This window comes from Theobroma cacao, chromosome 4, assembly GCF_053813885.1.
Source record: "Theobroma cacao isolate CCN51 chromosome 4, ASM5381388v1, whole genome shotgun sequence".
Taxonomy (NCBI): Eukaryota; Viridiplantae; Streptophyta; class Magnoliopsida; order Malvales; family Malvaceae; genus Theobroma; species Theobroma cacao.
The window spans coordinates 2,276,705-2,344,252 of record NC_142642.1 but is presented as its reverse complement, the minus strand read 5'-3'; the positions used below and the strand labels follow the sequence as shown (position 1 = coordinate 2,344,252).

The 67,548-nt window shown below is 35.0% G+C and overlaps 12 protein-coding genes and 1 pseudogene across 17 annotated transcripts in view; 5 read left to right on the top strand and 8 right to left on the bottom strand.

The window, feature by feature from the left end:
* Positions 1–439, bottom strand: part of LOC18601010 (DHBP synthase RibB-like alpha/beta domain-containing protein) — a 3,211-nt gene extending 2,772 nt beyond the window's left edge. The window contains exons 1-2 of the mRNA XM_018118664.2: positions 92–439; positions 1–9 (exon numbers count right to left, since the gene is read on the bottom strand). The exon at positions 1–9 is cut by the window's left edge and continues 107 nt beyond it. Of these exons, the coding sequence (XP_017974153.1) occupies positions 1–9; positions 92–295 (213 nt within the window). The 5' untranslated portion in view covers positions 296–439. The remainder of the gene's footprint in view (positions 10–91) is intronic.
* A 728-nt stretch (positions 440–1,167) lies between these two features.
* On the bottom strand, positions 1,168–4,715 carry TOM20-3 (translocase of outer membrane 20 kDa subunit 3). Its single transcript, XM_018118666.2, has 6 exons — positions 4,481–4,715; positions 4,298–4,376; positions 3,955–4,124; positions 3,792–3,839; positions 2,887–2,982; positions 1,168–1,533 (listed from the first exon to the last, which is right to left on the bottom strand). Exons 1-6 carry the CDS (start codon positions 4,574–4,576, stop codon positions 1,393–1,395), a joined length of 630 nt encoding a protein of 209 aa, XP_017974155.1. The 5' UTR covers positions 4,577–4,715; the 3' UTR covers positions 1,168–1,392.
* A 4,156-nt stretch (positions 4,716–8,871) lies between these two features.
* LOC18601008 (DCD (Development and Cell Death) domain protein) lies at positions 8,872–11,855 on the top strand. Of its 2 annotated transcripts, none has more exons than XM_007031807.3 (6): positions 8,872–9,010; positions 9,761–10,344; positions 10,507–10,607; positions 11,074–11,157; positions 11,257–11,367; positions 11,491–11,855. In XM_007031807.3, exons 2-6 carry the CDS (start codon positions 9,771–9,773, stop codon positions 11,533–11,535), a joined length of 915 nt encoding a protein of 304 aa, XP_007031869.1. In that variant the 5' UTR covers positions 8,872–9,010; positions 9,761–9,770; the 3' UTR covers positions 11,536–11,855. The 2 variants fall into 2 exon arrangements, with proteins under 2 accessions (XP_007031869.1, XP_007031870.1); XM_007031808.3 differs by having other exon boundaries at positions 9,009–9,148.
* Positions 11,856–12,597: 742 nt separating this feature from the next.
* On the bottom strand, positions 12,598–14,728 carry LOC18601007 (transcription/mRNA export factor). Its single transcript, XM_007031805.3, has 5 exons — positions 14,619–14,728; positions 14,441–14,528; positions 14,278–14,372; positions 13,353–13,429; positions 12,598–13,049 (listed from the first exon to the last, which is right to left on the bottom strand). Coding segments are annotated over exons 1-5 (336 nt in total). The 5' UTR covers positions 14,621–14,728; the 3' UTR covers positions 12,598–12,975.
* Positions 14,729–14,942: 214 nt separating this feature from the next.
* On the top strand, positions 14,943–17,992 carry LOC18601006 (Peptidase family M48 family protein). 2 transcript variants are annotated; one of them, XM_088805835.1, is made up of 9 exons: positions 14,943–15,274; positions 15,367–15,424; positions 15,639–15,709; positions 15,807–15,986; positions 16,279–16,375; positions 16,870–16,979; positions 17,070–17,203; positions 17,283–17,462; positions 17,713–17,992. In XM_088805835.1, exons 1-8 carry the CDS (start codon positions 15,029–15,031, stop codon positions 17,416–17,418), a joined length of 1,032 nt encoding a protein of 343 aa, XP_088661961.1. In that variant the 5' UTR covers positions 14,943–15,028; the 3' UTR covers positions 17,419–17,462; positions 17,713–17,992. The 2 variants fall into 2 exon arrangements, with proteins under 2 accessions (XP_088661961.1, XP_007031866.1); XM_007031804.3 differs by having other exon boundaries at positions 14,944–15,274; positions 15,642–15,709.
* Positions 17,993–18,262: 270 nt separating this feature from the next.
* Positions 18,263–19,878, bottom strand: LOC18601005 (Emb:.1 protein, putative (Protein of unknown function, DUF642)). The gene is made up of 3 exons (XM_007031803.3): positions 19,732–19,878; positions 19,130–19,648; positions 18,263–18,971 (listed from the first exon to the last, which is right to left on the bottom strand). The coding sequence occupies exons 1-3, from the start codon at positions 19,787–19,789 to the stop codon at positions 18,397–18,399; spliced, it is 1,152 nt and encodes a 383-aa protein (XP_007031865.2). The 5' UTR covers positions 19,790–19,878; the 3' UTR covers positions 18,263–18,396.
* A 15,900-nt stretch (positions 19,879–35,778) lies between these two features.
* Positions 35,779–40,206, top strand: SOX (sulfite oxidase). The gene is made up of 12 exons (XM_018119862.2): positions 35,779–35,987; positions 36,411–36,526; positions 36,633–36,695; positions 36,883–36,919; positions 37,008–37,089; positions 37,395–37,513; positions 37,630–37,725; positions 37,947–38,057; positions 38,143–38,244; positions 38,605–38,652; positions 39,138–39,353; positions 39,902–40,206. Exons 1-12 carry the CDS (start codon positions 35,913–35,915, stop codon positions 40,016–40,018), a joined length of 1,182 nt encoding a protein of 393 aa, XP_017975351.1. The 5' UTR covers positions 35,779–35,912; the 3' UTR covers positions 40,019–40,206.
* A 4,870-nt stretch (positions 40,207–45,076) lies between these two features.
* CYP94B2 (cytochrome P450, family 94, subfamily B, polypeptide 2) lies at positions 45,077–46,790 on the top strand. The gene has a single exon (XM_018119861.2). It carries the CDS (start codon positions 45,250–45,252, stop codon positions 46,774–46,776), a length of 1,527 nt encoding a protein of 508 aa, XP_017975350.1. The 5' UTR covers positions 45,077–45,249; the 3' UTR covers positions 46,777–46,790.
* A 531-nt stretch (positions 46,791–47,321) lies between these two features.
* Positions 47,322–51,777, bottom strand: LOC18601000 (P-loop containing nucleoside triphosphate hydrolases superfamily protein). The gene is made up of 13 exons (XM_007031798.3): positions 51,430–51,777; positions 51,067–51,205; positions 50,545–50,919; positions 50,164–50,402; positions 49,720–49,847; positions 49,500–49,618; positions 49,325–49,417; positions 48,976–49,077; positions 48,492–48,594; positions 48,099–48,182; positions 47,922–48,017; positions 47,701–47,828; positions 47,322–47,607 (listed from the first exon to the last, which is right to left on the bottom strand). The coding sequence occupies exons 1-13, from the start codon at positions 51,699–51,701 to the stop codon at positions 47,506–47,508; spliced, it is 1,980 nt and encodes a 659-aa protein (XP_007031860.2). The 5' UTR covers positions 51,702–51,777; the 3' UTR covers positions 47,322–47,505.
* Positions 51,778–52,652: 875 nt separating this feature from the next.
* Positions 52,653–55,763, bottom strand: LOC18600999 (SWI/SNF complex component SNF12 homolog). 2 transcript variants are annotated; one of them, XM_088805690.1, is made up of 3 exons: positions 55,593–55,763; positions 53,608–55,215; positions 52,653–53,046 (listed from the first exon to the last, which is right to left on the bottom strand). In XM_088805690.1, exons 2-3 carry the CDS (start codon positions 55,170–55,172, stop codon positions 52,974–52,976), a joined length of 1,638 nt encoding a protein of 545 aa, XP_088661816.1. In that variant the 5' UTR covers positions 55,173–55,215; positions 55,593–55,763; the 3' UTR covers positions 52,653–52,973. The 2 variants fall into 2 exon arrangements, with proteins under 2 accessions (XP_088661816.1, XP_017975682.1); XM_018120193.2 differs by having other exon boundaries at positions 53,608–55,179.
* Positions 55,764–56,628: 865 nt separating this feature from the next.
* Positions 56,629–59,195, bottom strand: LOC18600998 (Galactose oxidase/kelch repeat superfamily protein). Of its 3 annotated transcripts, none has more exons than XM_007031792.3 (2): positions 58,836–59,195; positions 56,629–58,178 (listed from the first exon to the last, which is right to left on the bottom strand). In XM_007031792.3, the coding sequence occupies exon 2, from the start codon at positions 58,135–58,137 to the stop codon at positions 56,920–56,922; it is 1,218 nt and encodes a 405-aa protein (XP_007031854.1). In that variant the 5' UTR covers positions 58,138–58,178; positions 58,836–59,195; the 3' UTR covers positions 56,629–56,919. The 3 variants fall into 3 exon arrangements, with proteins under 3 accessions (XP_007031854.1, XP_088662103.1, XP_088662104.1); XM_088805977.1 differs by lacking the exon at positions 58,836–59,195 and adding an exon at positions 58,803–58,823; XM_088805978.1 differs by lacking the exon at positions 58,836–59,195 and adding an exon at positions 58,312–58,748.
* A 4,027-nt stretch (positions 59,196–63,222) lies between these two features.
* Positions 63,223–64,991, top strand: GHS1 (Ribosomal protein S21 family protein). The gene is made up of 2 exons (XM_018120442.2): positions 63,223–63,741; positions 64,740–64,991. Exons 1-2 carry the CDS (start codon positions 63,326–63,328, stop codon positions 64,849–64,851), a joined length of 528 nt encoding a protein of 175 aa, XP_017975931.1. The 5' UTR covers positions 63,223–63,325; the 3' UTR covers positions 64,852–64,991.
* An 895-nt stretch (positions 64,992–65,886) lies between these two features.
* LOC18600996 (uncharacterized protein At4g15970-like) lies at positions 65,887–66,361 on the bottom strand (annotated as a pseudogene).
* Positions 66,362–67,548: the final 1,187 nt, after the last annotated feature.

The window sequence follows — 67,548 nt, the reverse complement described above, 5'->3', positions numbered from 1 at the left end:
CTCATCCTCCTGTCAATTTCCTTTTTTTTTCATTTAAATTTTCAGATATTACTAGTATTATTATTCAATTGAGAATAAATTCAAATTAGACCTTGGCGAAGCGAGGAGCAGAGTACTTGAGACGCTTCGGACTCCTTTTCACGGCCATAGCTAAGACGCGAACCCGACTGAGGTTAACCGAGTCGAAACGGACACGGCTGGAGTACGGCCCCACAGGCGGTGGTGCCGTTGCGAATGAGTGCCAAAAGGAGAGCGACTGAGTGAATTCGCTACGGTACAGTTTCGTTCCCGCCATTTTAAGGAAGCTCGAATTCTATTAGTTTTATCTGGAACTCGGAAGAGCTTTTGAAAAGCAGTTAAGACAAAGAGCAGCAGCAGTTACATTTGAGAGATCAGCCAAAGAGAAGCTAAGGAGAAGGAAGAAACTTCCATCTTTTTATGTGTTTTTTTAAGCTGTTTATTTTTTAGTACGTGGGCTTATAAGAATGGCCCTCCTCTTCATTTTTTTCCAATAGACCTGAGCTTTGGTTAATGAGGCCCAAATTTTGGTCCAATACTGGCTTACTGCAGTGTTAGGCCCGGATCAGCCCATAGATGTTCTTCTTATATATTTCTTATCTGGGCCTCATGATGACTGGTCGACATTTAGGCCCAATTATTTGGTCCAATTTGAGCCAATCTGACGAGGATAAATCATAAATGTTTTTTTTTTTTTATAATTGAAAAAAAAAAATTCAAACTTTACTTTTTAAATAGAAAGATCATACACTAACTAATAAGTCAAATACTCAAATACGACAAATCATAAATGTTAAACATTTAAACTCTATTTAATTAATATTTATCATGTAATTGAGTGCTTAACTTTTATTGTATTTAAAGAAATCTTTATTTTTTTATCTACATCTAAAAAATCTTATTCTTTTATTATATCCACATACCTTTAAATTTTAATCATTTTTAATGAAATTCAATATCGACATTTTCTATTCATATCACATATAACATTCATATCACATATAACGTGATGACATAACAACTACAGTGAATTTTTTCCCTCTACCCTGTCATACTAGTCCCATCATACACCACATGAATAAGAAACCTCTCCACATAAACCAATTTTTCTTTAAATGGCTAGCATTATAATTGAAGCTGTAGCCCAAGTGCACAACGTTGACATGACGCATTTCTTATCTTTGGAGAAAAATTCATTGTTTCATACAGAAATGACTTCTTTTTTTAACTTATTTGATCATTGGTTCATTGAAATGGAAGCACTAAGGTCAAAAAAAATAACTAACAAAACATACGATTCTCAATTTTTCTCCCACTGTCTCAACCCAGAAGCCTCAAGGCTGTTTGAATCCCCCAAGGGCATGCATCCATTGCTTATCGTGGTGGTGGTGGTGGCGGAGAAGGTGGCATTTGAGATTTTGCAAACCCAACCCATGCAACAATGCCAACAGCAAGGATTATCCATCCAAATATGTCGTACTTGAGATCACTACTTTTCTTATTCTTTGTAGCGGTCTGCAACAAGGTAAACAGAATTTTATAAGAGAAGGCCTAATTCAAACACTTAAAAAGTCATCAAACTTAGCATGTCCTTCTAAGAACATAGTGCGCGAGTAAGCACTTCAAATGCAACAGCCAATCTTGACATGGTTTTAACAGTCACACCTACAATCCAGGACATAGGACTGAACAATAAAACAGGATAATTCATTCCCAGTCCAATAATTACTTTATTCATCATGACTAAAGCATTTTATTGGGAAATGGAGAAATCAGCAGTGAAGATCACTATCCCCACATAACTGAGCTACATGAATGCTTTACCTCCATCCCACTCAACCTATGTTTATTATGATGTCAATTCCTTTCTAAATACTTAAGTATGTGTCATCTTTTACATGCAGCATGCTTTTACCACTTCACTCCTTCAACAAAAACCAAATGACTCTGATGCACAAAAGCATTCTAGATCTATCATTATACATTATTCAATCATCTAAAGCCATCTCTTGATTTGTCCTCTGCTGCTGCAGCTTTTCTCATTTCAGTCTTGCTCATTTCAGAGACATGTAGTGTAGTTTTCTAACTATTCAATAATTAGTTAACATAATGCATGATTGATCCTCTGGCCATTGTACAAAATTTCTCCTATGACTTGGTATCACACATTATCTCCATGTCACTTCTCTCTTTCGTCTGAGCTACTCTAATCCTATGGATACCACTCTGCCCAAGTTCTCCTTTATAAGTAGTCAAACTCAAATGATGAAAATAATCACTCTTACAAACTTCCCGACACTCAGATCTCTAAAATTGATAAAAACCACAACATAAGCTTGTGGTTTTGAACCACAAAAAACTAAGCTAAATAAACCTCCCCTCTCACAGCAAGACTTCCATAATAAAACACAAAATCCATAAGCTGGATCCCTATCTAAGTGAGTTGCATATGCACTTCCACCTGATGCCTGAAATGGCAGTGTAAATGCAAAGTCCCCTAAATAACCATAATATGTATGCACATGGTTTGGGTATGCACTTTCACATGATGCATTTTATGTATGGAATGGAGGTGCAAATGCAAAGTGCTTTAAATTAACCATAATGTTTGTGACCCATCAAACTTTGATGTTGTTTCACTAAAGCTATAAACAAAGTTAAATGTAGATCAACTTAAAATAAAGATAAAACAACAACTAAGTGACTATTATCCTTTATAATGCCTATGCAAATAGTGAAAAAATCTTTGATCAATTAGGTAGCACATGGCAACAGAAGCCAAACAGAGATAATAGGGGAAAAGAAGGGAGGAGGGGGAGTGCAGATGGGAAGATGAGGAACATGAAAGGAAGAAATTTAGACCATTACCTTTGTTGAACTGGACGAAGTAGAAGTAGAAGGTCCAGCCCCAAGTGTTTGTTGACCTAAACCATGCTTAATAATTTCCTGGTGTAATTCTGGAGCCTGAGAAAAGAGAAAGGATGTTTTTAATATAGAAACAACTAGATATATTCACATGAACCACATATAAGGATAATCACGATTAAAAAAAGACATATGGGACCTTTCAAAAAAAAAAAAAGACATATGGGCCAGTTTGAACTCAACACCTCCCTCTAGTCTCTAGCTTTAAGAGTGAAATCTTTAACTGATTGAGTTTAGCAAAGGTAGGAAATATGTCCCTTTTCCTTTTATTCTTCATATCTTCTTAGGTCGAGATGTGTGTATGCCCTTGGAATGGTTCTATTACCACAAATCTTGACTTTTATTGATTCTGGAGTTTAGCAGCTTGTAACAGCTACACCTGACAGAATCTAGATCGCCATTACTCTACTATGGAACAACAAATGTGAGCTACAGCCATATTCATCTCAATTTCACAGCATTGTGTCTCAAGGGGGAGAAATTATTCTCACTTGCATAGTAAATGCTAACACTCAATAGCAATCACTTCATGAGACCTCCACAAACCTCAATTGTGCCAGTTAATAACAGCTAGAGAAAACTCCCAGTAAGGTAAATATGAAGTCCAAAACAATCTTCAGCAATGTTCACAAAATAATCCACATTTAACATCTCAAAAATAATCCACTGGCATTCATCTAATAGTCAGGAAAATAGAATCAATATCCTCCCATCAAAGTCAAACAAGGTCCACCCAAACTTTCATTAATAAATACAATACATTGTACCAAGCTATTCAAAGGTATAAATCACATGAAACATACGTATTACAGAAGAACAAATCAATCTAAGTAAAGATTGAGAAGCACCTTAGCAGAAATTTCTAAAGATTTGAGGTAAACTTCATTGCTCGGGTCCTACAAATACACATAACAAAGCTAGATGTCAAAAAAAAAAAAGCATTCAACCATGTACATAAAGATACATCCAAAACTGTTGCAACCAATGTTTTAACAAACAAACTTATATTACCTCATCAACTGCTTGCTGGAAATATTGAGCAGCCTTCTCGAAATAAGGCCTTGCCTCGTCCTCCTTGTTAGTAAGAAATGCAAAAGAAGTCTGAGCATTTCCCAAACACCATAGAGCATCATGCTTTTTAGGGTTAATTGACAAAGCCTCCTCTAGCTTCGAAATAGCATCTATTTAAAATAATAATAATTCAATATATAACCTAAATTAATCATTTTTATAATCACAATAAATTTTCAATAGCCAAAAATAATGCCACAAATTAATTCTTCTATTTATTAATAAAAGAAAATTACTGTAACTAAAAACTAATTGAAAAATTACAAAATATATATTTGGAAACCTTGAATCATTTTCTGGGAATCTGGAACGCTTTGAAACTGAGACAACTCCAGCAAAGCTCCGGCCCATCTGGTCAAGTTCTGTCAACAAATAATAAAAAAAAAAGTAAAAATAAGTTAGCAAAAAATCATTTTTTAATTAAAAAATAGAAAATTAGATCGGAGGAAAAGGAAAAAAAGCGAACATCGGCGTCGAGAGGATTGGCAGCGTAAGTAGCTTCGGAAATTTTACGAGCTTGCTCGAAAAAGAGCAGCCTATCGAGTTCGTTCGACATTTCCATGGCTGCTCTTGTTTAAGCTTTTAAAGATTTTACTTTCCTTTTTCTGGTTCAATCTTTCTTGTCTATAGGCTTTCAGTACGAACAAACCTATGAGCGTATCTAAGTTAAGCTCCGCGTGTTTCAAAAGAGCCCTAAAGAGAAAAGGAGTGACGCTGGCTTTTTAAAGGCGACCGCTGTACTCGGAATTGCAAATTTCTTTTTTTTTTTTTAAATAATAATAAATAAATTCCTCCAACACTCTATTTAATGTTATCTTTTTCCGATGAGCATGTTATATTTCATTTTTTTTATTCTAAAAATGTTTTTAAAATATTTTTAAATGAATAGATAGATTAATTTTTGAATTTAAGATATTTTGATAATTTTATTGCAAAAATTAACGTATAATATTTTTGAAATGAAACTTATCTATAAATAAAAAATAAAAAATGGCAAAAAATATAAATGAAATTTCTTAAAAGAAAAACACTTGATTCTAAAACTGGGCTTTTTCTGGTTTGGGTTTTAGGTTAATGGACTTCTTTTCACAAATGGGCTTTTTGATGTTGAGACTAAACCTTAGCTCGAATATATCAGATTATGGGCCGCAATACTCACAATGGGTATGGGCTTGGGTTTTGTTTCTAGAAGGACAACCGAGTTAGGCCCAATTAGAGCTCCTGTCATGGTCTAGTCTCTACATTTGGGCTTTATCCGTAGAAGGTACGGACTATGCATGCACAACTATTCATCAACAACATAAATCTAGCATACATGCATTTAGTATAAACTAATATAAACGGGTGAATTCCATTTATGGCGTCTAATTTTTTTTATTTTGATTCCACTTTAATTCTTTATCTATGAATTGTTTCATTTGGATCTTTAATCCAATTAGACTTTATGTCATGATTTAGTTTAGTCTCCATTATTAGGGAATGACATTCTATTGTCATGGATCGATATTTTCAATCAAAAGACATGTTTGATATAAGGAGGAAGATGTATGTTTATATACTTAAGATCAATCTCATCTCTTATTAATATGAGATCTATAACATTTTGCCTCATTCAATTGTACAACGCTCTTATTACACTAACTCATTACTTATAGAAAATAAGAACCTTTACATTAGTCCGCGTCTACTTCGACTTTTATATCTCTTATGAAGGTTTTATGTCAGTAAAGATTTAGATTTGATATGATATTACTTATCACAAGCTCACATTTTCAACCAAAATGATATAAATGATAGATGAAAGAAGTCTCATATTTATATACCTAAAACCCATCACATTTTTTACTAATTTAAGATCCATTACATGCATATTTAGGCCTTATGTTGCTTTATCCTCCAAACTTAAAAGGCACAACCGATACATGCATGACTAGTCAGCGATGATATAAAACTCTAATATATGCATAAGGTATAACAAATATAAATTACTAAGTTCTCTTTTGTTTTGATCCTTTTTATGACACTATTTTGTTGACAATTAAAAAAAAGTCAATGTGAAATGTTAAAAAAATATTTACAAAGCATGCCAAATAATCTACAACGTGAGCATCGCATCAATTTTAAATGAACAACTCAATGAAAGGAACATAATATAATCATTTCAAAAAAGTTAAAAGACCTAAATGGAACAATTTAGAAGTTACTAAGGTTAAGGACTAAAGTAAAATGGAATAAAAAGTTAAAGGACCATAGGTGGCATTTAACCAAAATAAACACAAGATCTATCTACAAAGTACAACAAGCGCATGCATGAATATAAAATGGTTTCAATCTTCTCACCAACTATTCTCTTGTTTAGCTTGGGTGGGTAAAAGATTAGGCAAGACTAGAAAAATCTTTTGATATTGATTCCACACCATTTAAGTTAACTTTGTAACCAATCTCACCAACCATACACACTAACAAGTTAAAAATAATAATCATCATAATATCATGATTTTATTACAAATCTTTATGCTATAAATATTGCCATTGTCTGCTGCTGACTAGACATAACAAGAAATTTGAGGAATACTTTGTTTTGGTTAAACGACAACTAGAATTTGCTTAAAATGACTTGACTTTCCCCTTTGATGAAACAATGGACATGGACCTAGTAGCATAAAAGAAAATGATTTGCCAGCTAATTTCAAGGCAGAAACCATAAACAAAAATCTTTTCCTCATCGAACAAGAACTTGTGAGTACAACAACATTTGGGCCTTGTTTATCTGGAGACAGCTTAAATGTGTGTTTCTATTTGTTGGCACGTTCAAAGGTTTATCATTTTAAATCAAGAGGGTCACATGGTGTGCAATTTTACCAACAAATAAATATGCATTGGTTTATTCCTTTTGTTAGCCCACAAAATGTATGTTTAGTTGGTGCCCACTTTTTTGCATGACATGTTATGGGGTATCATTATCTCAATCAATATTTCAAAATAAATAATAGTTATTCCATGTTAGGTTAAACTCAAATTGATAAAATATGGGTTAGAGTTTGAGTAAATATCTTAGATTCAAGTTTGAATATTGTGAATGAAAATATTATCAATAGTATAGTCGAAATATAAATTATTGAATTTTTATGACAAGTTTATACCATGCCTTACATGCTACCAACTTTTTTTTTTTCATGTATATGATTGTAGTTTTTTTCTTTAAGAAAAAGATATATATAATACTTAAATTTCTAAATTATTTAATAAAATTTTAAAAAGTTATTATTCTTTTATTATTTTCAATTAAGTCATTATATTTTTATTTTGTTTTAAATAAATTCTTATATTTTTTATTTTAAATCAAATAAACTCTTATAATTAATAATTAATTTAATCAAAACATCACTTATCATTATATATCATGTAATATTTATGTAGTATGTTGCTATTTTATAATGAATAATGACATGGCATGATAACATTGTCATATAATATTTTTCGTTGTTTACGTTAACAGCACACGAGTATAAGAAGACAAATGGTATTTCGACACAATTACTCAACCATTAATTTTAAAGACTTACTTGATTAAAAATAAAAATTTAAAATTTTTATTAAATTTAATATAAAAATAACAGTTTATTTGTATTTTTTAAAATAATTCAAAGACTTTTTTGAGTATTACGCCAAAAAATAAAAATATAAAATTGATTTATTTGGATTTAAATTTTAGAACTTGAAATTTAAATAAAAATATATAATGCATTAAATTCGAATAATTTAGATTTTTCAATTTATGAATTAAAATCAAATTAAATAATGTTTATTCATTATTTAATTTCTAACCGATTTTCTTTGTATTTTTTGGGCTATGAATAATAATACGGCCTTCTTAATTGTTGACAGATTTGAAATTTAAAACTACTTTTAAGTTAACTAATTAATTGGAATGATAGCTGTTCAAAGTGAAAGAAAGAAGATTCCCTGCCTATGTTTGAGGTGGCACTTTTATGACCGAGAGCGCAAAAACATTACTGTAGACCAAACGCAGTCGAGTTTCACCCACACCTACCAAACCCCAAGTGCTCCAAGGGGATTGGTGACCTGTGTAAAGGCGTCATTCTTTCAAATCAATTAGCAGATCGACGGTGCAGGGAACGAGTTTGCCGACAGTCACTGAATTTTGTCACCTGCTTAAAACTACAGTGTTTGCATAGATTTTGACCAACCGAAAGTTAGTGCTAAATCACAGGCGCGGTTTTAAGTGCGTGTAACGTGAACCATGTGAAAGGGGTTAGGGGTTCACATATATTTCATGAAAGTCAAAATTTAAAGAAGAACTTAATTCACATGTTTTGTCCATTACTCACTTTTTTTATCGGTTATTTTTATTATTTTTTGAATAATATTTATTTCGAGAGATTTGTCTCGATTAAAGAATAATAATTGTTTTGCATGTATGGTTTGTGTCTTTTTTTTAATTTTTATTGTTTAGATTTTATTTATTGTATTACTTAACATTAAAAAAAAGTAAATTTTAAAATGTATCTAAATTGAAAAAAAGATAAAATTACTCTTTAAAAGTAAAATTTTGAACCGTTGCTTTTATTAAATATGGGTTTGATGATATATTTGGTCTGGAGAATGATAATAGAAGGAAAAAAAAAGAAAATATTAATAAATTAAATAAATATAAATATTAAATTCAATTACTATTATATTATTGCTAAAAGACAAAAAACTGTTTTACACGCTGACAAAGAGGCGTGTGGACCATTACAACTCCAGCCACACCGCACTTCCTTAATTTCAAAACACTGACGCCACAATTTTTGTTAAAAAAAAAACCGAATTGGCGAAAGCCCGAAAATACTCAAAATCTGGAGGGGTATTTTCGTCACATCAATCTATAAATACAGTAAAAATCCCATCGTTCGTACTCTCTCTCTCTCCCCAACCCTGTGTCGTGTCTTGTGGGTTTCACTTAACAGCTAGCAACGATAAAAGGATAAAGGTACTCTCTTTCTCTCTCTGTCTTCCCCTTTTGGATCCCCAAATCTAGGGTTCTTATCTATCCATCAAAATTTGCTTCTATATCCTTTGAATCAATCCTTATTAAGGCTAAAACTTGAAGCTTTACTTTGCTTAGTTGGTAAATTCTGCATCTCTTTGTTTAGTTCTTTGTGAAGTGCCATACATTTTATTATTATTAATGATTTTGATTTTGTGGGTATTTTTGTAAAGATGACTATGTTTCTGGGTTTTATTTTTTTGGGATTAATTGTACTGTGTTGGGTTCAGATTAGTGGAAATGTTGGTTGTCTTTGAGTCAAGTGGAGTTGACTTTAAGTTTTAGGATTTCTGGGCTCTGTTTTTGTGTTGACTAAATGGTGGGAAAGAGAAGGAAATGGGAACTGTCAAGTTTTTGCTTGTTTTTATGTTAATCCTTGATTTCTGTGTGTTAGAACAAATAATGGTTTAATTCTTAAGAATATCTTTGGGTTATTGTGGTTATTGAGTAGAAACTGAAGCTTCTTGGCTGATGGGGTTCCCGATGTTGACTGTTTAAGTTTTGCTTAATCTTTTCTGTGTGTTAGCTAGGTAAAAATTGAACAAAGGCAAATGATGACTTGTCGCCTTCATTTTCTCGTTTTGATGTGGTTTTGATTTTACAAAATATGGATTTGTACGAGTTGTTGAATCTTTGATGTATTTTTATGTCTTCTTGTGAAATTAACAACTCTTTGTTGGCCTCTCTTATTAGAATTTGCAAAATGGAGAGCATCAATAGCTTTTGGCAGTTGGGTGATGATCTTCGAGGACAATCAAAAGTCTCAGAGGATCACAAATGGTTAATGGTTGCCTCTAAACTGGCTGAACAGACAAGGATAAAGGGTGAACGCATGAACAATCTGGATCTGTCGAAGGGTCCAGCTGAAATAAGAACAAGGGATAAATTTGGGTTCCAGGAAGACAACAAATTTGAGAACCTTAACTTCAACATGTTGAACTTGGACTCCAAGATTGGAGATAATGCAAGCAAAAGTTCCTTCCGAAACAGTATTTACAATATGAATGCTGTTTACCAGAAAAATAACAGCAATAGCCTTGGAAACCTGGCTGGCAACAAATATAGTGGCAACAATCACAGCAACAAAGATGTCAATAATAACAGCAACACCAACAATAACAACAGCAATGAGAACAGCAACGCAAACAATGCTGCCGACAAAAGGTTCAAGACTTTGCCTGCAACAGAGACACTCCCAAGAAATGAGGTGCTTGGAGGATACATCTTTGTTTGTAACAATGATACAATGCAGGAAGATTTAAAGCGCCAGCTATTTGGTAATTTCCATTTTCTCATGTCAACTTTTTTCCCTCCATTATCACTTTCTCCCGGAAAGAGGTCATTCCATCTATTTGAAGATGTAAATATCACTTCATAAATTTCTGTTATTAACGTTATTAGGTGCGATTCTTACATGTTGCTGTTATCTCATTTGATAGGTTTACCACCAAGATACAGGGACTCTGTTCGGGCAATTACACCTGGCTTACCTCTGTTTCTCTATAACTACACCACTCATCAGTTGCATGGTATTTTTGAGGTTTGTTCACCAACTTTATTCACATGTAATACCCCTTTCATTTCCTCTAGAATGCTTGAGGCTGTAGGTTGATTAGGCAATATTGGTTTTTCTTTCTGCCTTTAGGAGTTCCTTTCTCTCTCTGAATGTTTGCATTTGGCTCACTTTCACTAGATTAGGATTTAGAAGGTAACAAATTGAATATTTTATGTGTTTTCAAGTGCTTTGTGTGACAGTCATTGAAGTTCATCAATTTAAATTTTTGATGGATGTGGTTCTATGTTGAGATTGCTCTCACCACCCAGTGCCAAAGGAAAAAAAAAAAAAGCCTTGGATGTTTGAAGTTTGTAATACCGTATTGAGTAGGCATTAGGGCTTAATTTATGTATCAAATTCATTTGTCTGGAGAAATTGATGTGATAATCATTTAAACATCTTTATTTTTTTTCCTCTCTTATGTTGTTTGTGTTTTTTTTAATATGTACAGGCAGCAAGTTTTGGGGGTTCAAACATTGATCCAACTGCTTGGGAAGACAAAAAGTGTAAAGGCGAGTCAAGGTTTCCTGCTCAGGTAAAGTTTGGATTTATAGTTTGTAGGATTTTCACTTGTTTGTTTCCATGGAAGATTGCACTAACTCTATTTCTTTTATTTTTTTCCTTTGATAAATAGGTGAGAATCCGTATCAGGAAACTCTGCAAGGCATTGGAAGAGGATGCCTTTAGGCCAGTCCTGCACCACTATGATGGTCCCAAGTTTCGTCTTGAGCTCTCAGTCCCTGAGGTATGGCAAACAATAATGAGTTCTCTGCAACGAATTGTCTATTCACCTATTTCATGTCAATTTTTTTTTTTAAATCAAATTCTTTTATCTGAAGCTCACGAGTCTCATATCATATTTTTGCAGACTTTGGATCTATTAGACCTTTGTGAACAAGCCGGCTCTCCATAAGCAAATTATTAGCTGAGTGCAAATGTAGTAGGGTTTGTGGTGCACGTTGGCTGCCTGCTTTGAAGAGATTTACCATAGAGCGCAAGCTGTGGGTGTAAGTCCAGTTGGTGAATCATCTTGGGAAAAAGCAGGAAATGGCATTAGCCAGCTGAATAAATGCATTTTGTGTCTTGTGAAGATGCTTTGTAAGCTTTTTGCGTTAAATTCTATGAATTAAAATCCTATAGATAGACTTGCAAGATGTGAAAGAGAATGACAAGTACGTGTAATGTTGAAGTCCTCGCGAAATGAAGGCTTTGATGTCTATTTTGTGCCGTTCACTTTCTCCTGCCTTCTTTTTGTAGCTTTGGAATCTGGAAACTTCTTAGTTCACCAGCGCATGGTCATTGCATATTCTTGATTTATCACCTTAAACACATCTCTAAACAACCCGGTAGAGGCAACTGCCAGCTATTGCCCTGCTTTGAATCTCTGGGTCTCCTGGTGCGTGTAATCCCTCATAGGCAATCCGAAAGTAACATACAAAAACCATTAAAATTTCCTAGCCACCAGCTGTATGCGCTAATGGACCAAACTGTTGGGAGGAGACAGTTTCATTCTGAAAGTGAATTGTTGGTGCAAGTCCTCATTGCATGCAATGTCAAAATAGTGTTTCTTCAGTTTCCTTGCTGACAAAATCTCTCTGGATGTAGATTATGATTCGTATTGGATTTTTAACAATCCCATCAGCTTTCTAGTGTAGATTTAAGTTCAAGCAAAAGATAATATCTCGATAATCTTAGTTAAGTTGTCAATGTAAATGCCCTTTAACCACTAGGCTCACTAGGAGACTTAAACCAAACACCCAAGGAAACAAGGGAACATAATCTTACCATGAATTCTTTGAACAAGCCAATATGTATAGTAATAACTTAATTCAAAAGCTCCAGTTCAAGTGGGGCTTTGATAAAGGTGTATATAAAGGATACTCATCAATGAATTTATGAAGTATACGAAAGGAAAAAAGTAAGCATTGTTTATCATCACAAGGTCTGCCTCCCACAACGAAGAAGAATAATAAACTTAGCTTCAATCACAGGACTTAAGTAATCAACAATGTTAATCCAATGCACAGTTTCTCTGCCCTAAGGTTTCATTTAAAAGTGGCAGCTGACAGTAACAGGGAATAGAAACGATAGCAGACAAATGGAAACATCTATAACTTGCTGATCCCATAGCATCAAGAATGAATACATGATATTCCATCCAACTTGCTGCAAAATCCTAAACATTCCATCCATTTAATGGTATTCTGCCATTTCCAGTAAATAACATCTGACTTGACCATTCACCAAGACCTATTGACAAAGCCAAACCTCTAACAAGGCTTCCATCGAAGCCCATCTAGCAACAGCTCTATAACACTCCCACTTCTTTGACATGAATAAAGCATGCTGATGGTCAAAGAGCGGCGGACACGAGAAATGAACGAATTCTTTGCAATAGCTCAGCCTTTACGGAGTCAGGAATAGAAGCTGCATAAGCAAAGAATTTAACCCGTGATGGACTTGATATGGCAACCAAATGCCAAAAAAATAAAAGGTGACAGAAGTCATGAGCTTAAAAGCAGGTAAGTCAAACAGAGTCCATTTTATTAGAAACCAGCAGCTTGGACTACAGAACAGCATAAAATGAAAAAGAGCATACCAAAATAAAACCAAGGAAATTAAAACATCGCAATTTCTCCGGTATGAACTAATTTTTTCCACTTCCAATGCTTCAACCTATTGATACTGGTAATAACAAGGAAAATATTAGTAACTGAAATAGATTCTTACCTCTGCCTTTGGGTGTGATTAGATGCACAAGGTCATCCACAGTGACATTATTTCTTCCTTTCTTCTTAATATATGCTCTGTCATATATCAAAGTCAAAGACATTTCTATTAAACATCAGAAAAATTGCACACAACATGAAGGATAAAAGTAAAGTAAATACACTGGAAACAACTTAACACTGAAAGAAACAAATAGCTTCTGGGATAAAAAAGTAATCCCGAATAGAAATAAGGCTCCAGTGGAACAATTATCTATCCATGGCATTTCATTTCCTTGTTTGTGTGTCCTTGAGAGAAAAAAATGATGACAGAGGAAAACAAAAGGCTGGAGAAAGAGTTACACAGCTTCACATACCTATCATAAAAAGTTTATTACGTAATTGTTTCACATGGACAAAATCTCCAATAAACAGTCTTTACAACAAATTGCCAGTTACAATTAGATGCATCATCGTCCTAAGCATATCTCAGTCATTGCCGTAACAGAAAACATAAAGTGACAGGCAAATGCTTCATATCTCTCACATTTTCTACATTGCACTGTCTCCAAGTCTATCTACTACTATATCTATACAAAACACAAGGAAGCAAGAATGAAGACCTAAGAACCCCAGAACAATTTATCCCTATTGATTAATCCCCTAATTTAATCCATGGTTGGAAAAATTCTGCTTTTCAATGTATTATGACACAACACAGACTTAATTCAGAGGACTCTACTTTCCTTATCTATGAGGAATGTTCCACAATCTTTCCACTGTCAGATACTATGAATGCTAACTCTCAGACTATTTACAGCTAACACAAAAAAGATTCATTAAACAACAAGAAAGAAGATTAATTATGAACACATACAAAGACTATGAAGCGAGGCAGTTAAAACAAGAAGTTGAGACTGAAAATTAGAGTGGTGAAAATTGAAAACCTGCAAAGGGCTTTCATCTCATCCTTCCATCCACATTCCATAAGCCTTTCTCTTAACAGCTCCATCAACCTCTCCTTTTCCCCACTCTCAATTAACTGCCAAATTCCATCAAATCAGATATAAACAAATAAAAACACCCAAAAAAAAGTTTACTAAAAAAAACCTTGATGTTAATAATTTCTTGAAGGGTGGGTTCTTTCCCTTGATCATCTGCAGCATCTGGGGTCGGTGGTCGATTTACTGAATGTTTCCTGTTCAGGAGAAAAAAAGAATTTTTAATTTTAAAGGTTCGATTTTGATTAAGATTTTGTTTAAATTTAAATAAAAATTAAGATTCTTACATGATGTTAAAGCTCTCAAAAAAGAAACCCAAAAATGGGGAGGAAATTGGAGAAAATTTTCAACTTCGAAACAGCTAGAATAGGAAGAAGGTGAAGAAAGATGGGATTTTTATACTATTTTTGTTTTCCTTTGCCGTCAAAAAACGACGACGTAGGGAGAGTTTGAGACAACGGAAGTGTTTTACCAGATTTGCCACTGGATTTAGTTTGAAACTACGAACAAACCACGAAGTCAACGGCCGGAAGAAAACGAAGTGGCGCCAAATGGTTACCGTAAAACAACAAATAAATATCTTCGAAAAATTCACAAAAAAAAAGAGAGAGAAAAAAACTAACCATTAATCAAAAGAATTTAAACCTGTTACTTAACGCTAAGCTTTCGTCATTCTCTTGCGTGCTTCGAGAAACCAATGGCTTCTTTGGTTCTTTCTTCTCTCTGTTTCTTCCCTTCTCAAAAGCCTTGTTTCCTTACTTCCTCGCTCCGTTTCAGCTTCGGAGCTCCGACGGGTTCCAGGTCCGGTGGTCCATTATCCGTCGGCTTTGGATCGGTCGAGAAGAGAAATGGAAGAATTAAGGTTTCTGTTTACTCCAGAGCTTCTCCTCTCGTGTTTCGTGACCTCGACGCTGATGATTTCCGGCATCCGCTCGATAAGCAGGTCCGGTTTCTGTCGCAAATTTAATGAATTTCCTTTTACACGTATGATTTTTAGTTGAGAATTTCTTTTATTTTATTTCTGTTTTGTTGCAGAATACGCTGCTACTGAGAGCGATTCCAGGGCTTAACGAACTAGGGAAAGCTTTACTAGGTAATTTCGTTGATGTTTTTGCTATATATTTGAAAATCAAAATTATGGGATTTTGTCATATATTTATTAGTTCTTCAAAATCTATGGCTTTCTAAAATTTGCTTTTGGAATAAAAAAACACACGAAGAAAGATCAAAGACCAAACCCAGAGCTTTGTTGGTATAATTCTGGTGAATTTTCAATGTTAAAGAAGCTTTTTTTGAATGCTTTATAGCAGGAACCATGACAGAGCAAATTATGCTTCTTGAGAATATAGGGACTTCGGTTCGTGTTTCAAAAGACCAGGTTATTCGATGTTCAGAAATTGTTGTTTGAAGTTGTTTTACTGGTCGTAGCCTATGTAATTGTTTCAAATTATTGTCTTTTTTCTTTCATTTGTTAGCTTCCGGAACTTCATAAAATGATGGTTGAGGCCTCGGGGATATTGAATATTGAGGCTCCCGATCTCTATGTTCGTCAGAGCCCAGTTCCGAATGCTTATACATTGGCTATAAGTGGTAAAAAACCGTTTGTTATCATTCACACTAGTCTTGTGGAACTTCTCTCACGAAAGGAATTACAGGTCTTCACTTGTCTCCCTCTTTTCTCTGTCGCGAATCAACTTGAAAATTATTGTGGCCCTTTTAGTGTCTTCTGTCTTGACTGCTGCTTTATTTCTTTAAGATATTTGCTTACTTGTTTTTCGTTAGTTTGATTTGGTTTCTCACTTTTTTTTTTTTTTGCTAACGTTTCCATTTTGATATATGTAACTATAAAGGCCAAAATCAAATTGTATGTGTTTTATTTTCCATAGTAGTGCTACGATTCAAATGATAAAATGCCATTAATTTTGTTTCTCTGCTAATTTGGAATAGGCTGTTTTGGCTCATGAGTTGGGTCATCTCAAATGCGATCATGGTGTGTGGCTTACCTTTGCCAATCTACTCACTCTTGGAGCATATACTGTACCTGGTATGTGCTTGGTTCATTCAATCAGTTGAGGCAACTTAGCTACTTTGCTACACTTATAGTTAACTAGAGCACATTATATGTATGAGAAAACAGCGTCTTATGCAAGACCATGACAAGCTTATGGACTTTGAGGATAAGTGATTCTTAGCTTAAATCCATTGCACTTGACCTTTTAAGGATAACTTCATATATTGTTGATGTAACATATATGCTACCTGTGTGCAAAAGTATGGGCTTTGCTTGTCATTTGCTGCTGGCATGTATTCTTGCAGTAGTTTACTAAGGAGAAACAAATGCAAGTATGAGCAGGAGGATTTTCTTTACTGTAACTGGGAATAATGTTTCCAATCTGCTACTGTTATCCTCCAAATCAATTTTTTTTCTTAAACAGCCTAGATTTTGGTTATGAATAAAGGTCTAGTTGCATATATCAGTAGTAGTACTCCACTGCAGTTAATGCCCAACATTGGTTTGAATACCTTTCTTATTCACAGGACTTGGTGGCTTTATAGCTCGGAGTTTAGAAGAACAGTTATTCCGTTGGCTTCGAGCAGCAGAGCTAACTTGTGATCGTGCAGCCCTTCTTGTTGCACAAGATCCCAAGGTATGCAAAATTAACCTCCGAGCTAACATAATTTGCAATTAAATAGTTATGATTTCGTATCTGATTCTAGTTGCGATGCACCTACAAGAGGTTGTCATCTCTGTTTTGATGAAATTAGCTGGTGGCTGCCCATCTATGGCTGATCAGCTAAATGTGGATGCCTTTTTGGATCAAGCTCGCTCTTATGATAAGGCTTCTTCAAGCCCAGTTGGATGGTATATAAGGTGAGAATTGTTTGAGCAGAGCAATTAAAGCTTGGCTAGCGCTTTCCTTCTGATTGTCTAATCAACTAATGATGTTCAGAAATGCTCAAACGAGACAACTTTCACATCCTCTGCCTGTTCTACGTGCTCGTGAGATTGATGAGTGGTCAAGAAGTCACGAATACAGAAGTCTTCTTAAACGTGCAACTCAGATGGGCGTTGTAGAAAAAGTATAGCATTGCTCTGGACCTGGAGTCATAGTTTAAAGCAGCTTTAATAGGTATGAGTTGCATGGTTATTTTCAGATTTTCAGAAGCTTTTACATGCATATCTTTTTCTTTCCTCGTGAAACACTACACTCTAATTATTCCTGAATAGCAAGGGGCTTGCAACATGGCGTCCAAACTATCATGTCGCTATTACCTTGTATTTATTTCATTTTGTTACATTATGTTATAATAATGGACGCATGCAAATCACAACTTATGTTTTTCTTAATTAACTGGATTTCCTTTGGGATGTTTTTTCAGATTCCCACTTTGCCTTGCAAGATTTAGTTCCCATTACGTTTCATGTAAGATATTTGCCAGGCAGAAGAGAGCACAGAAAATGGAGAAAGCACTTGTAAAGAGCATCTATAGCTGCTGTAAAACATTTGTCCATAAAGCATAGAAATTAAAGATAGTTTAAATTTATGGAAGGGAAAGAGATAGTTTTGGGAATTTATAGTAACTTATGCTTCATGCTCAAAGGAACAGAATACTGTATACCGTTTTTCAACAGGGTAAATCAAATATAGCAATTTTGTAATCATGTAGTAAATATGATGCTTGCTTGATTGATAATTTTTCAATCAAGGTTTGCTCTGGAAATTCTCTATTACCAACGAGGTTTGGCACTCTTTCAGCTGCAAAGTTATGGTGCCGAATTCCTGGAAAAGAAACAATGGTTACTCCACCCAGGAAGGTGAGGTTCTTCACCTCCGGTACAGATACCAAACTCTGGTTCCTGCACTCTCGAAATAGCAGCCTGCCAAGATTGTAGACTAGGATTGAATAAATATACCTTGAATCCTCATAATAATATCAATAAGCATCGATCCGGTGTTAATGGAAAAATAATTGCTTGAAGTTCTAATTCACTTGATAAAACAGAAACCAGCAAAAAGGCTTGCTCGACTACATAGTTAAAGAATTGCCTTTTTTAATAACTCATTACCAAAAAATGAGTATGAGAAATAACAGAGAAATCAAAATGTTCGGCTTGATTGCCAGTCTCAGGCAATTGGAGGAAAGCAACAGTACATCATCAACCACAGGGCCGCAGAAGATGCCATCTTTTGTCTGACTTGTTGTGTAGCTGAAGAAACTGATACGCGTTGCACGCGATCCTGCCTCAAACTTCATGGAAGATTTCTGGGCTGATCCTGTCCCATTGCTCTGTACTGTAAAATTCTGAACTACTGATTCAGCTCGAACTTCTACTATAAAATCGCCCTCACAGGCATTGTTGGCATCTCCTAGTGTGAACTCCAAACTATATGCAGAACCTGCTGTGAGTGTTACATCAGTCTGTATGCCAGCTGAAACACCTGAGACAATCTCCACTGCAGCATTGCCATGGGGCACAAAGAAGTGCTTGGAGTCTATGTATTTGATTGTTCCTACGACTGCCCATTGTCTTAATGGAGACAGAACAGGACTTAATGCTGAATCAAGCAGAATCCCTTCGGTAGAATTGCTTAAAAATTCTGGGCCAAATTCAAACCCTCCGTTCAGCAGCAAGTTATCTACGTCCAACCAAAAAGTACAAGCAACATATTAGCGAGTAAAAAAGCAGATTGGGGCAAATAATTGAAATAATCTTCAGAATGCTGAGGTTGTCATATTCCAGATTACTCATTTGGATTAAGATTTCAATTGAATGATATGAACTATTGCTAGTTACCTTTGCCTTGAACCAGTGTTCCGATTGTTTTGATAAGTAATGAGTCGATCACTGGCCAACAAGTGGAGTTGTCATCAGATTCTACTCCTTGGCTTTCAATGACAAGGTTGATGGGTTCCTTCTGACCGCCGAGGCCCAAGTGCTGCCCATAGCTCTGCCATGCTTCCTTGCCATAATGCTGCTTGAAAGAGAAGATCCCCTGACTGTCTGGTCCTGACACTAGTACATCAGCATTGGCAGAACAATTCTGACCGCCTGGAGCTAGAGTGAATGTGAGTATATAATTCGTGTAATCAGCATCGGCTGTGAAAGTCTGGTTGATTTTGCCATCTTGACCCAATTGTACGGCATGTCCATTATCTGGCAAAGCTATGGTTTGACCAGCTGTTACATACTGAACTGTCCCTTGGAATGTCCATCCTGGGATTGTGTTGTTTTCATTCAGCGTAACAAAAGGGGAACCGGTGTTTTCAGTCAGGCTCTTTGGTGGGGATTCAAAATCCGGATTCTGAAGATAACCTGTGAATAAAGATGAGTGTCTTACACTTACGCAATATGACAAGGGAACTAGAAAGTTGAAAAAAAGTTGTAGCTGAATTTACCTGCAGAAGCAAATCCAATGAAGAAGAGGAAGAGGAAGGAAAATATTTGAGGCTGCATCTTCTTTCTTGAGATAGAAGAAGACAAAGCCTTTAAGCTGACTATATGTATGTATTTTCTTCAAATTCTTGGTGGACTAGGTTTTTTTTAATATAATAAAGGAGTTGACTTGGAATTATATATTACTGATTTTAGATCAAAAAGGAAGTTTCCTACAGATCGTTGCAAGGTGGATCCACTAGTTAACAGTCCATCCTATTCTGCATTCAAGAATGCCACCAACCCATATCCCATAGTAGACAGAGTACTTCAATTGTACGTGGGTCAAAAGGAAAAATCTTGAAAACATTATAATAGACAGAAATCATGCAAATCACAGACATCATTGAAATCACATTAGCTGTAGTCAACCATCAATTAGTCTTCTTTGTTTTTCTCTGTCATTCATTACCATTCATTGCTGTATACTAAGCTTTCCTTTTCTTGACGCCTTGTATAATTATGTATAATCATTCCTTTGTGAAATATAATTGATTTAACAATACTTACTCAGACTTTATATGATATCAGAGCATCTCTAGCTCCAACGAGTCTCTTCGATCTTGTCCCTTGATCCTTTTTTTGTAGGCCATGTTAGAAGCTAGCTCCAATCTCATAAACCATACCTTAGCAGCAAATTCCTCCTTCTTATAAGGCCGGATAACTATCAATGCCTCACCATTACTGATAAAACTTTCACATACTAACTATCCCTCATGGAGATCTCAATTTGATGCCTTTCTTCTCGAATATAATTTTCTCGATTTTGTCAATAGGACAAATCCATGTCCTTCCAAGAAAAAGACTGTTGATGGTAAAATAGTCTCAAATCCTGACCACTTTCATTGGCACCTTCAAGACCAACTTCTTAAAATAGGAATCATGACTTCTCTTATTGAGCGCATCATTCCAATGATAAGCTCTACTAAAATGTCCAAAGACGTTTGGGATCATCTTTCTATTGCACTGTCAAGGGCCCCAACCTCTTGCATCATGGGTTTCACGGATCAGTTAACCAACATCACCAAAGGAACCATGACGATTTCAGAGTATATTGGGAAAATTCGCTCACTAACCAAGGAACTCGCCCTTGCTGGATCGGCTGTTCCCAACACTAATATGATCCTCCATGTCTTAAATGGAGCGGGATCTGAATATAAGGAAATAGCTGTTGTTGTTTGAGCTCGTTACACATCAATCAACCTTGAGGAACTCCATGATAAATTTATTGAATACAAGTCCTTTCTTTCATGAGAAGAGGCCAAACATACAAGTGGTTTCACTACAAATATTGCTCAGTACAATTGTAACAAGTCCTCCCATTCTTGATACAACAACTGATCCAATGATTAGCACTTACAATCTCGATTCAACTAATATACTGACCAATGCTTACATGGAAATCCTAAACAAGGTAGTGGCTACACAAGCCATAACAACAACTTCAAACAAAATTTTTTTTGCAATACTGTGACAAAAAAGGCCATGTAGCCAAAGATTGCAACACCCTTAAGCGCTTGCTGGGTATTTCTATTCCTCTTAAGGCAAATCCTACTACCATTAGCCATAACACCAGCAAATCCTTAAAATGGCTTTTCAATACAAGGGCTTTTCATCCTGTTACTTTCGATATGAGCAGTCTTTCTAATCATCAACCTTATAAGGGTCTTAATGACATCATCATTGGTGACGGTTTAAGTTTGTGTATCACACATATTGGGCATTCTGTTGACTCAATGAGTTTTTGATGATAATAAAACATTCCCATTCATTAATATCTAACTATACTACTTGAGTGTGCAGGATAAAAATATATGTCACTTAGTAGAATAATCACTTGGAAACAAACATCAAAACTAATCAGAATAAGAGGTCACAAATGAGTTACAAACAAAAGTCTCTTAGCTAGTTAACTAAGGGAGTTAGTTAGCTAAAATCCAAAAGTGAAGTTGGCTGCTTCAAAGGCAGTAAACTCTTAATCAGTTAAAATCTTTCTTAACCAATTAACAGAGTAAAGCAAACTGCGAGACAGAGAAGACTTAATCGACTAAGAAGTATGGTTAGTCAACTAAAAGCTCACTATCAAACAATTTGAATCTGAATGTTTAAAGACAAACTAATGGCTAGAAAGTACTTTAAATTGTTTCCAACGGTATGAAGCTGTCAACATCAATCAGAGTTGATTTTTCAAGTATAAAAGACATCTTCAACGGCTAAGAAGATTAAGAGATGCTTCCAAGAACAAAAAGAGCCCAAAAATAGCAAAAATCCTTTTAATTCTTCTTGTACTCCATTCTAATCTTTGTAATGGTTTTTAGCACCTCATCTTGTACCATTCAGATTAGCTTAGTGATAATACGTACACCTTCAAATCTATATTCCTTGATAACTTAGAGTGTGTGAGGCACTCTAAGAATATTGATTAAGCTTAGGTTAGCTTGGTTGTTGTTGTAGGTTCGAACTCAGCCATACAAAAGTTAAATTTTGGGTTTTGGTTGATCCCTTGGAAAATCATTATTGAAAGGTTGTGGCTGAGCTTGTGAAAAGCCATTGTAAAAGCTTAGTGGATGCTTGGGAAATCGACTGAATCTAATGAATTGATTTGAAAATCCTTGATTGGAAGATCAAGGTAGTGGTTGTAGGTCAAAGAGACCGAACCATTATAAATCTTTGTGCATTGTCTACCCTCTTTTATTTCTTTATTTCATTCTCCTTAAATCATTTTTTCATCTGGTCCTCAACTTTTCATCATCTACCTTAACAAGCTCTTAATTAAAAGTTAAGTTTAGTGACATTTAGAAAGTTGTATTCACCCTTCAATTAGTACGCTCTTTAGGACCAACATTCCATACTCTCATCTACATCTCACTCTTTCAATTGATCAAATGTTTTATGTGTGCCTACTATGAAATAGAACCTTATTTTCATTTGTTAGTTTTGTAAGAACAATAATGCTTCTATTGAATTTGACCCCAACTCTTTTTGTGTGAAGGAGATTTAATCACAAAAGCACTTCTATCTAGAGAAGTGAGCAGGAATAATGTCTATGAGTGGACTACCATCAAAGACTCAAAGCCGCAAATAAAGGAAACATGCTATGGTGTTGCTACCACTGTTGGTCAGTGACAAGATCGATTGGGTCATCCATTTCTTAAAGTCCTCAATTACATTATAATCTAAAAAATTACCTATTCAATCTAGTTTTTCCTTTTTTTTTCTTTTATAACTTGTGTTAGTGCAATACAAGTCATAAACTGCCATTTGGCACTTATAGTTTGCAAAGTCGAAGCCCCTTAGATTTGCTCTACACCTATGTTCGGGGACCATTTCCAATCCGATCTATTGATGGTTTCTCTAATTAGATACTATTTGTGGATCACTTCACTAAATATTCTTGGTTGTTTACCATGTCTTACAAATCTAATGTGCAAATCATATTTCCTAAATTTAAAACCATGGTTGAAAAGTTTTTTAATACCTTTATCAACAATATCTACACCGATGGAGGTACCAAGTATCAAGGATTACGAACTGCTTTTGCCAACCATGGTATCCAACATCTTGTCTCCCCTCCACACACTCCTTAACATATTGCGTCCGCTGAACGTCGTCATCTTCACATTGTTGAAATTGGGCTCACTCTTATGCATTGTGCATCCTTGCCTCTCTCGTTTTGGACTTTTGCCTTTCATACAACTTTCTACCTCATTAATCGAATGCCAACACCTTTTTTCGACAATAAATGACCTTTTGAATGCTTATTCCATAAAGTGCCAAATTAGTCTAGACTTTGCACCTTTGAGTGTTTGTGTTATCCCTAACTTCGCCCATATAACAAACACAAATTGGAAACTCGATCCCAACCATGTTTATTTCTTGGTTATTTTAATATGGTCAATGCCTATACATGTTATGAACCTACATCTCACAAATTTTTTCATTCTTGTCATGTTCAATTTTTTGAACATCGTTGTCCATCTTTACCCTCCCAAACCAAGGACACTTCGGTCACTTCCCACATGCTAACTATCTGGTCTATTCTTTCTCCATCTTTTCATTCATTTGCCACATCCACCACCCCAATCACAAATATGTCCAGTTCCTTATTGTCGTCAATCGCCATAAATTCTCTAGCCACTGACTAGTTAAATTCTAACCTGCCACAAAATTGTGGGACCACTGGCAGTGCGTATTCTTTGTAAACTTCATCTCCATCATCATCCTCTAGGACAACGTCTCAACCTTCTTAACCTAGCTCCCTTAATGGCATTTTTGATTTGTCAAATCCCTTATCAAATGAATGTGTCAACTCTCATTCATTTTCCTCTATGGTCCCTCTAACTTAAAACCAATGGACTACAACTTTGAGGCTGATTAGACCCTAAGGGTATCCAAACTTAAAAAAAAAAGGGGTGTAATCTTAGCAGTTTCCAACAAAAAATTTCGTTGAAAATTTGACATTTCCAAAACACTATGTACTGTTTAATATTTCCAACGAAAATTTTCAACGAAATTTTTCGTTGGAACTATAAACTCATCAAACTAACTGGGTGTAATTTATAAATTTTTCAACGAAAAATTTCGTTGGAAATTTCATCTTCAGAACACACGTTTTACTGTTTATTATTTTCAACGAAATTTTTCGTTGGAACCCTATACTTTTCCTATGTAATCTTTAACTTTTCCAACGAAATTTTTCGTTGGAAATTTTCAACGAAAAATTCCGTTGAAAAATGTAAAGAGTCAATAATGTATTGAAAAAAGTAACTTTTCAACAGAATTTCCAACAAAATTTTTCGTTGGAAAGTAACTTTTTAATGCATCAAAGTGTTTATGACTTTTTAAACTTTCCAATGGAAATTTCGTTGGAAATAATCATAATTTTTCCAATTATAAAATTTAAATTTTTTATAAAATTTATTAATTATTTTTTAAAAATTAGATATTACTAAAAGCAAATACATAGTTATTGAAGTAAATTTGTTTTAAGTTTAAATATGTTTTCCTTTGAGTAATTTTGCAAAATTTTTTAACTTTAATGAATCATACAACATTGATTAATAATACCAAATTAGGGTAATGTTATATTATTCCAAAATTGAAAAAAATAACTATGTAAAATTTTAAATTTTATAAAAAACCATGATAAGATATAAAAATCATATAAAAAATATATATTACTTTATTTACATTTTAATTGTAATTAGCTAATATATGTAAATTAAGATTGAAGTTTTATAATAAACTTATTAATATTTATGCTTAAAAAATATCATTTTATTATATCTATGTATTCATGCAAATATGACCGAGAGCTATAGAAAATATATATATTTATATATATATAGATAAACAAGTATGATTTAAGAAAAAAATCAATATATAATTGTATTAAAATTAAAGTACAAGTTATATTTTTTAATTGATATAACTTTATAACTGAATATATATATATATATATATATATATATATATATATATATATATATATGAGATATATTAAATAAGGGTCTACATATATATATTAATATATAATTTATGTAAGATTATAGTAAATTTCATTTAGATGATTATAATTATTAATGTAATAGGATCCAAATCATACATTTTATAAAAATCATATTGATAATTAATTATACAAATTTGGTTAATACATATCAATGTATAACCTATAAGTTGTGATCATTATATATGTATATAAAAAATTTAGTCATATCTCACTATGGTTTATATTGAGTAATATTAAAAAAAAAACTTTTTATACGAAAATAAAAAATATCTAAAAGTACTGTTATTGTCAAGACTTGAACCTTTGCCCACATGTTAAAAAAGTTAAAAGATAACCATTTCTTCCACCAGCCTAGACTTAAATGAAATCTCCCAAACTTAATTTATTATTAAACCAAAATGAATATTAGTTGCATGATACAAAACGTCGCCGTTCTGCCATGTTTAGTTCTTTTAATCCTACGTCAAAACGACATAGTTTTGATTATTAAACCCTAACTATAAAATTCCAAATTTCTCCTCAAACTCGACTTTTGAAATACCATTTTCTCTCTCTACCCGCGACGCTCTCCCCTCTCTCTAAAACCTTTGCCCGACTTCCACGACGTTCCCGGTGCTGTCTCGTTGTCGGTGGCTTGACTCCGATTCTAACGTTGTCCTATTTTAACAGCAATCGGTCTCTCTTCGTCGCCTTTGGCCTCGTTGTCCTGCTGTCATATTCTCTGGTTTGAACCTTTCCCGTCGTGACCCAAAGACTCTTTGAATGAATCTGTCCCCGTCGCCTTAGTCCCCCTAGTGCTGCCTTACTCGTCGTCCGATCCCTTCCACAAATCCAGCCCTAGGGGTTAATTTTGTATATCTTGTTTATTTGATTTTTATCAATATTTGTTTATCAATTGATGCGCCCTAGGTATTTTTAATGATGTTATTGTGTTTTAATTATTTGATTTAGGGTTACAAGCATAAACGTTTCATTGCTTTAATTTCAGTCAAAGGTTAAGGTCGGCTTTGGAAGCATTAAAGCAGTGTTCGATCTGCTTCAAAATGAGATTGGGTTTTGGTCTAATTTTACAAGTGAGTAAAAGAAACAAACAAGCAATTAAATGTTGGTATTCGAGAACTGACCACCACTGTTTTTATGCAATTTTATAAATAATGATACTAGCCTTTCCAACGGATAATAGTACATATATTTTGACCCGTCGACAATACTCATGCTATCCAAAGGCCATGGTCCACTAGCCTTTGTGATTGTTGCGACGATTGTAACAGTTGTAAGTTACACTTTGATCATGGCCTCTTCGATTTAAAAATTGGTTGAATATGATTGAATTTTATATTTCTTTGACAGAATTACCAATCTGATTGAATATGGCAGGTTGCTTGACTTGTTGGTGTCCATGTGTAACATTTGGTCAAATTGCAGAAATGGTTGACAAAAGATGTACCTGTAATTTTTTTCTAAAAAAAAATAGAAATTACCCTTTTAATCACTTAGAATTTCCCTTTAATTGCTAATAAATTATAAGTTTTTTAATCCAAAAATGGTGCGTTGGTGCAGCATGTGGAGTGAGCGGAGCACTTTACATGTTGATACTGTGCGTGACGGGTTGCTCCTGTTTGTACTCATGCTTTTATCGATCCAAGTTGAGAGGGCAATATTTCCTGAAGGAGAGCCCTTGCACCGATTGTTGTATCCATTGTTGCTGTGAAGAATGTGCACTGTGCCAAGAGTACATAGAGCTCAAAAATTACGGTTTCGACATGTCGATAGGTCTGTATATACATTTAGAGATCAAATATCTTCTTTATCCGATTCTCAATAACCAATAAAAAGACATGAACTACTCACAAATGTCATTGTTTCGAGTTAAACTCATTATTAAATTGTGAGAGTCGGGCCAGTAATGAATATGTTTTGTGTTTAATTAGATTTATTTTTTATTTTGTTTATGATGATGGAATAGGGTGGCATGGAAACATGGAAAGGAAGAAACGAATGGCTGCTTTGCCTCCATCAATACAAGTCAGCATGTTTCGATAGAGCTAATAACTAATGAAGGATTTGATTTAATTTTAGTTATTTTTCCATTTTTTTTCCTGTTAATCTACACTATATACGTACAAACATCGTCAAACCTTAGCATGCATGAACCACATTCTAACTAAGTCATTTCCCACTTTTTGTCAATCTTTTTCCATCGTTTGATATTTCTCAATCTCTCTCTAAACCCATAGATTTCAAAAAGTCGACGTAAGGTAGCAAATTGTCAACAAGAAAAGTGGGTAGGTGTGCAAACAAAGTAACAACAAGAAAATTGGAAATCCTATTTCCAACGGGAATTGTTCCAATTGTTTTTTCTGTTGGAAATAGGCTCTCCAAAGGAATTTTTCGTTGGAATTGCCTTTTCCAAAGAAAATTCCGTTGAAAATTTCCAACGGAATTATTTTCCAACAGAATTTTCGTTGGAAATCTCTTAAAAATTTTCAACGGATTTTTAAAAAAATGGGCAAAATTTCAAATTTTCAACGGATTTCCAACGAAATTTTTGTTGGAAATTTTCAACAGATTTCCAACAGAAAGTATTATCCACAAGGCTTGTACCAACTAAATTTCCAACGGACTTTTCCGTTGGAAATAAACATTTCCAACGAAAAAAGGTCTATTTCCAACGAAAAATTCCGTTGGAAATAGCCAAATTTTTTGTAGTGCCAAAACATCATCAAATGTAAATGGGTTTATACAGTTAAGTGTCACCTAGATGGTAGCGTGGCTTGCCACAGGGCATGCCTTGTTGCCAAAGGCTTTTACCAACGGCTTGGAATTGTTTATTGTGAGACATTTAGTCCTGTCATTAAGCCAACCACCATTCGGGTTGTTCTTACACTAGCTCTATCACAGGGTTGGCCTATTCATCAACTCGATGTTAACAATGCTTTTCTTAATGGACATTTCTCTAAGGAAGAATTTATGTCTCAACCGCCTGGTTTCGTTGACACCATTTATCCCAAGCATGTGTGTCGACTTTATCGATCAATCTACGATCTCAAGCAAGCACTACATGCTTAGTTCGAGAAACTAAAACACTTTGCTCTTTTTTTTTTGGATTCACTAATGCCACTAGTGACACTTCCTTATTTATTTACACTTATGGCGAATCTCTTATGTATTTTTTGGTTTATGTTAATGACCTTTTGATGATCGGCAGCTCCTTTGTTCTTGTTTGAAAATTTATTGGCACTCTCTCTGGTCAGTTCTTTGTTCAATATCTCGACTACCTTCATCACTTTCTTGGTGTCGAGGTTCTTCCCACAGCTCATGGTTTATTTCTCTCTCAACATCACTACATTCAAGACTTGCTCACTCGATTTAATATGGTTGGGGTTAAAGAGTTGGCTACCCCTCTCAATTCATCTTAATCTCTAGTTCTCAATGATGGTACCTTGGCTGCCGATGTCACTTAGTACCGTAGACTTATTGGAAGTATGCAGTACTTGCCCATCTCTCGGCCTGACATTGCATATGCTATCAACAAACTCGCTCAGTTCATGCACAAGCCTACCTAATCTCACTGGTCGATTGCTAAAAGGCTCTTGCATTACTTGAAGCACTCTATCTCTCATGGCTTATTCTTGAATTGTTTTTCTTTGGGTCACCTCATTGCTTATTGTGATGCCGATTGGGCTGGTAATCAAGGATGACTTCTTTTCCACCTCTATTTTCATAATTTTTCTTGGCTCTAATCTCGTGTCCTGGTGCTCCAAGAAACAATGGATCGTTGCTTGTTCCTCTATTGAAGCTGAGTATTGTTTGATTGGTTCTGCAACAGTAGAAATCTTGTGGCTTTGAAACCTTCTCCATGAACTCAAAGTTTTTCTCTGTCGTCCTCCTCGATTACTTTGTGATAACTTGAGTGCCACATATCTTTGTATTAACTCCATGTTTCCATTCTCAAATGAAACATATTGCCTTCGATTACCATTTTGTATGTGAGCAAGTTTCCACTAGTAAGCTTTAAGTCACTCATATCTTAACTTTCCATCAACTTGCTGATCTACTAACCAAACATCTTAACAAAACTCGCTTTCAGATTCTTTGTAACAAGATTGGTGTTTCTTACAACACCACCATTTTGCGGGCATAATAGATAGATATCATACAAATCACATTAGCTATAATCAACCATCAATTAATTTTCCTTGTTTTTCTCTATCATTCTTTACCATTCATTGCTATATATGAACTTTCCTTTTCTTTGTTGGTGTTTTTTCAAAATTAAAGGTTATTTCACATGATGAAAAGCTATCATTAGCTCAAAAGTTATGTCACGAAAAGTGACATAATGTGTCTATTAGATATGGACATGTTTTCATGTGAATAGTTATGTCTCTTGGAAAATGACATCCAAAAGTTATAAAACAAGTTGAAAAGACACCATTGCTCAAAAGTTAAAGTGAAAAGTTATTGTTTCAAGTTATAACTCAAAGGTTATAATTTATGGGATGAATAGTTATCTATTCATAAGATGACTATTAAAACAATAACTATATCTAAAAGTTGTGTTGGCAAAAATGTAAAGATGTCTTTTAGACAAAGAGATGTCTTTATGAAAGGTTGTGTCCTTGAAGAAGAGACACTTGGAAGCCTATATAAAAAGCTTGTTGCCAACCATTTTGACACACCAAAAAATCAGAAACAAAAGCAAGAGCAGAAAAGTTAAGAGCAAGATAAGTGTTGTGTTCTAATAACATAAACACTTAAGATCCCATCATCTATAAGATATTCTGAATTCCTTATAATCTACTTGCTGCAGAAAGTAGGCTGTAAGGCCAAATAACTTTGCAAACCCTCAGGTGTATCTAGTGGTCTACTTTGTAAGTGCAATACGAAAGTTAGACGTTGGCTTCATTGTATCCTTGAGACTATTTGCATTATTCCCCTTTGCATACCGAGTGGTGAGGGTGAAATAAGTCTTAAAGATAGACGTCTATTTGAAAGGCTCTCTTTGAAGCCAATTTTGCATAGTCTTAAATACCGTATAAAACCCCCACAACACCAACAGTTTTAAGACTTATTTTCGTGGTATTCAAGATGGCTTCACTCAAAGAGATGGCTACCAACATTGTCAAGTTAGATCGCTTTGAAGAAGGAAACTTCATTCGATGGTAGAAACAGATGGACCGATTTGATGGTGACAAAGAAAGTGACAAAATGGTTCCTCATCGAATTACAAGATAAGTTTTCTTTCCTTACTTGATATGCATGATATTGTATTTGATATGCATAGAAAACATCTATTGGATGGAAAGAGGGATTTCATTATATTCATATATGATCTTGATATGGATGAGGTTATTCTTGTGTCTTCCATAGTTGAAATATTTCTCCCTTCATAGAGAGACACTATGAAAACTCTAAAGCATGAGAAAGAGAATATGGCTCTCGAGGATCTTGGTAATCATATTCGAATAAAAGATGATTGTTGCAAACAAGAAGAAGTCAAGCAAGATGAAAAAGATTCTAATGAAAAAAATCTTAAGACCTCAAAGGTCCATGTGATGGAACACAAACCATCAAACAAGTCGGTCTTACAATACAAAAGAAAACATTCTGTGGGTATAATGACAAAAGTCATAAGTTCAAAAGGAACAAAAAAGAGCCATGTTTCCATTGTAACAAACTTGGTCACTTTAAAGCAGAATGTAGACTTTTGAGAAACAAGACACAAGGTGTGAACCACAACAAATTTGTGGCTGTGGTTTCTGAGGTCAATCTTCTCCAAGATGATGGAGCATGATGGATTGACACTGGTGCAACTAATCATGTATGCAATAACAAAAGCTTCTTCAAGACTTTGGAAGAAGTTAATGATGGAAACATACTATACATGGGAAATTCCTCCACTACACAAGTGAAAGGAAAAGGCACCGTGGAACTTATGTTTACTTCTAAAAAGACACTTGTACTAAACAATGTCTATTATGTACCTGAAGTAAGAAAGAACCTTATGTCAGGTGGCTTGTTGAATAAATATGGCTTCAAATTAATATTTGAAGTAGATAAGTTCATATTTACAAAAGGTGGACATATGACATTCTTATTATACATTAAGGTATAATGATGCCAAAATATAAATACCATCAAGGTCCATGTGATGGTGGACATGTGGCATTCTTATTATACATTAAGGTCTAATGATGCCAATATGTAAGTACCACACATGATAAGTGGGAGGCATATGGCATTCCTATTATACATGAAGGTATAATGGTGCCAATATGTAAATTTAACATCTTGGTATATGGTGCCTTTTTATCATCGAAGGCATAATGGTACAACATAGATATTCAATATCTTTAACATGGCATTCCTATTGTGCAATAAAGGTACAATGGTGCTTGTGTGAACATATACCTTGATGTGTTAATTTGGCATTCCAATTGTACTTAAAGGTACAATGATGTCAATTGCGAAAAAGGGAAATCAAACGTGGAAATTGGTAAACCTTCCACCAGGTTCCAAGCCAATAAGCTGTAAATGGATTTTCAAAAAGAAAATGAAAGTTGATGGAACTGTAGAAAAGTTTAAAGCAAGGCTAGTGGCAAAAGGCTTTAAACAAAAAGAAGGTGTTGATTATTTTGATACATATACATCGGTAGCAAGAATAGCTACAATTAGAGTGCTTATGCACTTGCATCTATATATAATATGGTAATTCACCAAATGGATGTTGAAACAACATTCCTAAATGGTGAATTAGATGAAGAGGTGTATATGGAATAGCTTGAAGGGTTTGTCTTTCTTGGTCAAGAAAGAAAAATGTATAAGCTTGTAAAATCCTTGTATGGATTAAAATAAGCGCCAAAATAATGGCATTAAAAGTTTGATGAGGTTACACTAGCTAATGGCTACAAGATCAATCAATCTGACAAATGTGTCTATAGTAAGTTCCATAACGGTAGAGGTGCCATCATTTATTTATATGTGGATAACATGTTAATATTCGATACCGATTTAGAACAAGTGAAAGACACAAAAAGGTTCTTGTCAAAGAATTTTGACATGAAAGATATGGGTATGGCGGATGTTATTCTTGGTATAAGAATAATGAGAGATAATAATGGCTTAACATTGTCTCAATCTCATTACATCAAAAAGATTGTAATGAAGTATGGCAAGTCAGATTGTATGCCAATGACTACGCCTTATGATTCTAATCTAAGCTTAATACCCAACAAAGACAAGCCAATAGCACAAAATGAATATGCAAAGGTGATTGGATGCCTAATGTATTGAATGGTCTATACAAGGCCGGATATTGCTTTTGTCGTTGGGATGCTAAGTCGATTTACAAGTAGTCTGAGTAAAAAGCATTAGTATGTTGTTCATAGAGTTCTAAGGTACTTAAAGAGTACAAAGAATTATGGCATCTGCTGTTTAGGTTTTCTTTCGGTTTTAAAAATGTATACAGATGCAAGTTGAAACTCAAATAGAATGGATTACACATCTATGATTGGATGGATTTTTACAATTGGTAAGGGTGTTGTTTCTTAGGGTTCTAAGAAACAATCTTGTCAAGTGGACTCCACCATGGCGGTTGAATTTATAACCTTAGCATCTGCCACCTAAGAAGTCGAATGGTTAAGAGATTTACTCTATGAAATTCCGTTGTGGCCTAAGCCAATGGCACCAATCTTGATACATTGTGACAATGAAGCAACTGTATCAAAGGCATATAATCAAGCTTATAATGGAAAGAGTCGATATAGTGGACTTCGGCATAACATTGTAAAGCAAAAAATTAGTGACGGTATAGTCACTATAAGTTATGTGAGGTTTGGTGAAAATTTAGCGGATCTGTTTACTAAAGGTCTAAAAAGGGACCTGGTTATAAAGACCTCAAGAGGGATGGGTCTTAAGCCTATCAACTAAATCGTCAATAGTGAGAGCTCACCTTGATGCTTGCGGCCGACCTGCAAGTCTTGGGTACTGACCATTCTACCACATGGTGATTGCAAGCACTAAAATATATTTTTCATCCCAATGTGTATAGTGCTTGGTTCCCGTAATGTGTAAAGTAAGGTTGAACGAAAGTTTTTAATAGACCCATAACATATATATGTTGAAGTACTATAATTACGGGGTACTTTCGATGGGGGCTACCTATATGAGTGGAAGTGTGGCCGCTTCTAGGAGTTAAAGGCTTGACTTTGACAGCACTCATGAATGGATACAAAACACAAGGCCATAAACATGTTGGCAAAACTAGATACAATATGAGTAAGGAAGCTTGTGTGTGTTTAGTGGCCCGACTAGTCAATGAAGAATCGATGGTTCAATGCTTGGTCAACCACTCAATTTAGACTATAACCAACCACACTCACTAAATGAAGGTTCCAATCTGCGGGATATCTTCATTTATGCACAAGTTACCCAAAGTTGTTGGTATTTGAAAATTTTGAAAATGGTGGGGGATTGTTGGTATTTTTTCAAAATTAAAGGGTATCTCACATGATGAAAAACTATCATTAGCTCAAAAGTTATGTCACAAAAAGTGACATAATGTGTCTATTAGATATAGACAGGTTTTCATGTGAATAGTTATATCTTTTGAAAAATGACATACAAAAGTTATGAGACATGTTGAAAAGACACCATTGCTCAAAAGTTAAAGTGAAAAGTTATTGTTTCAAGTTATAAATCAAAGGTTATAATTTATAGGATGAATAGTTATCTATTCATAAGATGACTATTGAAACAATACTATATCTAAAAGTTGTGTTAGCAAAAATGTAAAGATGTTTTTTAGACAAAGAGGTGTCTTTATGAAAGGGTTGTATCTTTGAAGAAGAGACACTTGGAAGCTTATATAAAGGGTTTGTTGCCAACCATTTTGACACACCAAAAAATCAGAAATAAAAGCAAGAGCAGAAAAGTCAAGAGCAAGATAAGTGTTGTGTTCTAATAACATAAACACTTAAGATCCTATCATTTACAAGATATTTCGAATTCTTTATAATCTACTTGCTGCAAAAAGTAAGCTGTAAGACCAAACAACTTTACAAACCCTCAGGTGTATCTAGCGGTCTACTTCGTAAGTGCAATACGAAAGTTAGACGTTAGTTTCATTGTATCCTTGAGACTATTTGCATTATTCTCCTTTGCATACCGAGTGGTAGGGGTGAAATAAGTCTTAAAGATAGACGTCTATTTGAAAGGCTCGTCTTAAAGCTAATTTTACCTATTCTTAAATGCTGTATAAAACCCCATAACACCAACATTCTTGACAATATCGCCTTGTATAAATATGTATAATCATTATTTTATGAAATATAATTGATTTGAGAATTCCCCCTCAGACTTTAGATCTTATAACTTTTTGAAGAAAATATAATAACTCCGAGACGTCTTTATCCTATTACTTAATTAATAATCACCCTCTACAAGGCTCCACCAAGGTGTTTTCCTCAACTTCTCTTTCTTCATCAAACTTCCTCATCTCTTTGACCACTACTCTTTCAGCAACTTCATTGCTCTCATGGTTGCTTCAAGCCGCCAACAAAGCACCCAAATATTACAACATTTGCCTTGCATCTGCATGCCATTGCAAAGCCAGAGATGGCAATGGTATTATAGTTTCTTAGAGAAGGTTGGTTTTTGAGAGCCATTAAAGCTTGAGGCATTTGCAGTGAAAATGTTTTCGATACATATTTGACAGTCTAAATAGTTTGATTCGTGTCTGAAAACAAAAAACAATGAAGAATTATTTACTGCTTTTATAGTTCCTGAGCTATTCATTGCAAAATTTTCCTAATGGGATGAAACTTTCTTTCTTTTGAGTATTTGAGAGACAATGCAAATGCAAATATAACACTCAAGATCCACATCTAAAATTGAGTTGAGGATTACATTCTTTTTGAATTGAATTCTGTGAACATTATCCACAAAAACTCTTGCTCTTACTTTTGGTATGGTTTTCCCTTCATATTTGCAAATTTGTTATATCATTCAGAAAATTTGAAACTTGAAAACTCCCATGAAATTCTTTAATCTTTCCACAATTTTTTTGTGTCAATAGGAAGAATAAAAAATTTTCACTGACAAGGGAGCACTCAAATTTGGCCAAGAAATAAAACTTTGTGGCTATTTTCAATTACCATCACAAGTTCAAAAACAGGTGGCCTTTCCCTGTCATCAACCTTAATACGTGGTTTCTCTGTTTCCCTGGAAAAACAGATTCTGTGGATTCCATGGGGAGACCCCAGACTTCCAAACCTTTCCGGCCCCATTAAAAATTGGAAAAGAACAAAGAAGAAAAACAAAACAAAACCATAAAATATTCCCGTCTGTCTCCTCGTCACTACTCGCTAGCTAGGTCCAGGTGGCATTTTTATTAATCAAGTCAAGAGCTTATCTGCATTGTTGAAGTGGACCCTACTTGCAGATGGACGGTGGATGATGGGTCTCTCCCCTTTGTAATTGTAGCCTCGTCATCATCAAAGCATTTTTGGAAACTAAACCAAAAGCCAACGGACACTCGCTCTCTTTCTCTCTCTCGGTGGAGTCTCTCCGCAGCGAAAGATAACTTGATTGCTTCTGTTTGAGTCATTGAGAGAATCGTAAAGGGCAGTGAAAATGCCAGGAATAAGAGGACCTTCTGATTATTCTCGAGAACCGCCTCGTCATCCTTGTCTTCAGATCAACGCCAAGGCAAGATTTTGCTGTTTAATCACTCATTTTGCCTTTGATCATGGAATTTTATCTTTTAGTTAGAGAAAGGAGGGTTTTTTTTTTCTTGGGTGTTTTGATAAGTATTGATTTTAATAACCAATGAAAAAGAATAATTTTTGGATTACCAGTGAAAGTATGATTCATTTTATACAACTTTTCAGCTTTTGGTTTATTAAATATGCATGAAAAGAATTGTGTCCAAGTTGTTAAGTGGGTAAAGCTGATTCTTTGCATGTTGAATTGAGTTGGCCATGGTTCAAAACGCCTCCTTTAGGCCAAGAGGAATGCTTTTTTCCCCTTTCAAGTGTCCATTTCCTTGTAAAAACAATATTTGTAGGTTATTGTAATCATTGATAAGAGTCTCAATGAGTAATCCTTTTGTTATTGGCATCTGTACTGCAGGAGCCCTTCAATGCTGAGCCACCGCGTTCAGCTTTAGTTTCCTCTTATGCGACTCCGGTGGATTTGTTTTACAAGAGAAATCATGGACCAATACCAGTAGTTGATGACATAGAGAGGTTATATACTCTTTCCTTGTCCCACGCTAACACTTGTTAGAGCTTTTTAATGTGTTTATTCTGTTGGGGATTCATAATGACTTTACAACATCTTTTGGAAAATCAGATATTGTGTTGATTTTTGTGGTTTGAGTGAAACTCCCAAAAAGCTGTATATGAGAGATATCAGGTAAGTGGTAGCCTTGCGAATTGCAATGCAAGAAACCAACTGTATGTATTACAGTTTTAGCAATTTATGATAATTAATCTTGCAATCCAGTCTATTCTCTAGTTTCTGTCAAGAATTCTTTCCTATGTGTTAGTCTGCATTTTAAAGTTCCTGAAGCAATGAATTGAAATTTTTTAATGACTTACAGGATGCTACCAAAGTACAATGTTACTGCCACTTTACAGGTATGATTTGTTAACAGATTTGCCTCTGCTCTATGTGGTGCTGTTCTTGTTGCATTTGTTCATTGATTTGGCTTGATGGTTTATTCAGTGTGCGGGTAATAGGAGGACTGCCATGAGCAAAACCAGGAAAGTTAGAGGAGTTGGCTGGGATGTTTCTGCTATAGGGAATGGTTTGTTATATCCATCTCAAACTTACAATGAGTTTTTCAAACTTATGTTTCATGTGTGAGCGCATGTGTAGAGACATGCAGATATGCATGTGCACACTTCACACGCATGTACGTGCATGTCTGTGTACAGAATTAGGAATGAATTAGAGCCAGCTTTATTTGTTCAGGAGTTCTATTGATTTCCCCCCCTAATTCTATGTATATTTTCATGTCTGTTTGTAATTTTAGTATTCATAATTACATGTCAAATTGCATTATAGATGTTCTATTATATTTGGTCTCATATTGTCTTTCTGACCTTTCAGCTGTGTGGGGAGGTGCCAAATTGGCTGATGTTCTTGAACTCATTGGGATACCAAAGTTGACTAGTAGCACTCAGTCTGGTGGAAAACATGTTGAATTTGTAAGCATTGATAAGTGTAAGGTAGTAACTTTGGCCTCTTGAATTTCATTGTTAATCTTTGCGCTGTTCAATGGCTGTTTCTATCAGCACGAGAACATCACTTCATTTTCCACTATTTGTGTTTCAAATAAGTGTAGGAGGAGAATGGTGGGCCATACAAGGCATCAATTCCACTTAGTCAGGCCACAAACCCTGTAGCTGATGTCTTACTTGCTTATGAGATGAATGGAGAGGTTAGGAAACTTACTCTCATCTGATGATGTTCTTTTCTACAGTGTACCTTTGCTTAGACCTTCATGATTGTTGATATTTCGATGCCCTGAATTGATGATAATGCTATTTCTATATTTCAATTCAGTATTTCCTCTTTCCCACCCTGATGAATTGTTTTTGGGAGCATAATATCCCAATGGGTTTTCCTAACATGAACTATTGTCTTGTTATCATGCTAAAGCCTCTTAACAGGGATCATGGTTATCCATTGAGAGTAATTGTGCCAGGTGTTATAGGTGCTCGTTCTGTCAAGTGGCTGGATTCTATCAATATAATAGCAGAAGAATGCCAGGTTGAAGGAGGTTTCATCTTTATTCGAATTTGTGTTATCATTTTCCACATTGTCATCTGCTTGAGTTACATTTACTACCTTACAGGGATTCTTCATGCAAAAGGACTACAAGATGTTTCCGCCATCTGTGGATTGGGATAACATCAATTGGTCTACCAGGAAGCCACAAATGGATTTCCCAGTTCAGGTGTTTACTAGATTTTGCTTAGATTAGTCTAGTCTTATCTACTAGATTTTGCTTAGAATAGTCTAGTCTTATCTGTAAATTATTGTATATTCGTAACTTTAAAGCAGGGTATTTAACACCTATACTATAAGTTTTTCTGATAAGCTGTATAACTATGAAGACAATGTTTTAACCCATAAATATCAAGATCCAGACAAGCTGTTTTTTACATTTTATTTTAGTTGGGGCTGAATCTATTGGGAGGAATTTATGTGTGAGGAACCTGGGTCTAATACAATTATCTAGCTTTCTATTAGTAAGAAAAAGTTTATTCAATGAACTGCAGTCTTGACCAATATTAGTTACTTTGCTGGTTGGCAGTCTGCGATTTGTTCTTTGGAAGATGTGCAGTCAATAAAACCTGGAAAGGTAAGTTCTCTTTGCAACCATAGCTTTATAAAGGTTGTGTGGGTATGTAAATACCATTATAAAGCTGTCATTATGACATTTCTTTAATCATGTTTCATATGGCTTGCATGATTTTAGAATTATGCCCAGCTTTATAAAGGTTTGTACATAAGTATCATATTGATGTTTTCTGTTTTGTTTGGCCAGAATATTGAGGTTTACGTGACTTGTAAAAGACTTTTCACTAATTTGATCTACATACATCTGCCAGAAGCAAGTGATTTCCTTGTCTTAAAGTCTCACCAGTTAGGGTAGAGGCATTATCCCTTAGTTCTCTGAAGTCAACCTAGATGCCCAAGAAGTAAACCTGGACCTTGTGTGCAAGTTTGGTCTCAATTAAAGACTCGTTTCCTCTTCTATTATATTAAACCTGGTTAATCATGGTGCCCCAGCCAATTGGATGCTACTAAAGTTACTTAGATTTTGTGCTGTCAAATTTTATGCAGGTAACAATTAGTGGATATGCAGTATCAGGAGGAGGCCGTGGAATCGAACGAGTAGATGTATCTATTGATGGTGGCAAAACCTGGGTAGAAGCCTTCAGATCTCAGAAGACTGGTATCCCTTACATAGCAGATCACATCAGCAGTGACAAATGGGCATGGGTGCTTTTTGAGGTCACAGTTGATATCCCACACAGTACTGAAATTGTTGCCAAAGCGGTACATCACCTGTTATTTTATAATAAAGTTACTTTTTCTGGTTCATTTCCCTGTTAGAACGCAGAATGCACCAATTAACATTTGATCATCAGTTAGATTTTCTACCTAGGATTCATGTAAATGTAATCCAAAGCAGCCATATTACCAGGCCATCTCTATAACCATTTCCAGCATGGACACAAAACCTTCTGATAAAGAACTTCATAGCTGCTAGACCATACTAGCCCATGCTACAACATATTTACTGTCCTTACTTAATATAAGAATTTCTTCTGTCTGAAGTTTATCATAAGTTAATGGAAATGTAATTTTTTGACATTACAGAAAGATAAAAATGTAAAATCCTAAGATCTTAGTAATTACGGGCTGATGGCATTGGCATCATTGAGTCCAGTTCCCAGAGAATTTTACCTGAGTTCAGTAACTTTCATAATTCTTTATACCCAAGCTGATGTTTACAAACATTGGCATTCCATTGCGCATCCATGTTCATTGGATTGCTAACTGTGTTTTGCATTTATGTCTCTCTTCATTTCATTGATTTGCAGGTGGATTCAGCTGCAAATGTCCAACCTGAAAAGGTGCAAGACATTTGGAACCTAAGAGGGATTCTGAACACTTCATGGCACCAAGTTCATGTTCGTGTGGGCCACTCAAATATGTAAATCGAACCTAATGAACCGTTAAATAACTAAGCTACCGTCCTGAATATGTGGCTGGCTTTCATTACCATGTGGTTTGTGCAAAAATTTTAGTGTTGCCTGGCTTTAATAATGCTGTTGTGGTGGGTTCTTATGTAATCTAAGGAACACAATTGAGTTGTTGAAAGTTTTGCGACGTGGTTTCTCTTCAATCTTACATGAATTTATAGTCTTGGTTAGATCTGACCATCGCTGTCCCCTGGTGTTGCTAATTTTTTACTGTTTTCTGGGCCAATATTCTGCTACGCTCCATTTATGTCAGGATATGGCGTCTGATGCAAAATTCTCCCCAAAAAAGCTTCTGGGATCATTGGTATGAATATTGGGGTTTCAGGTTTTTAAGTTTTAACACAAGGAAGCAATTATATGAAAATCCTTACTGTGACCAGGTCTCCTCATACCATTGCCAGACTCAAGGTGGCATGCCCACCTTCAGTATCCAAGTAAGATTTTGATTGGGAAGGAGTTAACAATCTGGCTTTTGGAGAACAGTAAAGCAGTTGGTCGTTAGCAACTGTTCACTTCTCCTTATTAATCATACCAAAGTAACTAAAACTGCATGACCAAAACATCATTGCAACAGAATGGGAGTGGGAGGATTGCATCAACATGTCGGCGAGGCTAAGCCAATTACGGCGGGGGCTGTGAATAACAGGTTTCCTTGATGGGAACCACCAGGCGTCTCTTCCATCTTTCAGGGAGTGACATTTTTTCTGACATAAATATCAGCTTCAGCTTTTCCATTCAATCATAAAAAATCAATTAATAGGAACTATGATATGATATTAAATCTTTAGAATGACTGTTCGATCTAAAAATCAATTAACAATAAAAAAAAAAGATTCTTCTTTTATTTATATACTCAAAAATTATTTCATAAAATCTTTGTTCTTTTGATTATTATGAAAAATGATTTACATTAAAATTCTTGAAACTGATATTTCTTTTCTAATATATACCTTCTGACACTTTACTAACCTAATCCTAGGAAGATTACCATTGGAGTCCTGTCAACTTGTGTCTTTAATATCTTAACAGGTTATTGGTTAAACTTCAACCGACCCCTGTTTTAAGCAATGCCCAATACATTTCGTAGTCAAAAAGGTAAAAGAAAATTAGTGGTGAAGCTTTGGAAAGGGAACTATTTTGTTTTGTTTACCTGCAAAAGTGTGGGAACGGACAAAACATTCACATAATTTCTTTTTCCTTTTTATACTGCAATTCATACCCTAAATAATTAGCACGAATGGCCTTCATCCTGATCCCACACTGCCATTTTCCTGCTTTATCTTTATGTGTGTGAACTGGCGGAGCTTGGGCTTACTTTAATCAAAAGATCAACCACATAACCACCATTTTAACCTGTTTTGATTAGCTAATTAATGTTTTTTTTATCTAATCCTGGATGGGTAGTTTTTTGTTAAATTTTAAACAATGATTGACGCTTAGGATATTTCTATTAATAGATGTTAGATTCTTTTATCAGTACGTGTAATGTTTACGGATTTATCATAAGAAAAGAATCACAAAGAATATAACTAATGTGGGCAACGACTGCTCTGATATCCAGTTGAATATTTAGATAAATATTCTATCTAAAATCAATTGATAATAAATAAAAAAAAATATGTATTATATTTATATATACAAAATATTCTCAATTTAACAGACACGAAACCATTTTTTTATCACCATTTCAATCATTTTGAACGTGTTGCTCTTATTTTTCTTCAACTTGGTCCAAGTTCCCACGGGTTGATCAGTCGATTAACCAAGCAAAGTCATTTCTTAATGGACTTTGAATCTACTATGCTTGTTTGCATCTGCCCTGACATAGCACATGCCATCAAAAACAAACACTAGGATTCGCACTATGAACCATTAATTAATAATGATAATAATAACAAAGATAGATGATCCCTTTGGATCTTTCATTCAACCTTGGATGCTTTTTACTATTAAAACTTTCCTTTTTTTTCTTATTTTGGCAGGCATGGAAAACTTTTTCCCATCATTAAAGAAATGGGAACAAAGCTTCGGTGATTTGTTAAATATTATCATCACATCCTTGTCTCATTCATCAGGTTTTTCAATCATTCACATTTGATCAGAGCTGCATCCAAAATAATTTATTCATATTATTTTTAAGAGGTCGGGTGCGCTCGTGATGATTTTAATGATTCTCTCAGCAAATTTAGTCACGTTTCCTTACATGGGGTGCCCATTTATGGTCGGCTACAGGGTAAACAAAGAGATTACTTACTAGAAAACAAGAGAAAGAATGGGAAAAAGGAAAAGAAGAGAAAGGATGCTGGCAGTGTGTGGATCAGAGCATGCATGGTAATTATGTATGATTTTGTAGGAAATCTTGTTTGCTTTTATGCAAAAATTTAGACAAATTTAAACTAACGTGACTTTCAAAAATTTAACTTTTAAATTACTAATAACGATGATGATTAAGGGAACGAGGTGTTATGTGCAACTCGGTTGACAAGCAGCACGGTGTCGGTTGACGGCCGAGATGGGAAGAAGGGAGTTGGGTACTTTTTAGGATTTGAAGTTTCGAGAGATAGGGAATTAATAAGAGAAGTTACATATTTGATTTCTTCCTCATAATTTAAAAAAAAAAAATGTGTCGGGAAGGTGTCTCTATCAACAATTGAAACGATCATCTGTTCAAACTATCGAGATCAATCACTTCTCAAATAGAGTCAATTGATTGAACTGTTTTTAATTGAATTATTGAAACCGTCCGAATACTCAATCCTAATGATAATTTAGATCTCTTTGTAAGTCATAACAATCACTTTTACACCCCATGTTGAATAATATATCATGGAAATTTCATAGCATCTACTCCATTTATGGCAACCAACAACTGATCCAAAAAGAGACATGGTGCAGTTAATTTAAGGACCCACATTTGATACCCTTGTCTGGATGACCTCCCATTGCCACAAGTTAAACCTGCCTACGACAACCCCAGCCATTGGACTGGATGATCAATGAATTCGGTGGCTCAGGCAGGCTTCTTTTTAATGTTTCAGTTTTGCTGCCTTGATAAAGCAGAGCATGATGGTGGGGAAGAGAAGAGAACGTGGATGTTTGGTGGTCAGTATTGATGATAAACATTTTGCTTTTTTTATTGTTTCATTTTCATCACATGGGGATTCTGCTATGGGTATCAGACAAGACAGTCGCGGTGCAGTTGGCCTACTGTAAAGAAGAAAAGGCTGTTGATGAAATTTCAGTTTATCTTCTTTACAAGAAGATTAGAGAGACACGAGGGCTTCTTCTGGATGTAGCTGTTCCAGCACAGGAGTAAAAATCTAATATGAGTTAAATTATGTAATTTATCTTTATATTTTATCAAAGTGATCCCTTGTATAATAATTTGTAAAAATTAAATTTTTATATTTTTCAAGATTGATAATATAAGTCTAATGTATTAAATTTTTTTTTTGTTATTTATACTGATATGATGTTGGTTATGTTGATTTGATAATTTTTTTTATTGATGTGATATTGAATCTGATGTGATAATGATTATGTAATATTTTATAAACAATGTAACGATAATAGAGACATGATATAATCAAACATTGACATAAACTTTGTAAGTACTAATGTGGAATTATCTAATGTTAATTAATAATTTTAATCAAGATTAGAAAACTAATAAATCAAAAATACGAATAGGTTTTTAAAAATTACAAAAAGAGGGTTATTAAACAAAAAAGAATTAAATTTATGTGTTTCAGAATTTAAAACAATAAAAAAATTCTGAAATAGATAAAAATTATTAGATCATCACTCACACATCATTATATTCAATATTATATCATCAAAGAAATACTATGTCATTATAGATAATAAAAAAATTTTAATATTCTCAACAATTAGACAGATATTGTCATTTTTAAAAAAATATAAAAATTTAATTTTTATAAATTATTATATATGAACTAAATTAACTATCTTATCAAAATATAAGAAGTAATTACATAATTTAACTTATAAAATGTTATGGAATAATTTTAAGTGATATATCAATTTTATGGTCATTAAGATTTTATTGGCTTTTATGGTTAACGTGTAAAAGAGTTATTAAACATGAATGATTGATTGCGCTTGGGTCTCAGTGAGGTCCCAGCTTGTCAGCAAACAGAAGAGAACCGACTCTGTGAGTGAATGCAGGATTTTACACGTAATTTCCAGGTCTCACTCTACCATTTCACTTGTTTAAATAAACATTATCTAACGAACAAACTAGTCACAAATTGACTAGCATTTCAAACCTAAAAGCCCTTTTACGCTAACGGCCACTTGAAACCTGACAAAATTTGTGCCCAATTCACTTATAAAGCATGACTATTGGCACTTGGTAGGGTAACATCCAGACCAGCAAGTCATCACTCTGGACAAAGATAGACTACCCTTTAACTACCCTCTTCTTAAATCAATTTGTGGAAAGAAATTTGCCCATTTTAAAAGAAGAAATAAAGAATATACAAAGAAATAAATTTTGAATTTTGTATAAAAAATCAGGCAACCAAAACACACATCATGCTAGAGTTATCCATTAATACCAAAATAATAATTGGATTAATGTCCTTATGTCTTCCACTTTTATTATAAATTTTAAATGGATCATCATAAGATTGATAATAATATTTTTATTTTCGAAACTGATCAATAACTATCATTGTTTATTTTGCATCGATATATTTATTAAATTAAAAAATATCCTGAATATATAATAATTGATTTTAAATTAGATACACGTCTTAATGAAAAACGAAAGAGTGATTTTTTAAAGTAAAATCAACTTATTTAAGAATTGAAATTTTTCTAATTTTCTTACTCTTGTCTCTTAGGTAGAGCACACATCACAGTAATTTTCCGTGCCTACTTTAAACAAGATGTTTTTTTTATTTTAAAGTTTAATGGAAATATATATATTTTTTCTCTTAATGCACCTATGTAGTGGGTCAACTACATCTATTCATTATTTGTGAGAATAATGGTAATGACTTAGCCATGAAAATAACATAACGTTTTAAAAATAAAATACTTGTAGCTGATATATTTCTCATAACCCTCTTAAGAGAGCTAGTTTTGCAAACCCCCCTTGACGTTGCAGAACCAACCATCAGTTCATCCTGGATAGCCATTTCTGCCATCTTTATGCTACGATGGAAACAATCATGTCTCTCTTTAGGCTTCTGCCCTTCAAGTTTGTGTTTGTATCAGTGTTTCTCTCTTTGTTGCATGCAGTCTTGTGTAAAGTCTGCAGAGCTCCAAAATTGTCAGGACATGGCCCCCCATCCTATCCAGTAATCGGCTGCTTGATTTCCTTTTACAAAAGCCGCACTCGTCTGTTAGAGTGGTACACAGAGCTCCTTGCAGCATCAGCCACCAACACGATTGTGGTGAACCGGCTTGGTGCTCGAAGAACTATTGTGACTGCAAACTCGGAGAACGTTGAATACATGCTCAAAACCAACTTCAACAACTTCCCTAAAGGCAAGCCTTTCACTGAAATTCTAGGGGACTTTCTTGGCTATGGGATTTTCAATGTGGATGGGGAGCTTTGGCGCATGCAACGGAAGTTAGCAAGCCATGCTTTCAGCACCAATTCTTTGAGAGAAGTTGTGATGAGTACATTGGAGGAAGAGGTGGAAAATCAGTTGTTACCTTTGCTAGAGTCATTAGCTGAGACGTCAAGAGTGGTCGACCTACAGGACTTGCTGAGAAGGCTTGCGTTTAATATGGTCTGTAAGGTCTCGTTAGGGGTGGATCGCTGTTGTTTAGATCCTTCTCTGCCTGTTTCGCCTCTCAGCAAAGCTTTTGACATGGCGTCAGAGATATGCGCCAGGCGTGGAGCTGCTCCTTTGTTCTTGGTCTGGAAGGTCAAGAAATGGCTCGGAGTTGGATCAGAGAAAAGGCTCAAAGATGCTGTGGAGGAAGTTCATGCCTACGTTGAGGAGATAATTCGGGACAAGAAGAAAAAGATCGATGAAGGGGAAGAGAATTGTGGTGAAGATCTCTTATCGAGGTTGATATTGGCTGGCCATGATGAGGAACTGATAAGAGATATGGCAATAAGCTTCATCATGGCAGGAAGGGATACAACTTCAGCAGCAATGACATGGCTCTTCTGGTTGCTTTCCTGCCATCCAGTTATAGAGCAAGAATTGCTGAAAGAGATAGAGAATATGGAGGAAAGATTGTTAGATTATGAATCATTGAAAGACCTGAAATTGTTGAAAGCATCTCTTTGTGAATCCATGAGGCTCTATCCACCAGTAGCCTGGGACTCCAAGCATGCCATGGCGGATGACATGTTGCCTGATGGTACCCTAGTCCAGGCAGGAGATAGAGTGACCTACTTTCCCTACGGAATGGGGAGGATGGAAGCATTGTGGGGAAAGGACTGGTCTGAGTTCAGACCAAGCCGATGGTTTATTGAACCAAGCTACCATGGAGGGTCACTAAAGAAGGTAAGTCCATACAAGTTTCCAGTTTTCCAGGCCGGTCCAAGAGTTTGTCTTGGAAAGGAGATGGCCTTCATTCAGATGAAATATGTGGTGGCTTCCATACTTGGGCGGTTCGAAATCAGACCAGTTGGTTCAGATAAGCCGGTCTTCGTGCCACTCTTGACGGCTCACATGGCCGGTGGACTAAAGGTTGTGATTCAGAAAAGAGATCATTCAAGATAAGACCAAAAGAAAAATACATTAATTTAGGGGGAGTCAATGGTTCTGAATTAAAATTGTGAGGCAATGTAAGATGCCAATATGCCATTATGTTCCCATCTGTATTATAGTTAGGACGAAATGAATAGCTGAAACAATAACATACTTAGTATAATTTTTTAATCAGAGATTAATCATAATCATATTTGCATCATGATCATTGATTCAAAATCATGTGGCTTTCCTGCATGGGACAAAGTTGTAATTGTAAAAGCATGAGCATGGTTAATTATCTCTAATACCTAGTCAGAATGCACATGCATGCGTGTTTCAAATGATTATGTCACATGTATTGATTTCTTAAGAGGGAAAAAGGTTTCAAATCTTCAAAATAATAATCTTTACTTGTCAGCACAGTACCTTAAGCATATTTAATTCTCTTCTCCCTTGATTAACCACCTTGTTTTAATATTTAAAAAAATCATTATAATTAATTATTATTACACACAAAGAAACAAGAAAAGAGCTGATGCTGCCAAATCTAGGATGATATAGAAGAGATGAATTAATAACAGAAAACCCTCAGGATAATAGAAATCAAAGCAGTATGTTTCCCATTTTCATACAGGATAGAAAAAGATGAATGTAACCGGTGCAAGATGCTGCTCTGTGGTTCTTTTTTTTTTTTTTTTTGCCACTTGAAAAGGAAAAAAAATAATGTCCTCTATTTTCTTTCTAGTCTTTTTTCAATCTTTAGAGTGATAAGCTTCCAAATTGTTTGTTCCATTCTTCATACGTACCCAATTCATTCAGAGAAACTGAGGGCCTGACCTCTTGTAACGCATTTTCAAAGTCCTACATAAGAAGAAGATGGCCTCAAATGATTAAGCTGATGAAAGTTTTACCTTGTAGACATGTTTGTTCTAGTTCAGACTTGCATGTCATTACCTGAAGAGTTACTGGCCGCATATCCTCTTTCTTCAGCTTTGTAATTTCTATGCCTTGCCTCAGAGCCTCTCTAAGAGGACCCATAGATGCATCTTTCACTAAGTTTTTCATATCTGATCCTGAGTAGCCTGCAAAGGATAGGTAACGAGCAAGGAAATTTCGGAGGATTAGCTAAGAAAAAGACAGAACAGCTCAACAGCCAAAAGAAGATAGAAGCTAACCTTCAGTTAACTTGCATATGGCACCAATATCTTCTTCTGAAAGCTTGAATAATCCATCTTTCTCTAAGAGATTACGTACTATCCAGGCTCTGGCTTCTTCATCCCCAGAAAAAAGCAAGTCAGAAACAAATTCTGTGGCATAAATGGCTAGAATTAGATATGAAATGTCAGTTGCACCTGATGAAGGAAGGGGAATATAGAGTCTCTTGGTAAGTCTTCTCCGTGCTGCTTCATCAAGCTCTTGAGGTCTATTTGTTGCTCCTGGAATATAAAGATGTCAATGCCATTGCTTGATATGACTCACCATATTTGAAGAGATTCAAGTAAAGTCTAAAAGTTACAATGTCAAATATAACTTGGATAAGAGATTTTTATTTCATTCTTGTGAGATGCAGGCATAATTATCATGAATTGAACTAGTTCTCTATATTCATTCAGAAAGTGTTAAGGATTTAACATGAATGCAAATACTAGAGGTTGCAACACTCTCATTTCTGACAGGAGGTCCCTTTATTGAAACCTTTTCCATTTGTCGACAAACATATATAGATTAAATGGCTTCAACAATACCTATAAGAAGAATCTGCTCACTGCCACTATCAAAGCCTTCCATTTCAATGAGGAACTGCGTCTTGAGTCTTCTACTTGATTCATGCTCACCTTCTGATTTACGCTGTAACCAGATAAAAACCTTTTAGCAGAACACTTTATTGACTAGTTATAAAGATTATTATGATGTAAGAGTCTAGTAAACTGCATTGGCCGAATTATTACTTTGATTTACAAGTGGTGTGTCTGTAAATTACATAGATGTGAAGCATAGCCTAGTTCGAACAGAATTAACGAAAAAACAAAACTTTATTAATGATCAAAAGAAAATAAATCCTTGTTCATTTGTATGGTTTGGTGAATATCCACATAGATGACTGCTAAGGCAAAATAATTAAATTCGTCATCAAGTTTGACCAAACCTCCAATCATCTCAATAAAGCATTCAAAGGTAGCTCTGACACCAATTCAAGCTTGTCTTTAAGAGACATAAGATATATCTTACCTGAGATAGAAGTGAATCTATTTCATCAACAAAAATTACAGCCGGCTGACGACAACTGGCCACCCCAAAAAGCGCCCTCACTAGCTTTTCACCCTCACCAATCTACAGTCACCAGTTGGAACGTTAGCTATTGTAGTTGATTCAAAATAATTTCTGGAAGAGAATATTAGTAAGTAGTAACTTCTGGAAATGAAATGCTAGGAGTGACTTAAGAGATTTTAAACTATATACTTACTGTGGATCTCAGAGATACATGTTGGATGGTGCCAAAATATTTGACAGGCCTTCCAGCATTTCAAAAGCAAATATGCAAAGTACCATACAGACAAACAGGGAGACAGAAACATACCCACTTGCTTGTCAATGAACTAGCAGATATGTAGAAAAAGGTGGCTTTGGCTTCCCCAGCTATAGCTTTCCCAATCATTGTTTTGCCTGTTCCCTATGGTAATAGTAGGTGCCCAAAGAAGTCATAAACCCATGATATTAGCACCTCCAATTATAGAGAATAAGAAAATACTTACTGGGGGACCAAAGAGAAGAAGACCTCTCCCAGGAGAGCGACAGCCTCTAAATATGTCAGGACGTAATAGAGGCCATATGACCATCTCTGTCACACATTTTTTGGCATGCTCCAAGCCAGCTGCAGCAGTTGAAGGCAGAAATTGTAAATTTAATTACAAAATTTTTAGATAGGCACATAGCTGAACAAAGTGGAAACCTAAAAGGAACATCTTATGATACCAATATCATCCCACCGAACATTTGGATCTCGATCCATAATCTCATTACTGACATGCTCAATAAGTCGAGGTTCCAAGTTCCTTAATTTTTCAGGAAGTTCACCATCAGGACCACACAGCATTTCCAAACTGGAGGCAAAACCATTAAAAACAAGTTAAGACACAAAGGTCAGGCATCAGACATATAAATAATGCTATTCAATATAAGACTTGAAAACTGATCCTAGTATAGGAGATAACAATAGTGCTCAAACTCAGTTTCAAATATGTCTATGAAGGCTTTAAAAGCTCATTTGTTTGTAAGAGAAACATAAGAAATTCTTTAGTCAACAGAAATCTTAAATAGTTGAATCTCCTTGTAGATACCAGACATTGAAAATGTAATACAGAAACCATGATGATCTAGTTGCAATTTTCATTTCATTGAAGAATTAACATAACTCACCATGTCCTTGTTGAATCATCTAATGACTCATCACCCTTTCCACCAATTCGTGATGTCACATTTCCAACACTGCCCCCATTTGATCTTATTGGGGGAACAAAATTACCACGAACTCCACGGCGAGTAAAACCATAGGATTTTGCACCATAACCTCTAGTATTGAAATTGGTATCACTCTGTGGGGAGGCAGAAGGACTTGGAGAACCAGCCAGCCCTCGTTTTTGCCTCGCATCCATTTCCTATAACAAAGGGATTAACAATGGAATGCATGGAAATATTGTAGAAAATGTAAAACAAATGGTTTCAGTTCCAAATACTTCAGGAAAAGTACTGGACCAATTGGCAATTTACACGCCAAAACTCCAATAGTTTGTATCTTACCAGTTTTGCTCTTGCTGTTACAAATCCGTTCCCTGAAATATCAGCATGAGCTTCTTCATTGCTTGACGGTGAATTAGGGCTACTGATTTCTATGTGTGCACGCTTTGTCCCTGAGGTATTTACATGGGCCCTTTCTTCCTCTTTAACTTTGGAAAATATTGAAACACTGTGTCCCCTATGAAGGTTGCGATTAAAATGACCCTTTTCCACTATAACACAATCTTCAGAACTGTTAGTTTTGGAGTCCAAAGAACTCTTGTATGAGCAATTATTTGCCCTTGTAATTTTGTTTCCATACAAAGATGTCAACTTTGCCTGTGTGGTAACTTTTGACGGCTTGCTAATCAACTTATCTTGCCTGTCTTGTTGGCCTCCCTGAGACACAGTCAAAGCTCAGTTTATTCAAAAAAAAAAATAAACTTGTAATCGATGATCTTTTCCAAGTTCGATCATAAAAGAAGACGAAATGAACTTTTTTCCAGAGAAATTAATTGCAAATAAATGAAATTAAGTATTCTTTACCAATTCATTTACAGCCTTTCCCTTAGATTGCTGAAGCAGTGCACAAAAATACTTTGATTGCTTAATTTTGTCAATGTCAACACCTCCTTTCCTGCCAAAAACACAACCAGGAGCTTTGCCTGCCTGTTCAAATGCTCGGCTGAAAGTATGCGTAACACACTTCATCAACATCAATGATCAAGATTTAAATGCATAACACATTATTAAAACCCAAAAAAAATCCTAATAATTAATAAAATCAAGCTTTAATCGCAAGTTTGATTTGGAATTATCTAAGAAGATAAGCATAATTTCAATTTACTGAATTGAAGCAAGAAAAAAAAGGTTTAAAACCCTAAAATTTAATTCATGATATACAAATACCGATCAGATTCTTGAACGAGGGCACGCCGAGCTGAGTCGAGCTTAGACACAGTGTCGCGACGTATGGGACGAGTGAAGGCCTCATCAACTTCAGAATGAGAGTGAGAATCGAGGAAGCCGAGGAGTCGAAGCGAGAGGACCTGAGCCGCAGCGAAATCCCGCTTCTCGAGGCAGAGCTCGGCGCCGAAGAGCAGCGAGTGTAGGCGCTTCAGGTTCTGATCCACTTCTTTTCTCCAACACATTTTTTTCTCTTTCGAGTTCGATTCTTCCATTTCTTTAATGTTTCTTTGGTTATTTGTTTTCCTGGTTTTTGGTTGCAACGAAGAAGAAGATATTCAATTTTGGGCTCTGGTTTTTAACATTTCCCGCCAGTTTCTGGCTTTGGATCGCTTTAAAATGAGCGGATAAGAAAATGATACTATTGTTGGGCTAAATTACGTTATAGCCACTCAATGGCCCAACATTTTTTTCCTTTTCTTTTAAATAAGTTTAAAAAAAATTAATTAAAATAAAAAAATACACATAATGTTCAAAAAGCCTCTTGAATATTAAAAAATATTCAAATTAATTATTATTCTTCTATTACTTTTAATAAAATCTTATATTTTTATTTTGAATCAAATACGTCTTTAAAATTAATATTTGACTTAATTAAAATATCACGTAATATTGACATAATATTAATGTAAAAAGTAAAAAATACCACATAATCATATCATTATGTGACATTAACATGTCACGTTATTATTTATTTTAACATATCCAATATCACATCAACATAAACTAATAAAAAATATTTTAAGTATATCACCCATTAATCATAAAGATTTATTTAACTCAAAACAAAAATATAAAAACTTATTTGATTCAAAAATAAAAATATAAAATTTTAATCAATTACAATAAAAGAATAAAAGCTTTTATAAATAATTTAAAGACTTTTAGATATTATGTTAAAAGTATATATATTCTTAAAATTTTATGAATTATTGAAAATTAAATTAATATATTTAAAAATTTATTAACATTCTTTCAAATAACTGATTTATAATTTCGTCTAAAATCTGAAATAAATTTTGAAAGCCAAAAATACCTTTGCTTTTACTTTTTCCATAAGCTAAGCAATCAAAAGGAACAGAAATGAGCAAACATTTTGAAATAAATATTACTGCATATCTAATTAGAAAATCTAATTGAATCCCCCCTCCCTCAATTAGAAAATCTAAATTCAAGGATACCATTTGCATTTCCATGATATAAACCAAAAAGGACCATTAAAGTCAAACCATGAAAGCAGCCAGGCCCAGGAGTCTACCATTTATAAATTACAAATAGAACAAAACAAAAACTATCTTGCTAATTTCTATTTTTTTTTTTTTTGTTATTAAGTTTGATCATAATTATGCCTAAACATGCTACTTCCTGTTTCTACATCCCTCTGAATCACCATCCAACAACATTACAATTCTACCTCCATTAAAGGAATGGTCTACACTTGCTACATGATTCAAATCATTGACAAAACATTGCAGGCCATCCATCATTCATGTGCTTCCTGGGGCATCACTTCCTGCCGCTGGCTTGCGATTCAGATATCGGATAACAGCATCTTCAACCCTGTTAGAATCGCCAAAACAGAACTCGATTATGTCTCATCCTTCATAAATTCCATTATCACCTTATATCTATCATTAGGTTTTCCATAGTAAACTTAAATAGCAAACCAAGTGAGCATATCCAAGCATGTGTCATATCTATGAAAAAGTGGACTCCTTAGGTCTCAAATATTGAAAAAGTCCATATGTCAATCAAAAGATTTCGAGATTAAATCTCAAACCTTAAATATGATGTGGTTATGAGTTATCATATGATGAACTGCTGTTTCACAATACCATGGCAAAAGAACCAAAAGGCTCTTGAGTAATAGTCTTACTCAGAGATTGGAGGGAAGGTGTGATGAAAAGTTTTGACAAGGCACAACTAGCAATAAGGTTGAAGGGTCAATCGATGCCTGAGGTTTCAACCAAATTAATCAGAATTCAAAATATTATCAATAGCAATGACTGTGTGTCTAAAGTGATTGGCTAGGGTTCCAACTTGAGGTACATGATCCAAGATTCAACAAGAGCCAAGATTCAACAAGAGCAACTGCAACTAAAACAGAAAAAATAAGCTTACCATGGTTGGTTGAAGAAATCTGAACGCCGTTCTCTTTCAACACTTCGACTAGCTTCTCCAGCTACCAATTTCAGATCCCGGCTCTGAGACTCAATTAAAGCATTAATAAATTCCACTGGTGATTGACTGAACCCTAGGAAAAATGCACGCCTTCTACGGTGCTCATGAATTTTCCGAATGGCAGCACATATTGCTTCATCACAAGCATCAATCTCTTTGCTCTTCTCTGCATTTGCCAACAGAGCAGACAATTCCCTCTGTATAGGAAAGGGCACATCAACTAACACATCATAGCATGCAGTTCCAACAGGACCATTCCCAGAAAGTTTGATCTTATGCTCCAAATGTATGGGTGGTGGTGAAGCCAAATGCTGTGATATCTTTTGCGAAACCATGGTGAATTTCACTTTGTCCTCCCCAAAAACTTTCTGAAGTTGTGCATCACAATTAAAGAAAGATGGATCATTTGGGTTCTGAAGTTTTCTAGCCTTTACATAATGCCAAATTGCAGCAATTATTCTGGGTCGCGTATCAACCTCAATACCAAGGACTTCCATCAAAGCAGAAGAAAGCTTGAACTTCTCAGGTACATAATTCATTTCCAATCGTATATTCACAGTGAATTCCTTATCCCCTTTTCTCTTCACCTCAAAACCTTCATGAGGTGCAGGTGATCGGGCATGCTCCCATATAATGATATGATTCTCCGGATATAGTCTCTGGTCCAAGGAAATTGTCACTTTCTTGAAGAAAGATGAAAACTTTGGGTACAAGGGGTTTGTTTTTTGAACAAACCCAGGCTGATCTGGATCTACCCCATCTTCCAAGATTCTCCCAATAATCTTAAGGGTCCACATAGGGGGCTCTGCATTAGGCTTCTTTGGAATTGTCTTTATCTGATTAGCAAATGTGTTGAAAACATATATTCGAAGAGTTTTCTGAACACAAGGTGGGTTCTTAAGTGCTTCCTGGATGTCAACTTTTTTCCGAGCTAATGCAGCATCAACACGTGCCTCAAACTCAAGAAGCTGGGTATACAAAGCAGATTCAGGAAGAATCGCTGCCACTCTATCCTGTAGCTGTTTCTCAGGAAGCTTCTGCTTCTTTCTACGTGCAGCGGGTGTAAGTTCCATTGTTCTCAAAGGGGACATTGTGTTTGTCATAGGAACACCAGGAGGACGCACAGGGGGCTTTTGAAGGATCCTCTTTGCACTGCCAGGAGTAGACATGGAGGGCGAAGACGAACCTAAATTCCCAATGCCCGCATTCTGAGACTGGTTAAGGGACAACCCTTGAGCTTGTAGGTGTGCTTGGAATTGGGCATGGGCTACCTGTGCTTGAGCTTGAGCATGAGCATGTGCTTTTGACTGAGCCTGAGCCTGAGCCTGGGCAAGAGCCTGAACTTGCGATAGCTGAAACTGAGCTTGAAAACCAGCACTAAGTTGTGCCTGTGCTTGTGAGAATGCAGGGTTTCCAGCCATAGATGGAGCTACCATCCCCGCATTACCAAAGGGCGACGAAGACGCCCCAAGGCTCTTGGGGGGATTATTGTTGTTCACAGACATCACTAATCTAATTCACCGGGAAAATATAAACACCCACCAAAATCTAAAACATTCAGAACAAACAAAATTCAAAGCTATTTAAGCAAATACCCACTAACGAAAAACACCCCAAAAAAGCAAAATTTCCCTTCAAAATCAAACCTTTAGAAGTTGAACCCTAAAGGGTACCCTAAACCCCCAAACAGCCCTAATTTTGCCAAAACACCGAAGACACTGAATTGGAATCAAAATCTTGCCAAAAAAAACAGGGGTCTGAATATGCCACAATGGGGAGATGAAGGGAAAATAAAGATGGCATGTGCAAGAACCGAAGAATTTGAATTATAACATTAGATTAAGGGGAGATACTTGAAACTAAACGAGAGAACTAAGAGTGGAGAAAACGTAAATTCAACAGAAAAATAAAAGAAATAAGCTTACGAAAGAGTGAAAGAGATTTTAAGCCTTTTTGCCTTTTGCTGTTTTGCCTCCTCTCCGCTACCAAAAGAAAGACCAGCAGCTACAGAGGTAGAGAGAAAGACTTCGCTGCCTTTGTTTGCTTCTCTCTCTCTGATTCCCCCTTTTTTTTTTTTTTTTTGCTTTCTCTCTCTCCTCCGTTTTCCAGTTACCAAATACTATCGAAGCCCGGATCAGATCCAATCTTTTTGATAATCCGGCCCATGAAATTTCCATTTTTAATAATCTAGCCCATCAAATTTTTCTTTTTGTAAATCAAGCCCATGAAAATTATTTACAGCCATAGAATTAAACACTTTTGTGCTTCTATATATTTTCAGTATTTAGGAGAATCAATATAAATATCCATATTTTGACTATTATCCCCACGTTCATGGAAATTTATAAATATTTAAATATCCATGAATATCCCTTATAAAAACTACAAATTTTGCAATATATCAAGGATATATATGATAATATTGTAGATATTTTGGTAAATATCCATGAAAGTTAAATTTTTACCTAATATCTTAATATGAAAAAATACGAGATATACACGAACATTTAACTCATTAGTTGATGTACGATGTAATTATAATACTTTTGAACCTTAGAGGAATCAACTTAATATTTTTATTATTAATCACATCAATTTGTTATAATTTGATGACTTTACAAATTACTTAAATATTTGTCTAATTTTATTTTATGTATAATACAATATGTTAATATTTATTATGTTAATATTTATTTATTTATATCTTCGAGTTTCCACACAGCATAAATTCATAAATAAATTATGTGTACCATTTTATTATGATATTAATTCTTATAAGATAAGATAAGAGGATACTAACATATGTATAAATATATACTAAAATTTGATTCCAAATATCTAATATTCACTACAGATTTCAGTCAATTTTTCATTTTTTACCTATATTTATTCATATTTTTATAATTAGTCCTCAAGTAAAGCTCATATATATCTCCTCTTTATCAGATTGGAGTGCATCAATTGAGATCATTAGGAATTTGTAACTCCCTTATCCCCCTGTTGCCAGGAGAATCGAAAACCATCAATGGAACCATGTTGAAGGACAGAGCCATGGCATAACTATGCTTTACTTGTTTCTCTGGCTTGCCAAGATAAAGAAAAAAAGGTACAAGAGAAATAGAAAAAAGCACCAGGGTTCTCCAGCTTTACCCAATTATCTTCAGGAAATTTTGGAGGTTTCCTACAATTCCCTACTTCCACAATCCGATTTTTATTCAGAAAAAAGCCTATGAAAGCTTGTTGAGTGCAGATTCAAGCTACCATGACAGTACAGTTGAGAAGAAAGAAGTTAAGCCGGTCTCTGCAGCCCTCAATGCACCTCCATTGCAATTCCTCAGTGTCAGGCTGCGGGCTGCAAGTGTAGATGGTCATGGCCTGACTTGAACCGGAAGACGAGAATCCAATCACTAGCAGCTCATTGCCAAGAGACTTGAATGCCACACCCCAACCTCTATGAAGATCTGCTCTGACAGGTACCGGTCCCAACTTCTTCCATGTGTTGCTGCTCTTGAGGTAGACCCTGAGCTCATTGGAAGATGTTTCAAGACCGTAAAGCTCATTGTTCACCACGGCAACAAGGGGTGGGGATAGGCCAGTTGCAATTGTCGTATCTTTCAACATGTCTGGGATCAACTCCCATGCATTTTTATCCTGATCGTAAGCCTCTCCGCAAGTGAGTTCGTTCTTTTGCCCATCTCTCCCTCCAATGACATAAAATCTGTTATCCATGAAGCAACCGGAGCAAAGATTTCTCTTCTGACGCATCCTTGGGAGCAGCTCCCATAATTTGGTCTCCGGATTATATTTCTCAGCTGAATTCAAGGTTTTGGTGTTCTTCCCAATCCCACCAGCTACAAAAGCAAAGGTACCGCAGGTGGCAGATGCAAACAAACATCTAGGATCAATCATGGAAGGACCCTTAAACCACTTACTTGTTTCCAGCTCAAACCTCCACACAACAGGACCCTCAGTCTCCCTGCCTGACACAATCAAATGGCTCCCAGCACAAAGTGATTCCCTGTCTCCACTTATAAGGCACCCATCTGATGATGGTAACTCTGGGAGCTTTCTGCAAGACTTGAATAGCCTATCAAATGCCCACCAACATTTTCCCCCACTAGGTGCCATAAATATGGATGATTCTTTAAACCCAATTTCCCTCCTGATTTTGAATAACTCACCACTCCTCAGAAGATGTAAGAAATTCTTGTTTAGTAAGTAGAGTTTCCAATACTCCGACATAGGAAATCGAGCCAAGATCAAGACCTCTAGCTCATCACTGAGCTGGGGAACATACGAGTAATCTGCATCCTGAGGTTCTACACCTGAGGAATCACCGAAGCTGCTCCTGCTTGATGAAAATCCGTTATGGTTCGGATGTGCTTCTCTCATAGCTTTACAGATCTGTATCTTTTGCCGTGGGGACATGTGCAAGCTATCCATAAGATCATCACCAAAATCCTCAGCCATGTTGTTCAGAAGAACACAGGTAAGGATTACATAAAAACGCCCTAGAGAAACAGATTAGATATATTAATTGTGGCCCTAAATTAACAGAGATAAATAATTTTAAGACCTTGAAAACAATTATTTCAGATGCTGATCAACAGTCTAGTTTATGCATGAAGAACCTGACATAATCACCTGAATCCAGATGATCTATGACCACCGACTGATCATTTAGTAATCATTGATTGAAAGGTCAAAGACAAATGTGTAAATTTACAGGAATTTAAAAACTAGGAAGTATCTTCCCCTCCTTGAGCTGATAATCTTGTGTTTTTTGTAAAGAAAGAAAAGGGAAAAATCCTTGGGATGAAGCGTTTCACATCATGAGTTCATCAACATTCAAAAGACAGCAAGAATCCACATGCAGAGCTTGCAATGCAAAAGTTTTAATCTTTGAACAGAATCCTAGATAGAAATTCGAATTGAATCAGGCAAAACAGACCAGGAAGAAAGATCTATAACACGGGTTGATGAAGATTGAAAAAAGTTATGCAGACAAGCATCCATTCATGGAGAAACATATAAAAAGAAAACAGCCAAAAGGGTATCCAGAAATGATCAAAACATAGCTATAACACAACAAACACACAAAGATGAATGAACAGAAACACAAAAGCATTACATACAGAGAAGTAGAGAGTGAAAAAGGAGATGCTTACCAGAGAGGTTGAAGTCAATAAAAAGGGAGAACAAAAAGGAAAGTTTACAGCCTGTAGAGCTTAAACAGTAACACAAACTCTAACATCTGAAGTAAAGGAAGAGAGAGAAGAGATGATATATAGGAAAAAATAAAAAGAAATGGGTACCAGAGAAATGAAATGAATTTACAATTGCAGGAACCCCCATTTGCTGGAGATTTTTATTCTTAGTTTAGTATGCCTCATCTGTTGGGATTACAATATGATGCATTTGGTTTTATTATTTATTATTGTGATCATCAAAGAACATCTTTTTTATATTTGAATCAGAAAAAGTAGAAAGCTTTAGAAAGAGAGAGAAAAATTGTTTTTTTAGTTCTTGGCCTTCTTTGAAGGATAGCAGGGGCATAGAAAAGAAGCTTTCTTTTATATTCATTAATGAATTCTGCAAACATAGTTTTAATTGCTTAACATCCCTAGTCTCGCTGTTGTTCATGGACTTTTTTTTCCCCTGCTTTCTGTTATTGTTGAAGAAAATGGCTTTGCATCTCAAAATACAATTTTTCACCACTAACTCAATGCCAAATACAGTACAATTTGAGTTAATAAATTAAAAAAAAGTACTAAATGGGAAATAATTATACCTTTTTTTTTTGGTTCCATTTCATATCTTAAATCTTTGAGGAACAAAAATAGTGGGTTTGAAATATTCAAAAATAGTGGGTTTGAAATCTTGAGAACAGAATGTGAATAAGAATTGCTTTTCAAAGCTTTGAACCATTGTTGTCAATAGGCTTTGGGGGGGCTAAAGAAAGCTAAATCAATGAAAAAACAAGTAGAAAAATTTAATTGAAAAGAGGTTTGAAAGCCTATAAGCTAGCTTATGATAGAGCACTACAAAGCTAACTTTAATAAATCACACCATGATTTTTTAATTTATTTCTTTTCCTGGTCTCTAAAATCAATAGCTGATGTGCTGTCCATGATGAACATTTCTTATTTATTGGTTGCTCATGTTCAGAGATGAAAAGATGGCAAGAAAAGTGGGCAGTTAGTCTTGATCAAAGAGCAAAAAGCAAAAACAAATGAGATGGCCTGAACCCCAATCCAAGAATAATAATGTTTATTGTTAAATACTTGGCCATGGCATTCACATCTGTCCTCTTCAGATTGTACTGATCAGGAATCATACCGAAGTTATTTTACCAACCTAAGCCTATAAGATTAGTTTAGTCAGAACCAATGGAAGAAAGATGCCACGCCCTCAGCCTAGAAAATGGAACCCCATTGGATAAGCCTTCCTTCTTTTTCATTTCCCCCTAATTAATTTTTTAATCAATGTTTACGCGTTGGCTGTCCACTGATTAGCTTGGTGGATTTGCCTTTGATTTAATAAAATCCAAGATTCACTGTCATATTCGCGTAGGTTTAGCATTTTGTGTATGATAGGTGTCTTCATTTAGCAATAGAAATTATATCACCCACTTAGACGACTGGATCAATATTATTTTTTTATAATTTTACATTACGTATTTAATTTTAAATTATTGATTAAATATTTAAATTTTTAAAATTTAAATCATAATATGAAAAGTTTAATAAATTTATGAAACCAAATTGTATTAAAAAAAATTATATGAAACGTCAGACGATGGTAGAATTTAAGAATAGAAATTGTCTTTCTCATTTAGTGCCTCGTTTGATATTTATTTGTGTAATTATATGTTACGTGTTGAATCTGGTACTATTAATAAAAAATTTTAATATTTAAATCTTAAATTTTAATAAAAAAAATGTAAAAACACGTGATTCAAAATTATAAAACAAACGTTTCAATGGGAATTAAGGATTTCTCTTCTCATTTAGGACATTAATCTTTTTAGGAGAAAAAAACAAGAGAGGTAACGTTGCAAAAGGATTGGGTAAAGGACAAAGGTCTAATCAGCTTTCAGCCCACAGATATGGTGAAGAGCATGCTAATGAACCTTGATATTAACATAAGCAAAAGACGTCCACTGATCTTTATGATAATTGGGTGACAAATTTTTTGCACCACCAGGTTCATGGAGGAGAAAAGAAAGATTTTGATTAAATTTAAGAAACCCATTTAAAAGGATTCATTGTTCATCTGATATAAACCAAAACCAACCACTGTGTTTCTTTTTTTTTTTTGTTGATGCTCTCATGTGTTGTGGGATGCTTTCCAAAGCTTGGAAATAAGCGAAAAAAAGTCGGCATGCTTTGTTTTTTTCCAGGGTTTTTTAGAAACCGAGGGAATTTGCACCTTTTCATAGTTAATGGACCTCACACATATTTGAGTGCAGATTGGAACACCCATTTTTGTGATGCCACATCATTTTGATTTGCTTTTGGGAGATCAGTTCATGTTTATGCATAAACTGATCTCTCTCTTCAGCCAATAACTAGGCTGGTGGGAAAACTGAAAACAGAAAGGAATATATTTATAAGCCATCAAAATCAGCATGGAGAACTGGGTGTGATTGGGATGACACTTGTCATTTTCATATCTGCAGTATACATTACTTCATTCCTCGACATAATCAACTTCTGCTTTTGTGAATTACAAACTTTTTAGCTTGGCCAATCTTCAATAAGGTAAAACCTGTTCTAAACATTGTAACTAATCAGGATTAAAGGATATAATGAGCTGAATCTGCAGGTTTTATATGCAACAGAATTTTTGGTCTGTTTCTTTTTGTTTAGAAAAAAGAAGCAGACAAAAACCTGTGGCAGCAAACAACAAGGCTGCTAAAAAGCAGAAAACTAAGCAACAACAACAGCAAAATCGAAACAAGAAAATCAGCTAAAGATGTTCCTGATGGATGCCACTTCTTTCTGTAGAATTATAGCCTTCAACTGATATATAACCTGAGTTGGTCACCAAAATGAATTAGAATCTTACTTACAAAAAGAGGGTTGCTGCTTAATCTTTCATCTAGTACAGTGATCTTGTACTCTCTCCTTTAGCTTTCCTTTCCCTTTTCTCTTTTGAGAAAACTACTTTAAATATAAATGTTTTCCCTTTTTTGTTAAAAAATTTTTTGATCAACTTTCTTTCTTCACGAGACATTTGTGCAAAGCCTGCTTGATGAGGTGAACACGTGTTCCTCTCAAAAGAAAACAAGACATGCAGAAATGATTAACCATGGGCTGGAAATTTGGGCAATGGCTACCAGAAAGATATGGGCACTGAAACCTCTACTCAGAAAAAGACTAGAGAAACGGTATATTTAAAGGCAAAAGAGCAACCAATGGTGTAGCAGTGGCGGTGCATGCGGCACACCCAGAGCTCTGCAGTGGCCACTGTCCACATCAAAGTACACGTATCTACAATTCCAACTGTCAACTGTTACAAAAACAAGTTGTAAGATACGCCAAATATTTGTTTGGAACGATTGCCTGCACTATTTCTAAGTGCTTGCCGATTGTTGCTATGGTAAGCCAAAGGGCACCTTAACAAACACCATATTGGCATCACCCAAAAAGGAAACAAAAATCTTCCTATTTCATTTGATGTCTCTCTTGACATATATATATATATATATATATATTTACAATTTTACGATATGTATTTAGTAAATTCTTATATTAATATCACTTTTACAGTTAATTTATTTGTTTCTACTGTTAGGGTTTATGGTTCAAAATTTATAACATAAAATTGGAAATGTGACACAAAATTATAAAAGAAGTATCAAATGGAGCATCAAGTGAAGATAGAGAACTTTTATTCTCAAAAGAGTTGGGGGAGGGAATGCTTGAGAGAGGAGATCAAACTCAAAGCAAAGAAAATATAACATATATCTAAAACTAGGGATGTGTATATGTATAAATATGTTAGCATCGTTTTTAATTTGCTTTCCATTAGAAAAAAATATGAATAAATTTAAAATTAAAAAAAAACAATCATGGAAGAAAGAAAATGATAATAATAAATTGAGTTGTTCTCTAATTTTATATTGCAAAGGACTATAACCATTAAGCACTTCCAATTACTACCAAAAGATTATCCACTACAATAGAATAACTCAAATATATACGCACGATAATAGAATGTGATATATTAATCATGTATGAAATATTATCAATGTATAATATTTATATATTATCACTTAATTATAAATAAAAATTAATTTATTAATATTATATAAAATTTATATATTAACAATACATCAAATATAACCGTTCTCAAAGATAACTCATAATGAATCTCTTTTTTTTTTTTGTCATTTTTGTATATAATTATACAACTTGAATTTAACATGGTTTTACGTAAGAAAGGCGAAAGGCCGGAAACCAAAACTCAAACTAGAAATTTTAAGGCCCAAAGTTTGGCCCTGAGGTTCGAGCCACAAAACAAGTACAAGGTAGAACTTATCCCAAGCCAGGGCAGTCAGCTTTACCAAGTCAAAACGGAAAGAGCACACAAGCAAAGCCAATAAAATTCCCATCCACAAACTGAAGAAAGCTCAACCCCATCATCCACACCAATGGCTACTTCACTCTCCCTCTCAAACTTCCTCTCCTTCCTCTTACCGTCCAATCCTCCTCCACCGCCACCCAAAGTAGCTCCTCTCAATAACCTTTACCTTTCTTCTCAGAAACCCAAAAACACTTTCCTTTCGGTGTCAGCCCAAGAGGATCAGTCTTCTTCGTTATCCACTGAATTGTCGGCTGTTATATGCCCTTCTCTTGCGTATGCAAATACCCTTTTCTTTAAATCTGCTTACAATGTTCAGGTTATCGTGGATGACAATGAACCCGAAGAAAGGCTTCTTAACAGGTTCAGAAGAGAGGTCATGAGAGCTGGTGTTATTCAAGAGTGTAAAAGGAGGAGGTTCTTTGAGAATAAGCAAGATGAGAAGAAGCGTAAGTCACGTGAGGCTGCAAAGCGTAATCGTAGAAGGTAATGCTTTGGTCCCTTTTTTTTTGTTTTTCTCTTTTTTTGTAGGCTGTAAAATGGAGATAATGAAGAAGAAAAAAAGGCAGGAACTTCGAAACTTGGATGTCATGTTTCATGTTTAGATTCTTTTCTTTGGATTTTTGTTTAATTCAGTAGTATTATTGGCTTTTCTTATAGCTTGGAAAGTTTTGGTTTTTCTGGGTTTAATTGGTTGTTGAAACCTGAGAAGATTTGAGGGGAAAGGAAGAGAAGGATTCATATGAAATTAAGCAATTTTGATTCCCGTGATCCAGCTTGAAGGAGAGGAAGGGGGAAAGAGAAAATTGTTGCCAAGAAAAATAAAGCTAGGAGTTTTGAGTTCTAACTTTTTGTCATGAACTTAAAAGCTGATCCCAAGTTGAATTTTGTTGGATATTTGTGTTTTAGCCATAAGAAATTGAAGCTTTTGTAGTTTTCCTGGGTTTGATTTCCTGGTGCTATGTTTCAAGAACTAGCTGCTACAGTTTTCCTTTGCGCTTTGTTTACAGTTGAGCTATCCCAAATAATTGTCTTTGAAACATGGTTTGAGGAGACTACTTCATTGTGTAGTATGAAGGTGCCAAAATTGAGCATCTACATTAGTGTTTAAGGAAGTCATATTTTCAGAACGACATAAATATTATAGACACATCATCTCTATGCAGTTTTGAATCTCATTGAGTATGTAGCATATTTTTTGTAGTTTTTTTTTTGTTTCTCCTACATTTACTTCTCCCATTAGGTCTGGCCTTTTTTGTGGTTCTTGTTGAGTCTTCAGTGGTCAATATCCGATCTTTTTTATATTGCTTTGTGAGTGTCCTAGATGTTGTTTCGTGCTAGGTTCCAGGGTCTAGATTCTGTTCCTTTAAGTTTATTGCCCATCCCTGTCGTAGCGATAAGACATCTTCTGTCTTTCTTTAGTTGGTTATATCTTTGTTGACAATGATTAGTGATGGTTATCTTCTCTCTTGCACTATGATCAGGCGTCCCCAAGCAAGATCCTCACTACCGAACAAGCAGGAAGTATCTTCAAAGAAGAGGGATGATGATGAAGAAGATAACTGGGAAATGCCAGATGGAGACCTTCCCTATTAACCACATCTTGCCATGTCATTGTTTACTAATCTTCATTGTTGTTTCTGGGGCTTTTTGTCTCTTGTAAGTTGCATTAGGCACCCTGCCACTTGCCCTGTAATTTTTTTCACATATATGAAGGAAAGATTTTCGTTCATTAATTGATTTGAAGGCAGTTTATGCATTACCATGATTTCCCGGACCTATAGAAAGGTAATCAGTGTCAGAAGTATGTCAAAGTTTGTATTTATTTATGTTTTCCTCTTTCTTTTTCTTCGTTCTAACATTGAGTTGAAAAGGAGACTGCAATTTCTTGTTCTCTAGGCATGGCAGTGTCGTCTTCTCCAGCTTCAAAGGCAGAGTAAGCAGTCGGACAAAGATATTGGAGCTTGCTGCTTCATATCAAGGTCGGTTGGTCAGAATTTGAATGACAGGGACTCTGAAAATCTGTTGAAACATTGACAGCTAAAAATCTATTCCCTAAGTCTGTTCTTGATTATTTGTAGTAGGGACACCAAAAATCATATTGCTTAAAACCTTATCAAGGAATCTGTAGGAGTGTTTCCATTTGAGTGTTTATTGAAGTCTGTTAGTCGGTTGTTCTGTTGTTTATGCAGATTCTATAATTGATGGTTCTTGGATTGTTTTCAACAATTTAACCATGCTTTCGGATTCACTGATGGGCACTTAGTTCTCGTTGATGTATTTGTGAAATAAGCTTGTGATTGCATGTGTGATGTACCAACGCATTGGTGCAATCGATTAAAACCGAGTTGATGTATTTGCTAACCAAAGGATTATCAGAATTAGCGTTATGGCTGCTCAGGGCCTCTGAACACGAGGTCGCTCAACAATGAGGCACAAAGCAAGTGGTCGAAGAAAATTTTTGGATGAAACTGGAAGTTAGAAATCACAGTGAGTGAAAGGGCAGTCATAAAAGATGGCATCAAGCAGCAGACAGAAATCATTTTTGCATATATGTTGACAAATATGATAAGATCCGAACCATTTTTACTGGACACATCTCGACAGGCAATACCTGTCCGAGAGGAGAAATCACCCTGTGCATTTCTGTGGAGCTCTCCACGATGAGGGTGACCACTTGGAGCTAGCATTTTTGGCGGATAGTTCTGTGAAGTTTCTCCAGTCATCAAGAACAAGCTTCAGGTGATGAATCTTGCTCTCAATCTTCTCACAGCAGGTTGCTTGTACGACAAATATCTGACTCAAATCACATGGCTTACAAAGGCTACCAAATTTCACCTCACTGAAATACTGAACCTGAAGTAAGCTGAAGTGGTCGATGCACTCCTTATTTGGAATAAGGTTGCAGACGGATTGATATTCAGGATGGGGATTCAAGTCCCTCTACGTTACCGAAACCCAAGTACTCATAAGTCATTAGTTCTGCGACGGTATAAAAGAATCCTCCTTCTCCTCCTACTCCGAAGCTTTTATCAGCGATAGGATAAAGCTCACATGAGATTGACAAATAAGAAGAAATTTCTGTCAACGGATTCCTCAGCCACATGACGTCTGCATTCTGCAACCAGCCAACCACAGTTAAGTTTACGTATAGGCTAAAGCTTGTGAAGGTGGGGGGAACTAAAAAAAATTACCGTAAAAACAACACTGTAAAACATATCAATACGTAGTTGTGCTAACTCTAGTCTTTTCGGACACTATATGATGCTACCTTGGGTCCCGGATGCTATCATATCGAATTTTCCTGTCACGAAGGTTTTGAGGTGGATACAATGGGGATGTCTAGACTTGCAATACTGTAAAGCTTGGCTATCCTCAGCAACGATAAACAGAAAATAGAAGCGAAAAATAACAAAGCAATCTTGCATCAGACTACTTGTCTTCTTGTAGTTAGATCTCCAAGTTTTTAGTTTTATACGATCAATTAAAAATTCTGATTTTAAAACACTGTATTCTAAATTAACATCTTTTTTTTTTTTTTCCATTCTTACTTTTTTATAATGTTTTTAATACATTTCATATTCCATAAGTTGTTATAACTTTTGCTTAAACGAAATCCTTTACTTCTATTTGGTGCTTATTTTGGTTTTTTTATTTTTATAATTTTATGTCACGTATCTAATTTTATACTATCAACTAAAAATTTTGAGCCTAAAACTTTGAATCCTAAATTTATATCCTTTTGATTCTTTCTATTCATAATTTTTTAATTTGTTCTAATTTTTCTTTATTGGTAAAACATGAACAAAAATTCTTTGCTTCCTTTATAAAATATAGAATAATCTTTTGAAAAAAAAAACAAAAAACCAAGATCACTTCCTCTACCACAAATTTCTTTCTTTGATGCCAACATGTTCATGATGATTTCAAACACGTACATATGCAAAAGAAATCTTAAAATTTCCTCCCCTCAAATAAGCAAAATAAATCCAAATTTCATTATTTTTTTATATATTATATATAAAAATAAAACAACTTCCACCATTCTAGGCCAAGCTTTGCCTAGGCAATCTGCAAATAAACATGTAGCAAAACTATCTAGAGGAAAATAAAAAACGTGTAAACTTAAAGTTAAGTTATCATGGTGTGTAGTCATTCAATCAACATATTGATTAGCTTCACGATGAATGTGAGAAAGCGAATAATCCCAATTTCGACAAAGCAGCTCTCTAATGATTCTCAAAAGATGAGAATTTGGATCAAATACAAAAATATGGCCTGAAATTTTTTGTA

Bases quoted from the DNA above. Each gene is read 5' to 3' on its own strand.
- LOC18600999 (XM_088805690.1), bottom strand. From the start codon at position 55,172: ATGTCTGTGAACAACAATAATCCCCCCAAGAGCCTTGGGGCGTCTTCG. The intron at 53,047-53,607 runs GTAAGCTTATTT...CGATTCTAACAG, and splicing joins GATTTCTTCAACCAACCATG to GGTTGAAGATGCTGTTATCC.
- LOC18601006 (XM_088805835.1), top strand. From the start codon at position 15,029: ATGGCTTCTTTGGTTCTTTCTTCTCTCTGTTTCTTCCCTTCTCAAAAG. The intron at 15,425-15,638 runs GTAATTTCGTTG...AATGCTTTATAG, and splicing joins ACTAGGGAAAGCTTTACTAG to CAGGAACCATGACAGAGCAA. The intron at 15,710-15,806 runs GTTATTCGATGT...TTCATTTGTTAG, and splicing joins TTCGTGTTTCAAAAGACCAG to CTTCCGGAACTTCATAAAAT.
- TOM20-3 (XM_018118666.2), bottom strand. From the start codon at position 4,576: ATGGAAATGTCGAACGAACTCGATAGGCTGCTCTTTTTCGAGCAAGCT. The intron at 4,377-4,480 runs GTTCGCTTTTTT...ATTTGTTGACAG, and splicing joins CCAATCCTCTCGACGCCGAT to AACTTGACCAGATGGGCCGG. The intron at 1,534-2,886 runs GTAATGGTCTAA...ACCTTGTTGCAG, and splicing joins CTTCGTCCAGTTCAACAAAG to ACCGCTACAAAGAATAAGAA.
- LOC18601007 (XM_007031805.3), bottom strand. The intron at 14,373-14,440 runs GTTTTTTTTAGT...GGAATTTGGCAG, and splicing joins AAGAAATTATTAACATCAAG to TTAATTGAGAGTGGGGAAAA. The intron at 13,050-13,352 runs GTAAGAATCTAT...TTGCTTATGCAG, and splicing joins AATCACACCCAAAGGCAGAG to CTTCTATTCCTGACTCCGTA.
- LOC18601000 (XM_007031798.3), bottom strand. From the start codon at position 51,701: ATGGAAGAATCGAACTCGAAAGAGAAAAAAATGTGTTGGAGAAAAGAA. The intron at 49,619-49,719 runs GTATCATAAGAT...CAACTGCTGCAG, and splicing joins TGTTCGGTGGGATGATATTG to CTGGCTTGGAGCATGCCAAA. The intron at 49,078-49,324 runs GTATGTTTCTGT...TGGTGACTGTAG, and splicing joins GTTCATTGACAAGCAAGTGG to ATTGGTGAGGGTGAAAAGCT.
- CYP94B2 (XM_018119861.2), top strand. From the start codon at position 45,250: ATGGAAACAATCATGTCTCTCTTTAGGCTTCTGCCCTTCAAGTTTGTG.
- GHS1 (XM_018120442.2), top strand. From the start codon at position 63,326: ATGGCTACTTCACTCTCCCTCTCAAACTTCCTCTCCTTCCTCTTACCG. The intron at 63,742-64,739 runs GTAATGCTTTGG...CACTATGATCAG, and splicing joins GCAAAGCGTAATCGTAGAAG to GCGTCCCCAAGCAAGATCCT.
- LOC18601008 (XM_007031807.3), top strand. From the start codon at position 9,771: ATGGAGAGCATCAATAGCTTTTGGCAGTTGGGTGATGATCTTCGAGGA. The intron at 10,608-11,073 runs GTTTGTTCACCA...TAATATGTACAG, and splicing joins AGTTGCATGGTATTTTTGAG to GCAGCAAGTTTTGGGGGTTC. The intron at 11,158-11,256 runs GTAAAGTTTGGA...TTTGATAAATAG, and splicing joins AGTCAAGGTTTCCTGCTCAG to GTGAGAATCCGTATCAGGAA.
- LOC18600998 (XM_007031792.3), bottom strand. From the start codon at position 58,137: ATGGCTGAGGATTTTGGTGATGATCTTATGGATAGCTTGCACATGTCC.
- SOX (XM_018119862.2), top strand. From the start codon at position 35,913: ATGCCAGGAATAAGAGGACCTTCTGATTATTCTCGAGAACCGCCTCGT. The intron at 36,527-36,632 runs GTTATATACTCT...TTGGAAAATCAG, and splicing joins GTAGTTGATGACATAGAGAG to ATATTGTGTTGATTTTTGTG. The intron at 36,920-37,007 runs GTATGATTTGTT...TGGTTTATTCAG, and splicing joins ATGTTACTGCCACTTTACAG to TGTGCGGGTAATAGGAGGAC.
- LOC18601005 (XM_007031803.3), bottom strand. From the start codon at position 19,789: ATGCAGCCTCAAATATTTTCCTTCCTCTTCCTCTTCTTCATTGGATTT. The intron at 19,649-19,731 runs GTAAATTCAGCT...CTTTATTCACAG, and splicing joins CATTGGATTTGCTTCTGCAG to GTTATCTTCAGAATCCGGAT. The intron at 18,972-19,129 runs GTAACTAGCAAT...GGTTGGACGTAG, and splicing joins AACACTGGTTCAAGGCAAAG to ATAACTTGCTGCTGAACGGA.